This window comes from Schistocerca serialis, chromosome 6 (genome assembly GCF_023864345.2).
Source record: "Schistocerca serialis cubense isolate TAMUIC-IGC-003099 chromosome 6, iqSchSeri2.2, whole genome shotgun sequence".
In the NCBI taxonomy this organism is placed as follows: Eukaryota; Metazoa; Arthropoda; class Insecta; order Orthoptera; family Acrididae; genus Schistocerca; species Schistocerca serialis.
The window spans coordinates 504,759,539-504,831,627 of NC_064643.1; positions in this window are offsets into that span (position 1 = coordinate 504,759,539).

The following is a 72,089-nucleotide window of genomic DNA, read 5'->3' on the forward strand; positions in this document are numbered from 1 at the left end:
CGTAAAAACGGACTCTGATAATGAGAATTACAGTGAGTTGAAAAAAGTCATGTGCTATCTCCTGAAAGGCCTATAGTTACGGACCTCCTTTTTTCCGGCGTAGTGCGGCAACTCAACGTGGTATGTACTCAACCAGACCTGTGCAGAAATATTGAGCCATACTGCCTCTAGAGCAGTCCATAAATTTCAAAGTGTCAACGGCGCAGGATTTTGTGCACAAGCTGACCTCTCGATTGCGTCATATAAATGTTTGATGGGCGGATAAATCATTTGCTCGAATTGTTCAGAACGTTCTTCAAACCAATAGCTGACAATTGTTGATCGGGGCATGGCGCATTCTTTCCATAAGAGTACCATCGTTGTTTCGGAACATGAGGAAGATGAAGAAGATGTTCGGTTTGTGGAGCGCCCAACTGCGCGGTCATCAGCGCCCATACAATGTCCCAACTTTTTCACACTCCAATTTTTTACGCAGTCCAATCTAGCCACTATCACGAGTGATGATGATGATGAAGAAGAAATGATGAGGGCAACACAAACACCCAGCCCCAAGCAGAGAAAATCCCCAATGATGCTCATGAATAGCTGCAAAAGGTCTCCAACTAGCAGAACATAACCATTTCCATTCAGTTCTGTTGGACCAGAGGACCGATTCCATTCGATGTAAACGCAGACCACAAAATTATACAATCACCACCACCTCGCAGGGAGGTTGTTGACAACTTGAATTCATGGCTTCGTGGGGTCCGCACCTCACCCGAACCCTACCACCAGCTCTTACCAACTGAAATCGAAATTTATTTGACCGTCACGGTTTTCAAGCCATCTAGGGCCCAACCGATATGGTTACGACCCCAGGAGAGGCTCTGCAGGCGGTGTCGTGCTTTACCAGAGGCACGTGCGTCGATCGTCTGCTGTCATAGCTCATTAACTCCACATTTCGCCGAACTGCCCTAACTGATACGTCCATTGTTCGTTCCACACAGATTTGTGTGGCTATTTCACTCAGTGCGTCTTGTCTGTTAGCAATTACAATTCTACGCAAAAGCCGTTGCTCTCTGTCGTTAAGACAGTATATCCCGCCAGCCAGAGCGTTGTCCGTGGTGAGAGATAATGCCTGAAATTCCATATTCTCGGGACACTCTTGACACTCTGAATCTCGGAATTCCCTAAGGAGAGTCCCACGCGTCTACCTTCAGCTACCATTCCACGTTCGAAGTCAGTTCACGTCGTGCGGCCATAATCACTTTGGAATCCTTTTCAGATAAATCACCTGAGAATAAATGACAGCCCAGCCAATGTACGCTCCTTTATAGCTTGTCTACGAGATGCTACCGTCATCTGTATATGTGCATAACGCTATCCCACACCTCAGTGTATTTTCCGAAAAGTGTTGTGCAGAAGCTACGTGGAGGAAAAATTTGAGAGATTGTAGAAAATGTTATTTTATGTCAAGTAAAACCATTTGTTCTCAGTTATTTGACACAGTAAAGCCAGCAGCCTCCTTTATCTGACAGTTCACTGCAGCGCAGAGTTGGTATTTCCTGCGTTCGTCCTCCCGTCCCGCCTGCTGACGTCAGACGGAAGCTTGGTCCTTGCCACTCGCCGCCGCTCTGGCCGGCCTCGCTCGTCGCTATAAGCCTTGCCCTCCGCCCACGCACCTGCTGGCCGTCACACAATTAACGCCGTCGCCATCTGGCTTCCTGCGCCTTATCTCCTAAGTAACCGGGCACTTGCCGCAAGGAGAGGCACGCTAAAACTGCACACGCTCCGCCGCCCCCTGGGAGTGGAAGCTCCGCTCCTCATCTGTCTTGTTCGTTATCGCGGCAGGCGCCTGCCGTGCGTGAACCTGTCCGCCGAGTGAAAAGAACCGCCTGGCCGCTGTGAGGAGGCGATAGCCGGGGGTGGGAAACCTGGCGGCGACCTATCGCCTTGGCCGTCACTTGCGCTCCCTCTCTGAAGTAGCTCACGAGGATTTATGCCGCTGCCGTTACGAGGACATTAATCCGGAGATTTGATAAGGGCACCTCGAGGCACGTATAAAATCAAAGGCGCTACACCAGTTCCTTCCGTACTCTGAGGTGTTGCGTCTCTTAAAAAGGGGCACCTAAGTACTTCCTTAAATACACTCCTGGAAATGGAAAAAAGAACACATTGACACCGGTGTGTCAGACCCACCATACTTGCTCCGGACACTGCGAGAGGGCTGTACAAGCAATGATCACACGCACGGCACAGCGGACACACCAGGAACCGCGGTGTTGGCCGTCGAATGGCGCTAGCTGCGCAGCATTTGTGCACCGCCGCCGTCAGTGTCAGCCAGTTTGCCGTGGCATACGGAGCTCCATCGCAGTCTTTAACACTGGTAGCATGCCGCGACAGCGTGGACGTGAACCGTATGTGCAGTTGACGGACTTTGAGCGAGGGCGTATAGTGGGCATGCGGGAGGCCGGGTGGACGTACCGCCGAATTGCTCAACACGTGGGGCGTGAGGTCTCCACAGCACATCGATGTTGTCGCCAGTGGTCGGCGGAAGGTGCACGTGCCCGTCGACCTGGGACCGGACCGCAGCGACGCACGGATGCACGCCAAGACCGTAGGATCCTACGCAGTGTCGTAGGGGACCGCACCGCCACTTCCCAGCAAATTAGGGACGCTGTTGCTCCTGGGGTATCGGCGAGGACCATTCGCAACCGTCTCCATGAAGCTGGGCTACGGTCCCGCACACCGTTACGCCGTCTTCCGCTCACGCCCCAACATCGTGCAGTCCGCCTCCAGTGGTGTCGCGACAGGCGTGAATGGCGAGACGAATGGAGACGTGTCGTCTTCAGCGATGAGAGTCGCTTCTGCCTTGGTGCCAATGATGGTCGTATGCGTGTTTGGCGCCGTGCAGGTGAGCGCCACAATCAGGACTGCATACGACCGAGGCACACAGGGCCAACACCCGGCATCATGGTGTGGGGAGCGATCTCCTACACTGGCCGTACACCACTGGTGATCGTCGAGGGGACACTGAATAGTGCACGGTACATCCAAACCGTCATCGAACCCATCGTTCTACCATTCCTAGACCGGCAAGGGAACTTGCTGTTCCAACAGGACAATGCACGTCCGCATGTATCCCGTGCCACCCAACGTGCTCTAGAAGGTGAAAGTCAACTACCCTGGCCAGCAAGATCTCCGGATCTGTCCCCCATTGAGCATGTTTGGGACTGGATGAAGCGTCGTCTCACGCGGTCTGCACGTCCAGCACGAACGCTGGTCCAACTGAGGCGCCAGGTGGAAATGGCATGGCAAGCCGTTCCACAGGACTACATCCAGCATCTCTACGATCGTCTCCATGGGAGAATAGCAGCCTGCATTGCTGCGAAAGGTGGATATACACTGTACTAGTGCCGACATTGTGCATGCTCTGTTGCCTGTGTCTATGTGCCTGTGGTTCTGTCAGTGTGATCATGTGATGTATCTGACCCCAGGAATGTGTCAATAAAGTTTCCCCTTCCTGGGACAATGAATTCACGGTGTTCTTATTTCAATTTCCAGGAGTGTATTTCCGGAAACATTGATACACTGCGATGACAAAAGTCATGGGATAGAGATATACACATATAGAGATGGCTTTAGTTTATTGTAGACACAGTGTGTGGCGGTAGTGCATTGGCGGATCTGTCAGTTGCACTCAGATGAATCGTGTGAATGTTTTCTAACTTGATCATAGAAGCGCGACGGAGAAACAGACTTCGAACGTGGGGTGGTAATTGGAGCTAGACGCATGGGACGTTCTATTTCGGAAATCGTCAGGGAATTAAATATTCTGAGATCCACAGTATCAAGAGCGTGCGACATTACCTCTCACGACGTACAACGCAGTGACCGACCGGCATTCACTTAACGACCAAGAGCAGCGGCGTTTGCATCTATTTGTTAGTGACAACCAACACTGAATTAAATAAATGCAGAAATCGATGCGGGAAGCACGACGAGCGTATCTGTTAGGATAATGCCACGAAATCTGGAGTTAATGGACTATGGCAGCAGCCGACCGACGCGAATGCGACTGCGAAAAACATGACATCCCTGCAGCGTCCCTCCTGGGCTCGTGTCCACATTGGTTGGACCCTACACCACTGGAAAACCGTGGCCTGACCAGATGAGTCCCTTTTTCAGTTAGTAAGAGATGGTCGTAGGGTTCGAATGTGACGCAGACCCCACGAAGCGCCGGATTGCGTGGCCGAGCGGTTCTAGGCGCTTCAGTCTGGAACTGCGCGACCGCTACGGTCGCAGGTTCGAATCCTGCCTCGGGCATGGATGTGTCTGTAATGTCCTGAGGTTAGTTAGGTTTAAGTTGTTCGAAGTTCTAGGGGACTGATGACCTCAGAAGTTAAGTCCCTTAGTGCTCAGAGCCATTTGAACCATTTTGAACCCCACGAAGCTATGGACCCAAGTTGTGAACGAAGTACTGCAAGCTGTTGGTGTCTCTACAATGGTATGGGTTGTGTTTACATGCAATGGACCATGTCCTCTGATCCTACTGAACCGATCACTGACTGGAAATCTCTATGTTCGGCTACTCGGAAACCATTTGCAGCCGTCATTGACTTCATGTTTCCCAAACACCTGTGGAGTTCTTAAGGCTGACAGCGCACAATGTCACCGGGCCACAATTGTTCTAGATTTGTTTGAAGAACATTCTGGACAATTCGAGTCAATGATTTGGTCACCCAGATCGTCCGATATGATTTAGGAAATAATCGAGAGGACAGTTCGTGCACAAAATCCTGCACCGCCAACACTATCGCAATTATGGTCAGCTATAGAGGCAGCATGGCCCAGTATTTCTGCAGGGGACCTCCGACTTGTTAATTCCATGTCATATCGAGTTGCTGCACCGCGCCGGACAAAAGGTCCGACCCGCTATTAGGAAGTATTCCATCACTTTTGTCACCTTGGTGTAATATAATATATATAAACGATCATGTGTTCTTTCTTTTTCTACAATTGTGTGGCAGGTGACTTTCACGAGGAGTAGTAATGACCAAAAGTCTAGTAAACATGGGCTCTAAAATCCATACCTTAAAGGGGCACTTGTTCAATAGAAAATGTGCGCACCCTATGTTCTAGGGGACTGATGACCTCAGATGTTAGGTCCCATAGTGCTCAGAGCCATTTGAACCAACCTAAACGTGCGTCTCAAAACAGCGAAATGACCAAGTGCTCATACGTCCTAATGAATGCATTTTAGAGGTCATATTAACTGCATAGCTTCCTCCTCGTTAGATCCATATTACCTCCTACGATAATATAGAAAATAAGAGCTTGCTGTAGAAGAGATTTTCGCATTATCGAAGATGAACAAGTGCTCATAGCTCTTAAGGTATGCATTTTAGAGCTCATGTGTACAAGACATTTTTTCTTGTTTTGGTCCATACTGCTACCTCTGAAAGTTTCATAGTTTACAATCTTAGCAACAAATGTCAGAGGTATAAGAACGCCATCAAACGATTTTCGCTTGCAACTTTCGACTGTGTCGTTTTCGAAACAGCGTCTCTTACCTCAACCTGATACATTTACCCTTCTTCATTATGCCTGACAGATTGAAACATCATCAAGGAATCGCCCTGTGCATCTGGAAACGCTTATTAAGTATTTCTGTTCGATCTACATGAATTACTAGAAAGACTCCAGCATAATGGTAATTTGTACGAAAATTGGCATTGATTGATATTCCGTATTGGACATCCATATTTGCCGCAAACTCCGTCGCTACGAAAGAAGCGCTAATTTTTAGAAAATATGCAGAATATCTGAATCTGTACGTTATAAATGATGGTAAGGTCTAATTGCAGTTAACAGAAAATCCAAAGTGGAAAACTAAAATGGACCGTTTGTAGCGGGCATGGTTTATAGGACAGCGGTAAATGATTTATATGGTTATCAATTCATGTAAGTATAGTTTCTAATATACAGGTTGGCCATTTGGAAAAATATGGTTAAACGAAGGGAATTTCTCGAAACAGTACAGTCCACTATCGACAGTCCGATCTCGGATGTTCCACGATATCAGTAGAACAACCGACTTAAATCACTGTAGTGTGCACCGATTGGACAGCCCTACATTCCGCAAACTGCCAATCCACAAGCCGTCAAAAGATGAAATTACGCTTCCAGGCACGTTAAAGGGCTGAATGATGTACACATGACGTGGATGTGGCTGGGAGCTGTTGTAAAACGCACTTTACACTTGCAGAAATTTAACATTTTTTAGCGATTTGTGAAAAACGCAAGAAAGTACATAACAATCAATTGCAGAAACCAGGGATTATTTGTCTTGTGGTACAGCTAAGTTATTATTACGAAACTATACACACATACACTGATGATACAAAACATTATCACAACAGCACATCCCGAAACTGATAACTGCACATGAACCGGTAAAAAAAAGTGTAAGAGACCATAGACGTTTAGGAACACGTTCTAGCGACGATAAGGGTCACAGATGGGGAAATCTACTAACACAAGCTACTCTGGCAAAGAGCAGGTGTAATTGTCTGGAGCCTGGGAAGGAAAATCTTAGAAACAGCGAAGCTGGTCGGTTGTTCGCATGCTACTGTCGCGAGCATCTTTGGGACGTAATTGGAGGATGGTGAGACCACGTGTAGGCGGTGAGGTGCTGGATGTGCAAATCTCGTCACAGTAGGTCGAGGCCGGAGGCTTTTCCGCTCTGTGAAGCAGGGTAAATGGTGAACTGTGGCAGATGTGACGACCGAGCAAAGTGCTGCTGGAGCCATGGCGGGCAAGAAATGGTTCAAATGGCTCTGAGCACTATGGGACTTAACATCTGAGTTCATCAGTCCCCTAGAACTTAGAACTACTTAAACCTAACTAACCTAAGGACATCGCACACATCCATGCCCGAAGCAGGATTCGAAACTGCTACCGTAGCAGCCGCGTGGTTCCGGACTGAAGCGCCTAAAACCACTCGGCCACTGCGGCCGGCGTCAAACTTTATTCCAATTTTGGGAAAGGGAGCCGCCACTATGATCTTCCTGTAAAGAAACGCTCTATGGCGGTAAAACGTTTTGTGCCCTGTCCTTTACATTTACTGTGAACTGTAACGCAGCTATCACACAACCTGGTAAGTTCCTTTCAATTCTGATAATGTCTCTTAGGTAGAATCGTCACACTGGGTTCTGTTTGCTAGCAATCCTACAATCCATTCTCAGAAAGTATTTCTATGCTACGTTACTATGTTACTGAAAATATAAAAATGTAAACAAAAAGCTTATGCAATTGTTGTATATTTGGGCACTGTAGATGGATCTTATAAAAAGTAATTAAACTTTGTAAAACTAAGAGAGATCTTCTCTTCGGCAGTGCGATGTAGATCCTTACCAAACGACACATCAGAAATATCCAAGGGTCTGAGATGAGTTTCTAACAGCTGTGAGAATGTATAAAAGTAGATGACCTGTTGCTCTATCGATACCTAGCGCCATGCCTCCTGGAACACGATCTTTGCCATGAAGGAAACGTGACATGTTTCCCGAAAGTGGCTTTCAGACCGTTTTCCATGAGGGGCAGTCAGTGAAGCAGCACGGACAGCGCAGGTCTGCGGGCAACGGACAGGCTATTGGTTCTAGCGCTCGTGTGACTTCCAAGATTGTCAGGCTCAGCGTCTTCCAGACGCGAGGGACGTACACCGGAAACGGGAGTGGAGAAACGTTGAGTGGACAATCCTTCAGCCGACCAGGTCTGGAGACGCTGGGTGTGTCGTCGTCATCCACACAACTCTTGGCGCTCCAAGTCTTTTTTTTTTTTTTTTTTTTTTCCTGGTTGTCATGCACAGCGGATTTGGATGCTCAGTGTGTTAATTTTAGTTCGTTAATTCGGCTCCGAGACACAAGGCACTCGTAAAGACTGATGTCGCTCCCCTGTGAGTGTGATAACTGTGACTGGTTCGCTTCCTGTGCCTGTCTGTGTCTTACTGCTTCTATTTTGGACACGGTTCAGCCTTCCGTTGTTGTTGTTTCCTTTTCCCGTATCTGGCTAGGCGATTTGAGTAATGTGTCGCTCATATGAAAAATAATAGCTTCAATTTGGTGATTGCATAGAGTCGTGATTCGACTGTTTGATTATATTATTCGGGTTTTGGATTGCTTCAAGTTATGTAATTTTTTGTAACGTTCACTGAGTCACTATTTTTAACTTTCAACATTTTGTTCTCTTTTTTGCATGATACGTTGTGCTCTAAATCGTCTAGTCGCTTTCTTTAGCTATTTGGCGCCCTCAACCTTAGCGTCTAATGGGGACATATCTTGCGACTTATGCTTTGTGGGGTTGCAATTCCAAACCAACCTTGTGTTTAACGTAGATGAGTTTCATCAGCCAGCCGTTCGCGTCTTCCTTAGACGTACACTATGTGATCGAAACTATCCGGACAGCTGGCTGAATATGACTTACAAGTTCGTGGCGCCTTCCATCGGTAATGCTGAAATTCAATATGGTGACGGCCCACCCTTAACCTTGATGACAGCTTCCAGTCTCGCAGGCATACGTTCAGTCAGGTGCTGGAAGGTTTCTTGGGCAATGGCAGCCCATTCTTCACGGAGTGCTGCACTGAGGAGAGGTATCGATGTCGTGGCACGAAGTCGGAGTTCCAAAACATCCCAAAGGTGTTGTGTAGGATTCAGGCCAGGACTCTGTGCACGCCAGTCCATTATAGGGATGTTATTCGCGTGTAAGCTCTCCATCACATGCTGTGCTTTATGAACAGGGGCGCGATCGTGTTGAAAGATGCAATCACCATCCCCAACAGTGGGGTGGAAGAAGGTGCTAAAAATATCAATGTAGGCCTGCGCTGTGATAGTGTCACGCGGTACAACAAGGGGTGCAAGCCCCCTCCATGAAAAACACGACCACACCATTACACCACAACCTCCGAATTTTACTGATGGCAGTATACACGCTGGCCTATGACGTTCACAGGGTATTCGCCATACCCACAGTCTACCATCGGATCGCCACATTATGTACAGTGATTCGTCACTCCACATAACGTTTTTCCACTGTTCATTCATCCAATGTTTACGCTCCTTACACCAAGTTAGGCGTCGTTTGGCATTTACCGGCGTGATGTGTGGCTTACGAGCAGCCCCTCGACCATGAATTCCATGTTTTCTCACCTCCCGCCTGTCATAGAACTTGCAGGGAATTCTGATGCAGTTTGGAATTCCTGTGTGGCGGTCTGGATAGATATCTGCCTATTATACATTACGACCATCTTCAGCTGTCATCATCTCTGTCAGTCAACAGACGAGGTCGGCCTGTACGCTTTTGTACTCTACGTGTCCCTCCACGTTTCCACTTCACTATCACATCGGAAACAATGGACCTAGGGATGTTTAGAAGTGTTGAAATCTCGCGTACAGACATAAGTGACACCCAATCACCTGACGACGTTCGATGTTCGTGAGTTCCGCGGAGCGCCCCATTGTACTCTCTCACGATGTCTAATGACTACTGAGGTCGATGATATAGAGTACCTGACAGTAAGTGGCAGCACAATGCACCTAATATGAAAAACGTATGTTTTTGGGGGTGTCCAGATACTTTTGACCACATAGTGTATGTTTGCGTCTGGGGCGACGGTTAAGTATTTACAGTTTCTGCCTCGTCGAGTGATTTGAAGCTGAACCTCGGTTGGCCGACTGGCGCCTTAACGATGAAGTGTAAGTGGGGTGACTGCCTTGGCCACTTGCCTTATCATCTTCTAGAAACTTATTTCAACTCTTGAGTCTACGCTGCCAGCGTGGCATTTGATAATTTGAAATTTTACTTGTTATACTTAAAAGTTACTTCTCCGTTCATAAGGCTATCATTGTACGCTTTCGCCTTGGGGCGTTTACCGACTGGTTGCTTAGAAAAGCAGTGTGGTGAGCAGCGTATCGGGGCTGCCCTAAGTAATTTCGGGACCGTTCATGTATACCACATTGCCCGATGTGTGGTGGTTTCATATCAAGCCTTTTTCATTATTTTCCTTTCCTTTTAATGAACTCCCTTTAGGTAAACGCGAATTATTTGTTATGTTTTAGTCAAGCTCATTTTAAAGCCGTTTATTCCATGCGTGTTTTGAAGTCTGTTTTTGGAGCATTCTTGAGTTTTCTACTTAAAGAGATTATTTTACCGATTATCAGTAATTGTTCACAAATTTCTTTATCTAACCCGATGGTTTTGTCTTAACATGTGAAGGTTCTGTCTTTCTAATTGGTTACTTCCTAAGAAGCGTTAGTAAAAATAGCAGTACGAATGATGTTCAGTCCTTATTTTGCCCGGTCCTTCCACTCTCAGGCAACATTGAGCCAGTAGTGCATATCAAGACAAAATTTAAAAAAAAAATGAAGAAACGAGAAATGATAAACGCATAAACAATATAATGGCTGAATGCAGAGATAAATGAATGGAAGGACCATGCGGGAGTAAATGTCAGAGAGGAGATTAACACTGTAAGCCGTGATATATGTACCTCATGAAAGAAGAAGTATTGGAAGATTCGAAAAGAGACAGCATGAAAAAACGTGATCATGAAGTCGGATTAGGCTACACGGCTAATCTGTCAATCTGATAATGATGATTATAAGATTTTGCGAAACCTTGAGAGAGGCTTCCTGCAAGGTTAGAATCGTGGTAGCAAAGTGGACTAATCTATATTTGTGAGTACCAGACCTTTCTATCCTGCGTAGTGCGGAGCGTAAAGCCGTAGTCAGGGACGTAAGACAGTTGAATTTTATTACAGAATTAAAACGGAGATTTAACAGCAGACTTCATTATCATTTACAAAGCACTTCTAGGGATAAAATGGCCTCAGCAGGTTCGTTGTGAATTTGAGCAAGGACATCTGAAGTTGTCCTACGGATCCTTATATGGGGTCTGCTTTGCGTCAGCTTCATTTATGATGCCGTTCACAGCGAGGTCGCCAGTAGCCCGTTGATGGCACCGTCTATCAAGCGGAACAGTTAGTGGCAGCTGCTGCGTTAACGTGGGAGGGCATCTACTATGGCTATGAACTAAAAGGGTACAGTGCATAGTCGACTACAGGGAGAAGGAAGGAAAAAGGACAGACACCGGCAGTACCATGTTACCTACACCATATTAGTTACATGTTCCCTATATCATATTCATGATCGACGTTATGATGTGGCACATAGCAGCTAGAAAAACACAGAACAATTTTTTTTTAAAAGTGAAAAAATATTTATATGTCACATGCTGCCATTTACAATTTCCTCTGTGACACTGGGGGTCATAGAAGTACTCTTACAGTTAGTAAGAAGAAAGCAATTATAAATCATACCTACATTTGTAAATTTAAATCTTTTCCTGCTTTACTAAATTTTTGCCCTGAAGCAGGTCAACCTCTATACAGGGCTTCTTCAAGTAAGGGGAAGTCCTTCCTTGTTAGGGCACTTTTCAAAAGCAGTTGTTCGTTAACTGCACAACGCCTCGGAATTTTACAGATTTCCTCTCCAAGTGGTTGAAAGCGCCCCCCACTACCACCAATAAGTTATTTTTTCTTTTAGAAAATAAGAGAAGTAAATGATAGTCATTCCTATACTTATAAATATCATGCTTATAAATATCCCCCCAATCTGGGATTTCTAAAAAAATTAAAAATCCATCCCAAAATATGTTCCTAGACCTGCCACTGCGGTGGGATATAGCAAAATTGCCTTGGAAGATAGATCGCAACAGAGAAACAAGAACAATGCTTTGATTCAATCAATTTGTGAAAAGACTGAAAATATTAAGATGGTGTACAAGCACAACTTTCGTTTTAGCCTCTTCCTTTCCTGCAAAAGTGAGAATAACACTGAAACACTGTGGTCATATTATTGTTGAAGAAAAAAGTTTCTACTTCTTTAATATTCTATGAAAGATCAATTAAAAATAGAAAAAGATAAAACTTGAGACACGATATATCGTTAAGCGACAAGGAGAAACTGCACTAGCTATTGTTCTTTTCTCTTCAGTGGCAAGATAATGCACTGAATCGCCAAAGAAACTAGTATAGGCGTGCGTATTCAAATACAGACATATGTCAACAGGCAGCAAATGGCACTGCCGCCGGCAACGCCTATATAAGACTAAGCCTACATCTACATCTACATGGATACTCTGCAAATCACATTTCAGAGCCTGGCAGAGGGTTCATCGAACCATCTTCACAATTCTCCATTATTCCAATCTCGTATAGCGCGCGGAAAGAACGAACACCTATATCTTTCCGTACGAGCTCAGATTTCCCTTATTTTATCGTGGTGATCCTTTCTCCCTATGTAGGTCGGTGTCAACAAAATATTTTCGCATTCGGAGGAGAAAGTTGGCAATTTGAATTTCGTGAGAAGATTCCGTCGCAACGAAAATCGCCTTTCTTTTAATAATGTCCAGCCCAAATCCTGCATCATTTCAGTGACACTCTCTGCCATATTTCGCGGTAATACAAAACGTGATGCCCTTCTCTGAACTTTTTAGATGCACTCCGTCAGTCCTGCCTGGTAAGGATCCCACAACGCACAGCAGTATTCTAAAAGAGGACGGACAAGCGTAGTGTAGGCAGTCTCCTTAGTAGATCTGTTACATTCTGCCCTGCCAATAAAACGCAGTATTTGGTTAGCCTTCCCCACAACATTTTCTGTGTTCCTTTCAATTCAAGTTGTTCATAATTGTAACTCCTAGCTATTTAGTTGAATTTACGGCCTTTAGATTTGACAGATTTATCGTAACCGAAGTTTAACGGATTCCTTTTAGCGCTCATGTGGATGACCTCATGGTTTTCATTATTTAGTGTCAACTGCCAATTTTCGCACCATTCAGATATCTTTTCTAATTCGTTTTTCAGTTTGTTTTGATCTTCTGATGACTTCATTAGTCGATAAACGACAGCGTAATTTGCAAACAACCTAAGACGGCTGTTCAGACAACAAGTGTCTGGTGCAATTGTTACATCGGCTACTGCTGCTAAAATGGCAGGTTATCGAGATTTAAGTGAGTTTGAACGTGATGTTATAGTCGGAAAACGAGCGATGGCACACAATATCTCTGAGGTAGCATTATGTGGGGAATTCCCGTACGACCATCTCACAAGTGTACCGTGAATATCAGGAATCCGGTAAAACGTCAAATTTGCGACAACCCTGCTGCCGGAAAAAGAACCTGGAAAAATAGGACCAACGACGATTGAAGAGAATCGTTCAGAAGTGCAACCCTTCCGCATACTGCTGCAGATTTCAGTGCTTGGCCATCAACAAAGCCTCAGCGAGCGAACCGTTCAACGAAGCATTATCGATATGGGCTTTCGGAGCCGAAGAATCACTCGCGTGCCCTATGACTGCACGACACAAAAACTTTACACTTCGCCAGGACGTCAACACCGTCATTCGACTGTTGATGACAGGAAACATGGATCTGGTCGGACGAGTCTCGTTTCAAATTGTATCGGGCGGATGGACGTTTACGAGTATGGAGACAGTCTCATGAAACCATGGACCTTGCATGTCAGCTGGGGACAGCTCAAGCTGGTGGAGACTCTGTAATAGTGTGGGTTGTGTGCAGTTTGAATGATATGGGACCCCTGATACGTATAGAAACGACTCTTATAGGTGACACGTACGTAAACATCCTGTCAGATCACCTGCATTCATTCATGTCCATTGTGCATTCCGGTGGACTTGGACAATTCCAGCAAGACAATGGGACACCCACTACGTCCAGAATTGCTACAGAGTGGCTCTAGGAACACACTCCTGAGTTTAAACACTTCCGCTGGCCACCAGACTCCCCAGACATGAATATTATTGAGTATATCTGCGATGCCTCGCAACGTTCTGTTCAGAAGAAATCTCCACCCCCTCGTACTCTTACGGATATATGGACAGCCCTGCTTGATTCGCGGCGTCAGTTCGCTCCAGCCCTACTTCATACATTAGTCTAGTCCATGCCACGTCGTGTTGCGGCACTTCTGCGCGCTCGCGGGGGCCCTACACGACATTAGGCACTTGTACCAGTTTCAAAAATGGTTCAAATGGCTCTGAGCACTATGGGACTTAACAGCTGTTGTCATCAGTCCCCTAGAACTTAGAACTACTTAAACCTAACTAACCTAAGGACATCACACACATCCATGCCCGAGGCAGGATTCGAACCTGCGACCGTAGCAGTCACGCGGTTCCGGACTGCGCGCCTAGAACCGCGAGACCATCGCGGCCGGCTTGTACCAGTTTCTTTGGCTATTCAGTGTGTGATTAGATAAGAAAAAGCACGTTTTAACTGCCCCTCGCTTTTGCTAGTTTTTATCGCCGCCATTTTACAGTTTTAACCACAGTTGATTTCGAAGCTAGATGCAACAATAAGCTTTATCACGCGTTTTTTCTTTGTCAAATTAACTCGAGTGGGATGTAAGTGTGACGTCACCATACACACCTCCAACCTTAGCGAATGGCATGCTTTTCCCCTAGAACATTCCATCAAACAATAGACGAGGGTAAAAGTTTTACTATGGAAAAAATAGATCTGTCTCGTGGGCCACTACCACCACGACACAGCGCGTCCTCAGGTTGCGGATAGGGGGATACGGCTTTCAGATATAAAGGGTAGCTGCGAATACAAAAAATAATCAGTCGCGGACAGCCGGTGGGGAGCAAGCGATGACGTGATGAACTATCCCTGTTTCTTCTTCTCTTACTACCAAATCTATTCATCAAGGATTAGCAACATTAACGGCCATGGGTCTCTTTGAAGTGAAATATTCCGGAGGTAAACTAGGTTCCCATTCGGATCTCCGGGCGGAACATACTTCGAAGAGATTCAGACCGAAAGGAGCTTTCAGGCTGGGAACATGGAACGTTAAAAGTTTGAACCGGCCAGGAACGTTCCAGACATTATTAGACGAATTAGACAGATACGATGTAGACATTACAGCTATTCAAGAAACTAGGTGGCAGGGGGAGGGTAGCATATAGAGGCGTAACTATACATTTTTCTATGGAGGTGCGGAAGCTCACAGTTTCGGAACAGGTTTCGCAGTACAGAGAAAAGTCCTTCACGTAATCAGAGATATAAGGTTCATTAGTGAACGACTATCAGTTATAGCGTTGGCCGGCAGGTGGAATAGACTAGCAGTAATTAATGTACACGCACCACCAGGGCACTGAAGAGGTTGTTGAAGACGGCATTTATGAAGAACTAGATCAAATGTGGGATGAGTTCTCCTCGTACGATACAAAATTAATCATAGGTGATTTTAATGCGAAGATAGGGAAGGAGGAAGCATTCCAGCCTACAACTGAAAAAGAAAGTTTGCATAACATTTCGAATGATAATGACACAAGGGTGGTTAATTTTGCTGTTTCAAAGACATGATTGTTGAGAGCACATATTTTAAAAGGAAGCAAATTCATAAAGTAACTTGGGTCTCTCCAGATGGACACACCCGAAACCAAATTGATCATGTTTTTGTAGATCGGAGATTGCACACTAGTATAGAAAATGTTAGGACTTTCAGGGGAGCAGACTGCGATTCTGATCATTTTCTTGTAGTTGCCAAAATTCACCAACGGCTATCTACAGCAACATCAAGGTGTCACAATGCAGAACTTGTTAGGTTCGACACTGACAGGCTAAATGATGAGAACTTTAGAAGAAGGTACATGATAGAAATTTCAAATAGGTTTGATGCTCTCAGGACACACGAAGATCAAGACGAGGATGTAAATAAACAGTGGATCACTGTGAGGAATAATATCCAAGAGGCAGCGAAGGTCACAATAGGTACAAACCGTGGTTTGATGAATAATGCAAGAAATTGGTAGAGGAAAGGAGATAAGCGCGATTAGATTGAGATAGAATGAGAGACAGAAATCGAGAGGAGTTCTTTAACATGAGAAGGGAAGTTGGTCGTAGGCTATGGGCAAAGAAGAGGGATTATTTGAACAATCAAATTACAAAAATGGAAACAAACAGTAAAACAAAAAACATTATGGAACTTTACCTAGACATAAATGGGTATAGAAAGGGGTTCAAGGCTAGGACAAATGCACTTCGAGGGGATGCTGGGGGAATACTGACAGACCCCAGTACTACATTAAGTAAATGGAGGGCGTATTTTGAGCATCTATTAAATGTACACCAGGAAGCAGGAAATGAGCAGGCGCACGAAATACATACAGCGGAACCCCAGATACCTGAGCCAACGTTAAAGGAAGTAAGAGATGCAATCAACAAATTGAAAAACCATAAAGCACCAGGATCAGATTGCATAACTGCAGAATTAGTTAAAAATGGGGGACAGAAATTGGTGGAAGTAGTTCACAAAGAGATAACTAAAGTATGGAACTCAGAGATGATACCTGAAGAGTGGCAGGAATCGATTCTGATGCCAATTTTTAAGAAAGGCGACAAAATGGATTGTAGTAATTATAGAGGGATATTGCTATAACCAGTATGTTCCAAAATTTTCTCGAGTGTTCTGCTAAGCGGGCTTACACCATATGCAGATGAAATTGTGGGGGATTACCAAGCTGGCTTTCGGAGGAACAGATCAACTATGGACCAAATATTCACCCTGCATCAAATTTTGGAAATATATGGGAATACAATAAACCAGTTCATAATCTTTTCATAGATTTTACATATCATTTGATTCAGTATTGCAATCAAAGTTGTACAGAATTCTTTTGGAACTTGGAATACCAAAGAAGTATGTTAGACTTATAGAAGCGAGTTTGAAAAACACAAAACGTAGAGTACGCGTGGGGCATTTGGAATCAGAAGAATTTGTAATAAAGAACGCACTTAAGAAGGGAGATGCCCTGTCTCAGTCCTAGAATATATTGTACGAATGGCAGCAGATAATTCAGAGGGTGTGGAGTTAAATGGAAATATTAAGATATAAGGGTATGCAGATGATTTAAGCATCATTAGCGATAGTAAAGAATCTGTAACATCAAATGCGAATGCGTTAATCAAGGCTAATGAAGATGTAGGTCTAAGGATAAGTGAAGACAAAACTAAATACCTGGTTACTACTAGAATGCCAACAGCATTAGATGAGGAAATGTTAAGAGTTAGAGACATGCAGTTTGAAAAAGTGAACACATTTAAGTATCTAGGCGTGGACATCACTTCGAGGAATGAGATTGAATCCGAACTGAAGAAGAGATTACGGGCGGTAAATGTGTGCTACTTCTCACTGAATAGATTACTTTCATCACGGATATTGTCTAGGAATTTAAAGATTAGAATATACAAAACTATTATTCTACCAGTTATGCTGTATGGGTGTGAGACTTGGTCTCTCACTGTGCAAAATGAAAAGCCGTTTCGAGTATTTAAAACAAAATTTTGAGGAAAATTTCGGAGAAAAAAGGGATGACATTAGCGGAGAGTGGCGAAAACTGCATAACGAAGGGGTTCACGAACTCTATTCAAGCCCTGACGTAATCAGTATTATTAAATCACGTAGGCTGCGATGGGCGGGTCACGTAGCTCGAATGGATGAGGGCAGGGCAGCGCGCAGAGTACTGGTAGGGCACCTAGAGGGAAAACGTCCTGTGGGGAGACCGAGGCGTAGATGGGAAGACAATGTGATGGCTGATTTAAGGAGCCTAGGTATTGAAGGTAAATGGAAGGTAATAGCCCAAGACAGGGACAGATGGCGAAAATACGTTGCTGCGGTAATGGACTCTCGAGTCCGGTATGACCAGTGTGTGTGTGTGTGTGTGTGTGTGTGTGTGTGTGTAGATTCCACTGAAGATGCTTACATTTGATAAACTAATATCTATCAGACATTTTATTTTCATGTATACACTGTCAAAGTGGTTTACAGCTGCGTAATCCAACTTGTCCTGTGTTACATTCCTTGAAGAGTAATGAATTTCACTTTTTCTTCCATTGTTGTCGTTTGACATATTTGTTGCTCTCAAACGCAGAAGAATTGTTAGTAAAAAGTTTCGTAAGTGAAGAAATGTAAGGTGGTTAATCTTAAATGTGACAAAGAAACAAAGTGTATCTTTTCTACTAATATTTGTTTATTGCGACCTGCTTCTCGCCTCATTAAGCCATTCCTAGGAAACAACCTCATTCCACAGGAGAAACTGGAGCGTAGGAAGCCAAACATCAAAAACAAAGATACAGTCAAGACACACACTGTCTTTGGTCATGATCTGAGGTAATAACTGTCAAACTGAGAGCTCGTCACTCGTTTTATACTGCAAACATTTAAAATTATGGTGTTAAATTAGAATTTATGAGATGAATAGTACCAGGCACAATATATAATGAAATATATCAGACTAAAATGTACAATATTAGTAACAGATATGAAGTCGTGGGCTCTCCATTGTTGCAATTTCTAGAGTTAGGCATGCATTTTATTAATAATAGCTCCTTTTCAGTGACACGGCTCCTACATTTATATTTACAATTAGAATGATTTAACGCATATGTGCCAGTATTAAGTGACTGAAATGGAGCATATTTAACCTAAGTTACAGTGATAAAATTTCATATTACCTCCATTTGCATAAAGTGACGAATAAAATGAAGGAAAAATCATAGGGTGAGAGTTAACTGCCTGCCATTGTCCCAACAAAGCTTACATTACAAAACAGTAACAAAAATTTAAATAAGTTTTCGCCAGTTACAGCAACAGAAATTACAGAACTTGTGGACCTCCTAGAACTTGTGTTGAAACATAATTAATTTCAGATCAAAAACGAATTTCATGAACAGCCAGATGTGTTAACCAAGGGATCAAGTATCTCTGACTTGTTAGCTTACATTTGTGTCAATCATTTAGAAAACCTGATGTCTTGCTCGAATCAGGTATTGTTTAATAAAATAAATCACCGTTGCAGCTATGTAGCTATCATACTTTTACAGAGCAATAAAACTGAAGTAGAAAAATTGTGTAACCTTTTCAGCAGATTCGATCCCAACGTCAAATTTACCATTTAACATACGGCAGGTAAGACGTCACATTTCTCACACCTTAGAGCTTGCATAAAGAAGCAACAGAAATGAAATAGCTACAGATTGTACTATCAACAACAGCTTTTTCTCTCCCATTACAGACCGAGCGAGGTGGCGCAGTGGTTTGACACTGGACTCGCATTCGGGAGGACGACGGTTCAATCCCGTGTCCGGCCATCCTGATTTAGGTTTTCCGTGATTTCCCTAAATCACTCCAGGCAAATGGCGGGATGGTTCCTCTGAAAGGGCACGGCCGACTTCCTTCCCCATCCTTCCCTAATCCGATGAGACCGATGACCACACTGTCTGGTCTCCTTCCCCAAACCAACCAAACAACCAACCTCCCATTACACAAAAACTAGTAGCATGCGGAAGTATGCTTCATATGGCAGCCAATATGCCAATCTCACAAAATTGTCTAGATGACGAAATTGTATTAATCAAAGAGACAGCGCCTATCAATGGCTGTTCGTCATTCACAGTTGATCACCTCCTTACTAACATGGAAATGAAAGAAAACTGAAATGAAACTGAACTCTTGTTGCCAACAGATATTAAAACCATGCAATACTTCAGTTCTCCATTCATTGGAAGAGCGTATTTACCTATGTATTTAAGAGATAGTTTATCAGTCAACGCCAGTGACTGAATTTGGGTCGGAGGTGCACCATCGCATTATTGACTTGCTCAGTTTGTGAAGAGGTTTCTTATGAATAACTCATCCAATTACTCTGAAATTGTAATCATTTGTTTGTGTGTACATGAACGAGCACATCATATCTACCAATATCCGATACTCTGGTAATTTCCTATCTGTGTGGGTATTTTTGTTGTCTTTTTTTCCATTTTAGAGTATATATCTCGACGTTTGAATGCAGCTACGGGCGGAAACTTTCCGTCGGACTGCCGATACGATGTCGGTGCCGTTTCAAACGAACTGTATTTAATGATTGCGTCACTCGAGCACGCCCGAACTGTCGCTTCCACCGTCGTGAATGACCCATCAAGGAAATGTATTCATGAATGCGCGACCATGCCTTTAAGTCGGCGAAGCCGCTGCCGCTAACAAGGAAGGCAATTAGTGGCCGCGGCGTCACGTTTAGGGGCCGCCTCTGTAACTGCGGCGCCGCTGCGCTGCGGGTCTTACACAGCACGGCACAGCACAGCACAGCACAGCACGAACCCCCCACCCCACTGCCGCCTGTCAGGGGAGAGAAGGCGACGAGTGCGGCGGTGGTACTCTCGTACACGGTGTCGACGTTCCCAGGGCCCGCGCTGCAGGAAAACGACCTGTGTTCAACAGCGTTACAAGACATGCATTCAAAGTGCAGTCAGAGACTGGTATTATACAAATGTCATAAACAACTCGTTTGAAAACTCAGTCCATCCGTCTTCTTACCATTCTGTATCGTTCGTGAAGATTTCCACTTCTCACTTAACTTTATAACCTCAGATTAGCACTGGCGTTGGTGTTTCCAATTCCCTATATTTGAACACAAACACTAGTTTGTTACTATTTTGTTCTCTTTAATTCGCGATCTGGCTTTCGCAAACTTTATGAAGACATTCACTAATCATTATCGCAACTCAGTGTAAACTCTTCGAGTTCTGTGTCTCTGAGACACGGCAGGGTAGCGTGTTTAACTCTGGTGAGTTCTGCCAGCCGCTGTGCCCGAGCGGTTCTAGGCGCTTCATTCCGGAACCGCGTTGCTGCACGAGGCTGGTGCTGAAAGCAGTGTTCGTTGTCCACTCCAGTGGCCTAATCTTGAAACCTTTCTTAAGACAGAAAGAATGCTAGATTGCATTTACACTGATCAGCCAAAACATTTTGACTACCGATCTAATAGCCGGTATGTCAACCTTTGCCACGGATAACAGCGGCTACGCGTCGTGGCATGGAAGCAAAGAGGCCTTGGCAGATCGCTGTAAGGAGTTGGTACCACATCTCCACACTCAAGTCACCTAATTCCTTCAAAATGAGGAGAAGGGGACGATGAGCTCCAACGCCACGATTAGTCACATCCCAGACGTGTTCGATCGAGTTCAGATCTGGCGAGTTGGGGAGGCCAGCACTTCAATAGGAACTCGCCATTGTGTTCCTCGAACTACTCCATCACGATCCTGGCCTTGTGACGTGGAGCGTTATCTTGGTGAAAAATGCCACTGCCATTGGGAAATTGATCGTGATGAAGGGGTGAACGTTGTCTTCTACCAATGTACGATACATCTTCGCCGTCTTGATGCCTTGCACGAGCTCCATTGGACTCATGAATGCCCATATGAATATTCCTCAGAGCATAATGGAGCCGCCGCCAAGTTGCCCCGCCTCCCTTAAAGGTGTCAAGGAGCTCTTCCCCTGGAAGTAGACGGATTCGCGCCCTCCCATTGGCATGATGAAGAAGGTATCGGTGTTCATTAGACCTTCAACGTTCTGCCAGAGCGCCAACGTCCAGTGTCGATGGTCAAGTGCCCATTTCACTTGTAGTTGCCGATATCGTGGTGTTAACATAGTCACATACATGGGGCGTCGGCTGCGGAGTCCCGTCGTTAGGACTGTTCGGTGCCCTGTGTATTCAGGCACACTTGTACTCCGCCCTGCATGAAAGTCTGATGTTAGTTCTGCCACAGTTCGCTGCCTGCCCTGATTCAGCAGTCAGCCCAGCCTACAACGCCCAACATCTGTACAGAGGGGTGGCCGGCCAACCCCACAACGTCTGTGTGTTGAAGACACTCACCACAGCAATCCTCGAACACCTGAAAAGACGTGCCGTTTCCGAAATGCTCGTGCTGAGTCTCCTGGCCTCACAATTTGCCCTCGGGCAAATTAAGATATGTCGCGCGCCTTCCACATTCTACACACGGACAGTAATTCTCGCCAGGTGACGCTGCTATTGCCCGGACGGGTGTATATCGGTAGCAGGTCAGTGCTCATAATGTTCTGGCTGATCACTGTATCGTTAATGTAGGAACACTGACGATTTTAACCTCGTCTCGCGCGTCAGAGATATGCAGGCGGCACTTTTTAAAGACGTCCACCGATGAGCGATTTCTAGCTAATCAGTTGTGTAATATGTCACACAGTTTGTCTCGCGTGCTGCATATCGCAAAGAGTGTGTGAATTCCAATCGTTAACGTGTATGACATTCGACAGAAAAGAACGTTTCAGTGCTTCAGTAACGCCTCATCTTAAACGCTTGGACTCTCCTCTTCTCCATTTTTCCCATATTCCACAATTCTCTTTGCGAAGAATGCTACACATTCTCCGATTTTTTTTTTTTTTTTTTTTTTTTGTCAAGAGTATTTCTGATCCTAATAGAAGAATGGTCTCTTTGCCTTGCCCGACAAACTCTGTTCGTCATGCGTTTCTTTGCTTCGAAGGTAGACGAATTCCTTCACACCACCTCATTACATTGCATTATTTTTGCTTCTGAGCGTGTTTTGGCCGGTTTTGGAGCGGAATGGGAGTCGCAGTTTGGTAAAGTTCCTCGTCCGTCCTCCCTCCCAAACATGCCGTCAATACCACTTAAACACGTAACAAATCGATGATTTGGAAAACGGATGATGTCCATTTTTTTTTTCAAAATACGTTTACCGCAGATACGTGATTTTTATGTCCATACACATCCTTCAGTGTGAAAGGGGTAATGTCCCATCAACAAAAGTGACCGTTAGAAGGGTACTGAGTTGAACTAGTAGAGACTGTGTCCATATAAGCAAGCGTATAGTGGACTTGTCACAATAAAAAAAGAAGAAACTAGAAGATGTAAACTAAATTCTGTAGTACATACCTGACGAGTGCAAACTTCTTTATAACAGTATCTGCCAGTGGCCTATCTAAAGACGGACAAGATAGACATGAAGCATATGCACCTTCGTGAGATTTGCCGTCTTTTTCTTGTGGTTGTATTTTGAGTACATTGTGAATAAACATGTATGCTGTTTCCTTGCTATAATGAATATGTTTGAAATAGACTTGGGTAACACAATCCTTCCACTGCAAACAGAGCGCTAGTTTGCTCATCAGCATCATCAGGTTCGAAAAGGGGTTATCTCCAGTACATTGAAATGCAATTACTGACGACACTCGATGACTAAATTATGTTGTAATCGTGTATATCGTTTCACTCTGGGGTCAGTTGTCGCTTGGAAACTCCACAGAAACATGCTTAAATTCATTGTGTAGTAGAACGTTTCTTTTGTTTCAGAAAAATTTACTTTTACAGCTTTTACAACTCACCCATTCCATGTCATAATAACAGTAAAATATTTTAAAACACTGAGAGTTTGTTTACATCGATGTAGCATTGAAACCAAGAAAATCCATTTCAGAGAAACCTGGTATTTCAAAAGCACTCTTCCAAAGGTTTGACAATTACATGCATCACGTAATTGATTTAAGAATTATTATGGCAACAAGCACTCACAATGCACTTAAGATCAAAATTTATGCAACACGGCATTTCCCGGCAGGAACGGTGAATATTCAGGGATATGACACGAACGATCATTCGAAGCAAATACGTTTAGTAAACGAGGGCACCAAACTGCTTACTTTAAGAGCTATGAGTACTTGGTCAGTACAAGAGGTTTATTTTACAGTAGCGACGATAAACAAGTGCTCATAGCTGTTAAGGTATACACTTTTGAGTCCATGTTTACTGGATATTTTCTTCTTCAAAAAATGGTTCAGATGGCTCTAAGCACTATGGGACTTAACATCTGACGTCATCAGTCCCCTAGAACTTAGAACTACTTATACCTAACTATCCTAAGGACATCACACACATTCATGCCCGAGGCAGGATTCGAACCTGCGACCCTAGCGGTCGCGAGGTTCCAGACTGAAGCGCCTGGAACCGCTCCGCCACACTGGCCGGCTATTTTCTTTTTGCTTTGGTCCTTATTACCACCTCTCAAAATGAGGAACGCAAAGAGCTTGGAATAGAAGCGTTTTGTTTCACACTATTGAAGATAGAGAAGCGCTCATAGCTCTTAAGATACGTATTTTAGAGCCCATGTTTACCAGAATACTGACCATTCGTTCTGGGACACACTTTGTATATAATATAAGTGTCTTCTATTCACTGTCGTAACCTGACGGTGCTAGCAACATACTTATGTGAATCCCTCAGTCCAATTGACAGCGATGAGGGATTTTTCAGGACCATCGACTTTTTGGCACGCGAGCGGCTTCGTACAACGGAATAAATCGTTGACAGGGTCTAGCTGACATTTGTCAGGTCTCTGTGGCTGGAGACTTCTTCCAGAGTTTACATGAACATGTCGAAGAGCACTGACACTGGGTCATCAGTTTCAATAAGCGTAGAACATAGACAAGGCTTACTAGATACTTAGTTTACTATAGCAAATTAGCTGCCTGGCCTGTCGCTGTGACTCGTATTATGAAAAGGAGCCAGTTTCGTATTGCTCAAATCGAACTCTCAGGTTCCGTTACACTTCACACAGTGACAATCAGTCAAAGATGCAAGTAAACCATGGTAGACTAACTACCCATAGTTCAAAGATACGTACAGGGCAGGATACAGTCCTTATTACTGTCAAGCTTTACTGAATAGGTACTTGCATAATTTTTTGCTGTCGGCTGCCAATCACCCGAGGCTCGTCTGCTGGCAGGAACTCCCGAAGTGTTGAACTCTGCCCTGCTCGTCAACTGGTGTTCTCTTTATACTGTATTTGGGGCTTTTTGCGTAAAGTATGTGATGCACAGTCGCGATCATATGGGACATTGAGTGATGCTGAATGGTACTCGGCGGTGAGTCAAACTTATTTTTGCGGCTGTCAGATGGACTCAACGTCTCCATAGACGACATGGCGGAAGGTCACACGGAGAAGTGATTCTCGAGTTGGATACCTATCCAATTTCTTCGTGGCACAGCCCACTGATAAACTGAATATGGCAGGGGGGCACTACTTTTGTTATGGCATCTCTACCGGATTACTGCATTATCAGGCCCAGGGTTTCAAAATGTATCAGGCCTGCAAACAGGTAGCTTGTGACGATACAGTTTTGTCACATGTCGCTGAGCGACATTATGTATACATAAAAATTTCATGTTGTGCCCTCATAAACTTTCGGAATGGAAGAGCAGTGCCTGTAAATTCTGTCATTTTATCCTGTTTCTCCCAGTTGTTTGAATGTGGCTAGACGTTACCTGCAAATTTTAGGCAATAGGTAGACAGTGGCAGAAATCGAGGTTTCCCATCAGGAACTCTCATGGGGAGTAGTCACATGAGTAAGCCGCTATGGATATCTCTTAAGCCAGAGTACTTCGAAAGCACTTTCAATGTAGTGTGGGCCACGTATACTCCCAAGAGATTTCACCAGAAGACCACAGGTTTTCCTAAAAGCGCAATCAGAGGCCGTATTTCCGTAAAGAGTGTGGGAAGCGACCTGCATTTACACGCTCAGACATTGTTGCGCTACCCATAAGGCCAGAACCAGTACACTGCCAACTTTTAATTTGTTGACAGAGAATATAGTTGATGCCGGAGAAGAAAATTCTGCAAGCTTTCTCTGCGAGCAGAGAGAGAGAGGTAGATTTTCAGTTGTCACTGCGGCAAGCCAATTGACTTCCTCCTCTCCTACGGTAATTTTGAGAAGTGTGTGAGAAGACGCAGTCAGTAGTAGATCTTGGAGGCGAGCACATGGCCGCAGTTTATGTCCCTTTGTTGGACAGTCGCTGTTCGGTGCCGTGTTTCAGCTTGCCACCCCTTTAGCTGCTTTGGAGAAAGTATTGCGTTTAACATTTATGTTGTCTTCACGTGGCTTAGGTCAAGATTTGCAAATATTCTCTGCAACTTGTGATTGCTTTTTACCATTATTTCTCTATCATACTGGGATAAGAAGTAGATGTCATCCAGTATATGTCCCTCATGTGAGGGACATATACATTGGAAAGTGTTTTGAATCTCAATTTACAGTCTTCCAGAGATCATTTGGGTGCCTTCTGCACAGATAAAGCGTTTATAAATCTGAATATTATAACGCTGAGGGTTTTTTTTTTTTTTGACGAAAGTAATTGTAAATCAATCCAATTACGAGTTGAGGAATGTTGACCGAGAGCAAATAAACTGGTATTTTGAGTTAACTTTTTCCAACCCCATCATTTCCTTTCACACTGTTCTCATGAGTGGCCCTTAACATTAAAAAAGTCAAAGGATTGTAGCTCACTGAACTGCCGTCTCACTTTGACGGTATTTCCAAAGTAATGCAGGTTCCGTTACAGCGAATACATTCTTTTCTTTACGTCTGGGAAGTTAGCTAGGTTGTTTTTGATAATTATTGACTTGGATAGCGAAACTTCAGCTGCATCAGCAGTTAGCAGCATAAATAATAACAATTTAACTACTGTACGACTGTGCTGGATTCCATCTGAGCGTAGAATCGCTTGTTTGATCATTTGTGTGTTTTGTTCGCAAATGTGACAGACAGATGCACAAACGACTATTAAACCTCAGGAAACTCGCTCATAGTTGAACTGGTACGACAAGAGAGGTGAACATTTCAGTCTTCGGGTGAACAAAAATTAACCAAGTTACTATGTATGGAGTGGATACTGTATTTTCTAAACATAACTGTCAACGATAAAAATCGTCTTAAAACAGTCAATTGTGTCCCCATTTCGATCTGCAGGTGATATGAGATCGAGCACAGCTTCCAGGCGATACTTCGTGGAAGCTGACTACAGTTCTTGTCAAGCAGATCGGTCCACCTTTGGAGAAGCGAGTTCACTGGTGTCGGCAGCCCTCCAGAGCCGCCGTGCGACCCTGGGTTGTCCTGGCCCTGCAGTGTCTCAAGCCCCAAGCAGGGAATAAAACCGAAGGTTCCAGCAACCAGCCCGTCGCCCCCTCCGGAAAAGAGCAAGGAAATGCTTACAACGAATTACTGCCACACTGCTCGCGGTATTTCGGCCGTGAACTTTAAGCGAGCTGCTGTCAGGAGCTGCTCGCTGTACCGATATTGGAGTAAACACGACATCAAGGCGAGATACTCGTACAGTCGGCAGTAATCCAAGGCGGAGAAGGGCCTCGTGCCAGTCGGTCAAGCATATTTCCGAAGTGACTAGTAGCTATGCTCACTACTTAAGATCGACCATTAAATTCAGGATGATCAAAATGAGAATGGATCAATGGAATCGGGACCATCTACAGAAAGAAAAGGACAAAAATTTACATAGTTCATAGCTTTCGCTAGGTGTGACCTTCTATTCTATACAGTCACGTTCAATTTCGCTAATAACCTTAGCCTGGATAACGACATACAACGACTGAATAACTCTGACAGTGAGAATAAGATTATTTCCAATACGGATGTTCGCTGGTCCTCTTGAAACCTTCCCGTCTCCTCTCTCTCTCTCTATATATTTTTTTGTTACGCAACCTTCCCTTCTACAATAACCTATGAAACCTTCCCTTAGGATTTCTATCTCCTGCTTAACAATAACAAATGAAATCTTACCTTTGAAATTAATTCTCTTTCTCAATAACAATAAGTGCAATCTTCGCATACAAATTTAAATGCTGCTTATTAAAAGTGATTTTCGGATTATTTCGACGAAACATAGAATGTGTCGTCGTCGTGTGGCCCTCAGTCGTTATCTGCAATAACCCAAAACTGTTCCTTACCTTTTTTACTGTTACTGGATCGCCATCTGACTGCTACATCGAACTGCGACATGAATATACTTACTCTGTTTTACTATACTACATTAGCTGCTGGTGGGCTGTCATAATAAGTGGCTGTATTTATTAACAAAGCTGATGTTATTCTTTAATAGCAAAGCTGACGTTATTCTTTAATTAATTTGACTGAAGTTACGTAATTCATAGTTAAACTTTTTCTTGACAACAATAAAATTTTGCGAAGTTTTACGTTGATGGTTTTTGGGATGCATTATAATGAGTAATGCAATTTTGCTGGCAAAAATAAATTATATTCTGAAAACGATTCTTCAATTATTTACTGTTGGTAATGAAATGATTTTACAAACGTTCAAATGGGACTTACTTTTTAAAATAATCTTACAACTAGCATTGCGCAAACATACCTTCAGTAGTCTTGAGTTCCTCAAAGAAATAATTCAATAATATTAGTTCCGATGATGATAATAGTTAGCTGATGATAATAGTTAGCTCTTGTAAATCATAGCTGGTGGGTGGCAGGCACACGCTCCTCTCAACCTCTCGCTTCAGACCTGCTACCGACTCACTTCACTTCCCTCTTACTACTGACTTCCTACGAACGCTAAAGTGCGGTCTCTCCCGCCAACAATGCTTTCTGATGCAGACAGTCCCCGCTACCACTACAAAATGTATCAATGCGCGGTCTTTCCCGCTCTTTTCTTAAAATGTATCCATACGCGGTCTCTTCCGCCCTTTTAAAAATTATATCAATGTGCGGTATCTCCCGCCAACAATACTTTGGTGCAGACATTCCCTGCTACCACAATTATTTCCGAAATGCCAAATATTAATTATTCCTACATAATCCTATTAATAAAATATAAATATCTTTCAGAAATTGTGGTTTGACAATAGACAATAGAAATATACACGTCTTACACTCTCAAATCACTTACTTATTTTAAATATATCGTGATCGTGCAAGTAAATGTACATTTTAAACACAAATTTTGCCTCTCCAACGATGAAAATGTCATATTATATAGAGCACCATTTTCACCAGGAGGACAGGGCACTTGTTACAGATCAACATTTACGCCACAGAATAAGCTTGGTCACCTAAAATGTCATCCTAATGCTTTTTCTTCTTATGACAGAAATATGATTAATGATAATGGTTTCATTTCGTAAGACAGACCTGTGGATTAACGATGGACAAGGGAAGGAGATAATGTTTTTGATGACGACGTCGTTAGGTACTGAATCTAACATCTCTGAGCTAAGAGGGAGTAGGAAAATAGCGTGGCATAGTCAAACAGTTTAAGGGAACCATGAGAAACGTGAATGAAGATCACCGGATTCGAGAGAATCATGTAGCGACCTGCAAAAGAAAATCACGGCCTCAGAGACCTAAGAATTAAAATATTCGCTTACTAGTGTACTAGCATTTCATGAGGTAGCCTGTATGGACAAATGCCAACCGCTGTGCTGGACACAAAAGTTAAGTCAGATATGGAATTTGTGTTAAATCAGCTATAGACGAGCGTAGTGTAATGAGAACGAGTTATTTCTGAACAGGAAAGAACTCTTGTCCACGAAAAGAAATACTGGGCTCTGTGATTAAGAAAGCCTCCGAATTTAGAATGTCTGATAACAACCTTAACACAGACACTGAGTACGATTTTAACAAAGTGTTAAAACGTGTGCTTGACAAATAAAGGTGGCAGCGGAATACATCACACAGTTCACCACTCGATACCAGTAGTGACGCTACGAACGACGTTGGTCTGCGAGCGGTAACAAAGTCTCTCGGCGTAGAGCAAGCAGTCTCAGAATTTGCCATCTTGGTGATTTCATGATGACGAAAGCTTGCCAATCGGATGTCATTTTCTTGGCGGAAAGTGGGAACCAAGCCGATTTCACAACGACTATGGGCGCTACCCTCGAAAGCTTTGTATTTTATTCTAATTTGTTGAGGTAAGTTAAATCTTTATTCAGCGACTTCAACGCGAAAGACATAATAAACGTAGAAGCCAGTCTTATTTTTGGGAACAAGCCGATGCCTGGACTATCAGACGTAATTAACCTAATCTACTCGTATTTCTCTTTCGTGTTTCTCGTGCGATATCAGCACTAACAGCTACCAAACAGGCTCAGTTGTCAATAAAGACTAATTATTTCGTTGTTATTCTCCAGATGCCAGCCACATAATGGCTTCTTCTTTCGAGAGAAGTGGAAGAAGGCACTATGTTCATGTAGACGAATTCGAGGGATGAGGAAAAACTGATAGCACAAAGGAGCAGCATTTGTTGATCGTCCTGTGCAGAAAGGGCAGGGGCGCTATCCATGGAGCTACTTCCCGCCACCTGTAACCTCATCACTGGATTTCGATAAATAGGATACTCCTATTACGATTTGCCCTTTACGAACATAATCTCTTGGCACCCACCCCGTGCACCCTCCCTATGCCCCACCCAACTTCAGACCCCCAAAAATGCATGTGATCCCTTCTTTTTTCATTTCGCCTTATTTGGAGCACAAGGAATCTGTAACTTCATTGGATGTCGTTCCTTCCTTCATGCCCAGTAGTTTATCGTTTTTTTCCGATTTTCTCCTCTTGTCTTCCGAGATGATGGGTTTCGACTTTATTTTAAACTCGTCTCAGAACCTTACTTTTTCGTCTTAAGTACTTATCTGAGTTCTATCGAGTAATTCTCTTCGGTCTTTTGTGATTTCCGTAAACCAATTAAATTTCGTTATATAGTTATGGAAGAAATAAGGAATTCATTTTGTTAGTCTATTAAATTTCACTTTGAGAAGATGTCCGTATAAGTTCAGTCTGCTTTTTCACGTGGTATCTGGGAGATATTCAATTTTTTTTTTGTAGAGAGTTCCGTTCTTGAAGTACACTACTTGATTATCCCGAAATTCCTATTATTTTTCTTTCTTTTTGCTCTAATCGTTCTATCTCGCCCAAGCGATTTACGGTTAGGATTTCTGCTGCATGCAATGCTCGTGGTTTGATCACTGTCTGGTAATGATTAATTCTGGACGCGATGGAAGAGATTTCTTTTTGCATGTCTCTTTTATCAATTGGAAGGCCAATTCCAGTTTGTTTTACCTCGATTCTGTTGCTGTGCGTTTTGTTTCATTTCAACTAATCCAATACCACCAAATATTTAAATTCCTTTCTTATTTCGCTTTTCTGTTCGGGGACTTGTAGGTATTTATTTGAGTGTTTCCTGATTGTTATGACTTCAGTTCTTCAGAGGATGTAAGACCTATTTTAGATATTAGTTTCCTTAGTTTCAGGCTTTACTCCTTTCCTTCCTCCATTGTTTCACCAAATAGGGCTATATCATCTGCAAAGGCAATGAAATTAAAATTAACACAGCTATAGCCCATTTTTTTTATATTTCAGTTCCATTCTCTGATTACTTTCTCAAACGCACAATTAAACAATAACGGGGACAGCCTATCCCGCTGTCTTTCCCCAGTTTTTATTTCAAATGGATCTGATATTTCAACCACGAATTTCAGTTTCGAAAACGAATTTGTGCTTTTTTTCAGTCATCAGCCTTCTGACACGTTTGATGCGATGCACCATGAATTCCTCTCCATTACCAACCTTTCCATCTCAGAGTAGCACTGTGAACCTACGTCCTCAATTATTTGGTGGATACTCCTACTCTCTGTCTTCCACTACAGTTTTTACCCTCCACAGCTTCCTGTTATTCCCGATGAATAACAGATGTCCTGTCATCCTGTCTCTTCTTTTCAGTGTTTTCCATATGTTCCTTTCCTCACCGGTTCTGTTGAAAACCTCCTCATTCCTTGCCATATCAGTCCACCAAATATACAACATTCTTCCGTTGCACCACAACTCAAATGCTTCGATTCTCTTCGGGTTTTCCCAGGGTCCATATGTCACTACCATACAATGCTGTGCTGCAAAAGTAGATTCTCAGAAATTTCTTCCTCAAGATCAGGACCTATGTTCGATACTACTAGAGTTCTCTTGGCCAAGAATGACCTTCTTGCAAGTGCTAATCTGCTTTTTGTGTCCTTTTTCCTCCATCCGTCTTGGTTTATTCTGCTGCGTTGGTGGAAGAATTCCTTAACTTGAACTACTTCGTGATCACCAATTATGATAAGTTTAGCGCTGTTCTCATTGCTTTCGTCTTTCTTCAGTTTCCTCTCAATCCATATTCTGTATTTATTAGATTCTTGATTCCAATCAACAGATCCTGTAATTCTTCACTTTCAGTAATTGGAGGAATGCCATCAGCGAATATGGAAACTGATATCGCTTCCTGAACTGTAATCCCAATCTCGAAACTTCCTTTTATTTCTGTTACTGTTTCTCTCTGCATTTAAGAGTGAGATTCCAGTTGCACTCTTAATGTTATCGCCCTTGCTTTTAATCTCAGTAAAGGTTGTTATAACTTTTCTGTATGCTGGATCAGTCCTTCCGACAATTATTTCTTTTTCGATTTCTTCACTTTTTGCCTTACCTCTCCCACAATTCCTATTTATTTCATTCCTAAGCGACTCGTATTTCTGTATTCTTGAATTTCAGTGAACATTTTTTACTTCCTTCTTTCTTCGATCAACTGAAGTATTACTCAAGGTTCTTTCGCAGTTACCATTCTTGTATCTACGCTCTTCTCTCCAGTTTCAGCGATTGCCCTTTTCAAGATGTCCATTCAACTGAACTGCCTGAGCTGTTCGCCTCAGAGAACTTCAAGCCCCTCCTTAGTACTTCCGTGTCTCACTTCTTTGCACATTCTTTCTTTCTGAACAGTCTCTTTAACTTCAGTCTACTCTACATCATTACAGAGTATACGTTGTTACTAATTGATACTTATTGTTGTAACCAAATTCCGCTTTCTCCTTTCCTCAACCCTGTCTTGTACTCACACCCCTACAACAGCATTCTAGTCCTACGTGACTATTGGATTTTCATATCCCTTTACGTTCTCAATTACCTGTTTAATATCCTCATATACTTTTTCTACCTCTTCGTCCTCTGGTTGCGACGTCGGCATGTGTACCTGAACTATTGTTGTCAGTGGTGGTTTGCTGTCGAATCTCATGAGATCAAACCTATTACTGAACTGTTCACAATGTCTCACTCTCTGCCCCACGTTCCTATTACACCAGTTTCTGCTACTGATGATATTACCCTATACTCGTCTGATGAGAAATCCTCGTATTCTTTCCATTTCACTTCACTGACGCCTACTATCTAGACTGAGCCTTAGCATTTCCCTTTTCATATTTTCTAGTTTCCCCACCACGTTCAAACTTCTGACATTCCACGCCCCGACTCATAGGACGTTACATTTTCGTTGGTTTTCCAACATTTTTCTCATGGTCATCTCCCCATTGGTAGCTCCTAACAGAGTACCGATTGGGGGACTAGTCGGATTCTACTACCAATGGAGAGATCATCATGAAACGTTTCTGTTACATGTTCGGTGGACGCATGTTATGTGTCTTTAATGCAGTGGTTTCCATTGCCTTCCGCCTCCTCATGCCATTGATCATGGCTTTTAGGGGCGGTTTCCCGGCGCAAGGGCACTACCGTAATCTTGACGGTTGTTATGTTATTTGTTTTCTTATCCAAACCCAGTTCTTATGTGATTGATATTACGTATTCTGTTTCAGTCGAATCATATACTTTCTTGAAATTAATGAAGAAAATTACGTGTCTTTGTCCTTGATTTTTAGTGTGCCGTAATGTTACTGAGGTTTTGTATTTTTTCAGAACGTGATCTACCTTTCTGAACCTTCCCCCGTACTCTTCCAGTTATAGATGACAGTAAATGACATCTTTAAAAAATCCGAGCGAAAAAGAGAGGGAGAGAGAGAACAAGTTATACTACACACAGCTAGACAAGTAGTACATTTACACAAGAGTTTGAAATATTAACTTCTTTGCACACAGAAAGGTTCCTTGTATGTCTTGTAGTCTCTTGATGTCTGCAGTGTCAGCACAGACGTTGGAAGAGGCCATCTTACTGCCACCATAAGTCGAATCAATGAAAATGATTGTATTCAATTGTTCCAGCCGACGATGGTGGCTTTGAAGTACTCGCAGACTTTGAGTATTATGGTCGTTGTTTATTGTATGAAAGTGTGATAACGGTGGAGAGTAAAATACAGTCGCAGCTTACTGGAACATTCCGTCATCCTTACTTGCGAAGGAGAAAAACAATAACAACAAGAGCCAGGTAGTTGTTTCACTTTTCATGCTGTTCAGCTCCTGGAATTCTTTCTTACTCTCACACATATTAAAAATGTCATCAGCAAACCTATAATTGGTACCATTCCGACCTGTAATTTATCGTGGTTCTGAAAGTATATTTTATTTCCTTTAATGGTTCTTACAGATCGAACGGATCTATTTAATCCAAGCCTTGCTCTGTTTATGTCCATTTATTTTGTTCCCCTCTCAGTTATTACACACACTGTGAAACAATCCTTCCTTATAGCGCACAGATACTTTTCGGAAGATTTGCAGCACCTCTGCCCACGTTACGCTGTCGAACTCTGTTGCTATGACAACACATTCCGAAAACACAGGTTTTTGAAACTGTCCAAAATATCTGACCAGCCTGGGAAGATATTGGTTCTTTCCATACACAACGATTTTTTATGTGGCACAATTCCTTCATTTCTAGACCACCTGGACATTGCCGGATACTCTAATAGCCTCGGCAATTTCCGGGATCTTAAGGCAGTGGGCGTGGCGGTAGAGTTTGCAGTTTTTACCGCGTGTGGCGCGACACACCAACGGTTCCACGAGGATTCCTGGACTGTGGAATTGTTAGTGTCAACCTCACATGTGCTTGTGTAGGCTGCGAATAGTCAATACGTAATATATGGTTTCCTGTGTCTGAAAAATTAGAGTCTAGCTGCAGCCACCTTTTAAAGAAGGTAAGCTATGCAGAAAGCATATAATGTTGAAAATACTGTTGTAGTCTCTTTGCATTCGTACTACAGTTGTACTTGTTGCAGATGGCGTTCATACTACGTTTCTGCAATATGTAATAGTCTTAAATACACTGATTATTCATTATAGCCGCCTTACTTCTTTGTACCATTCTTTAAGAATGGAAAAGACGGAACTAGTGGCATAAGGTACCACAAATATCCATTTGATAGTGACATAATAAATACCACCGAGCGAGGTGGCCCAGTGGTTAGCACACTGGACTCGCATTCGGGAGGACGACGGTTCAATCCCGTCTCCGGCAACCCTGATTTAGGTTTTCCGAGATTTCCCTAAATCGTTTCAGGCAAATGCCGGGATGGTTCCTTTGAAAGGGCACGGCCGATTTCCTTCCCAATCCTTCCCTAACCCGAGCTTGCGCTCCGTCTCTAACGACCTCGTTGTCGACGGGACGTTAAACACTAACCACCACCGTAATAAATACTGCTTAAGACCGATTTCTTGAGAATACCTCAAGCCAAACACACTGATAAATTCTTTCGTAACTTGTAATCAACATTTTATAGAGATAGATTATAAATCTGACTCCGGGAGAAAGATTCTGAGAACCGGGACATCACCAGCAGATTTCCAAATTACGTTACCTTCCCACAAAAACAAAATTTCAATCTTCCCTAGATCAGTCACAGTTAGATTATATTTACCAATAAACAATTCTTACCAATAAACCATAAATTTGAAAATTTTAAACTGAGCCTTCTCATAAAGAGTTCAGTATTTTTATCCATATACTAAGCTTAGTTCCGTTAAGACTTTATCATTGGCCATGTCGGTGGAAATATTGCAGTGAAAGTACGAGTACTAAGGAAAATGTCCTGCTCAACCTACAAATATCAGACTTCAACAAATTCACGTAAATTTCCAGCAGTGGACTCGATATATTCCCATGACATAACAAGAAACAACATGTGTCACACGTCAGCGCCCTTCGTGAAGTTGCTAAATACAATGTAGGATTTTCTGGCGAGTGCTCTCCCCTGCTTGCAAACTTATGGTGCAAGACATTAATTTGAAATGTGTGTGGTGCCATAGCATGTCCTTGTTGTAACAGCGGGGGAAACCATCCAATACAATTTTGCCATTTTTTTTGTAAATATTTCTTACCAAATGTTCTGAAGCATATGGCTTCCTTTGTTACAGAAGCTTACGAAAAACAGAAATTTATGACCTCCAAACCGATGAATCGAAATGTGGTGCATGATTAACTCCATAGGCTCTTCATTAAGTAGCCGCTGGTAACGGTCGGCAGTCAGCGCTTTGCGGCGACCGACTGAACTTCACATCATAACAAACTCGGGCAAGGAGTTTCGAGGCTGGCAGAGCGTAATGGCTTGCTATGGTCGGGCAGTGGAGGCTTAGCGAAAGGCACACTGCCCCCCGTTGAGTGCTCGAGGGTGCCTCCTACGGCGCTCTCTGCCTTCCTGGCAGTGTCGGTTACTTTGCGCTTATAATGACTCCTATCTTTAATTGCACGATAATTAGAGTTTGTGTAAAAGTTGTTGCCGCCGATTAAGGTCACTGGCGGCACGACTCGAGCCGATGCATTTGCAGACCTTACTGGCTTCACGTCTCCCGTCTCCCCTCTCTCAGCGTCCTGGTTTCTTGTCCACCTTGATGCAAAGGACAGGGCTGTAATTGTGGACCTCGCCGCCGCATTCAGCACGCCAGAAGTATGCCTAAGTCGTTACTTAGCAGATCTTCGTTACGGACAATGTACCAGTCTTATAAAAGTAGCAGTGGGTAACGCTGCAACCTGTGCCTTGATGTCGGATCGAACAGCTACTGCTCCCTGACCTTATGCTCACCTCAGGAGACTACACAAGTAACAGCGAACAAATCGATCAATTATGAGACGAATTCAGGCCTCACGCCATTCCAGATTTAATAGTGAACACGGGATTATTTCAAACAGTATTTACTGCCAACAAAGCACTGACACGCAGCAACAGTCATCAGTTGACACCCTTTTATTTTATTGATTACAGGCAGATTGTTTAAGATTACGAACGATAAATAATTCAAGGTTTCCAAATGTAAATTAAAGTTTTTTACAAGTCATGTCTCTGCGAACAGGGGAACACCCTCATTCCTGGCCCCAAGGTCTCAAAAAATAAACTCATTAGATTTTCTTTCTTTGAGTCTTAGTGAACGATGGAGTCTACCAGACACCCTGTGCTGGCGTGACCTGAAGAAACTGCGAGCTCGCATCAGACATGGTAGGAACTAGAAAATAGTTAAGATATCCTCCGTGCTACAGACAGCGCACGCAATGAACTCTCGTCAACTGCTTAGACTTTAGGTATATGTGAACATTATGGTGCAAACTGCATTTTTCTACTTATCCCCATGACTGAAATAAACATGACCAAAATACCAAATATCATTCTCGAATACCGTTTGTAATCATATGCGATTAATTCGGTAGTCCATAAAATAAATCAGGCCCCTGTAAAGCAGTAATATCTAACGTCAAAATAATACGTACAGTTCCCTAGGTTACGACCATTATTAACTGCAAAGATTTAATCAATTTGTTACTAGCATTCCATACACATTTCGTTCGTTATCCGGTTGTACATCATACATTAATGCTGTGCTATGCGCCTCTGTGGTCCCAATTAACTGCATGCATTCATGCTATGTGTGATACTGCATATTAGTTTCCTGATGAATTTTGGGAAACACGCAGAGAATTATACGCTGCTGCAATGAAAACTTGCCTTTTTTTGAGTCATCAGTCTTTTGACTACACTGATGCGGAACGCCACGAATTACTTTCCTGTCCAACATCTCAAAGAAGCACTACGTGTGCCCTCAGTCATTTTATGGATGTATTCCAATCTCTGTGTTACTATTCAGTTTTTGTCCGCTACAGCTGCTTCTAGTATCATGATACCTATTCCCATATCTCTTACTACAAATTCTACCATCTTGCTCCTTCGTCTTGTTGATGTTTTCCATACCTTCTTTTCTTCGTTGACTTTCCCGAGAACGTCCTCGTCCCTTCCCAAATCAATCCACCTGATTTTAAATGTTCTTCAATAATACCAAATCCCAAATGTTTCGATCTTCTTCTTTTCTGGATTTCCCGCAGTCCATAATTCTCAACCATACAATGCTGTGCTCCAGATTTACATTCTCAGAAATTTCTTCCTCAAATTAAGGCCTATGTTTGATACTGTTAGACTGCTCTTGTTGCCATGCCTCTGCTAGACTTCTTTTCATGTCTTCCTTGCTTCGTTACTTGCTTCCAAAGTAGGAGAATTTCTTAACTTCACCTACTTCGTGATCACCAATTTTGATGTTACGTTTTCCGCTTTCCTCATTTTTGTCACTTCTCATTACTTTCGCCTTTCTTTGGGTTACTGTAAATCCGTATGTTGTATTCTTTAGAGTGTTCTTTCCATTCAACAGATCATGTAATTCTTCGTTACCTTTACTGAAGATAGCAATGTCACCAGCGAATTTTATCACTGAAATGCTTTAACCCTGAATTTTAATCCCAGTTTTGAAACTTTCATTTATTACTGTCATTTCTTGTTCGATGTATAGGTTGAACGTAGGCGCGTAAGGCTACATCTCTGTCTTCCACACTGATTAATCCGAATACTCAATTCTTGATCTTCCAGTCTCATTGTCCCCCGGTGGTTCTTGTACGTTACCCATCATTCCCTTAAGCTTACCCCTATTTTTATCAGAACTTTGAACATATTGCACAATTTTACATTACCGAATCCTTTTTCGAGGTGGACAACTGCTATCAACGTGTATTGATTTTCCTTCAGTTTTGCTTCCGTTATCAACCGCTACGTCAGAATTACCTCACTGGTGCCTTTACCTTTCATAAAGCCAAACTGATCGTTAATAATTGGCAACCAGTGCTGTACGATCACAATAAAGCCATGAGATGTTCAATTGATCCATTTATTAGAGCATGTTAAGAGTTTCGGGATTACATCCATCTTCAGACATCACAAACTTCAACTCCTTCCTAAACAACTAGGCGTACAGCCTTGACAACACAAAGAGAGTGTCGAATAACATATGACTATAACTGCCACTCAAGCAGTCTTGAAGGAGAGCAGTTATAGTCATATGTTATTCGACACTCTCTTTGTGTTGTCAAGGCTGTACCCCTGGTTGGTTAGGAAGGAATTGAAGTTTGTGATGTCTGAAGATGGATGTAATCTCAAAACGCGTAACATGTTATAATGAAACAGTTAATTGACCATCTCACGACTTTATTGCGATTGTACAGCATTCGTTGCCAATTATTAACATAAAAATGATCACAAGCCTCAGACGGGATTTTATGTCCTGTATATCAAACTGATCGTTATTTATTAGCCTCTCAGTTTTCCTTTCGTTTGTTCTGTATACCTTTCATGTCAGCATCATGGATACACGAACTGTTCAGCTGAGTGTGTGACATTCTTACATTTATCAGCGGTTGCCATCTCTGGAATTGTGTGGGAGAAATTTTTCCGAAAGTCTGATGGTATATCCGCAATTTCACAGATTCTGCACACTAACCTGAATACTTAGACACGATAGAATGTTGTCTATCCCTTCTTATTTGTTTGATCTTAAGGTTTCCATTTTCTTTCTATAAATTTAACGCTAATACTTGACCCTATTTCTCCCATATCGACTCCAATTTCTTCTTCTAACTCGTAATTAGACAAGTCTTACCCTCTTAGAGGCCTTCAGCGTTCTCTTTATACCTGTCTGCTCTGTCCTCTGCATTTAGCAGTGGAATTCCCATTTCGCTCTAAATTTTGCCGCACCTGCTTTTTCTCTCACCAAGGCTTGTTTTGAGTTTTCTGTATGCTGACTGAGCCATTCTGATTTCTTCACATATTTCCTGCAGCGATTACGCCTTGGATTCCCTGCATCTTTTATATATTTCATTCCTAAATAATTTATATTCCCCTTATATCTCTGGACATTTTTAGTTTACCTTCTTTCGTTGATCTGCTGAAGTACTTCTTCTGTTATCCAAGGTTTCTTCGGATTTACCTTATTTGTTCCTATGCTGTCCCTCCAGTATCTATTATTGGTCTTTTTAGAGACGACCAATTCTCTTCAATTGAACTGCCTATTCCGGTATTCTTTAACACAGTATCCACACCGCTAGCGAACTTCAAGCACGTTTCGTCATCAGTCAGTACGTGAGTATCCCACTTCCTTCTAAATTGATTCTTGTGTACAATTCACTTAAAATTCAGTAAACTATTACTAAATTGTGATCTGCATCTGTAACAGTAAACCGTGCGACCGACAGGTCACAGATTCGTTGGAGGGGGGGGGGGGGGGACATTGTTTAAGATGACTGAAAGTCTTTTGTCCATGCTACCGGTTTGAGTGATAGTAGTAGAACCGATTTTCGACTGTGTAACGTGCTGTCTCGTCGTTCCTTAGTATTCGAATTCTTTGCACGTTGATTCTTCCTGACCATTCTCTTGAACTTCAGTTCACCCTTCATCACTACTAAATTACTGTTCTTGAGTACCCCTAACAATTCAATACCTAATTTCGGAATCTCTGTCTGACCATGAGCCAATGGAACTGGAAACTACCCGCATCACCTGCCCGTTTCAAAGTACATCTCCGCCTCTTTTGATTCTTTAACAGAGTATTCGCTATTACTAGCTGGCATTTTTTACAGATCTCAATTAATCTGTCTCCTCTCTCACTCCTGATATCAAGTTCTTATTCTACCGCAACCCTTTCTTCTCCTCCTGCCCGTATAACCGCAATGACTATTACATTTTCATCTTCCTTTACGTATTGCATTAGCCATTCAATAGCCTCATATACTTTTTCTGTCTCTTCATCTTCAGCTTGTGACGTCGGCTTGCGTACCCGAACTATCATTGTCGGTGTTGGTTTGCTATCGATTCTGATGAGAACAACCCTGTCACTGAACCGTTCAATGTAACACACTCTTGGCCCTGCTTTCCTATTCAAAACGAATGCTACTCCTGTTATCCTAGTTTCTGCTGCTGTTGATATTACCCTGTACTCATCTGACCAGAAATCTGTGTCTTCTTTACATGTCACTTCACTGACCCCACTATATCTAGACTGAGCCTTTGCATTTCCCTTTTCAATTATCTAGCTACCCTACAACGTTAAAACTTCTGAAAATCCATTTCCCAACTCGTAAAACGTTATCCAGCATTCCCTCCCGAAAATCCGAACCGGGGACTGTTCCGGAAAACTCTGCCGGCGGAGAGAACATCATGATACATTTTTTTTCAGTTAGAGGCCACATGTCCTGTGGATATATACTATGTGCCCTTAATGCAGTGTTTTTCGTTGCCTTCTGCATCCTCATGCCATCGATCATTGTTGATATTTCCGCCGTTAGGTAGGGTCAGCTTCCCACACCAAGGAAAATAGAGAGCACTGAACCTCTTGTCCATTCCTCGCCGTGTTTGTCGTCGTTGGCAGAATGACGGTGATCATAAAAATAGGAAAGAAAAACATAGGTGCAAAGAAGGTAACTGCGAAGAAAGTATGGGTAGCAGATGAAATACTTTAATTTATCGACAAAAGAAGGAAGTACAAAAATGTTCAGGGATATTCAGGAACATAGAATTACAAGTCGCTAAGGAATGAAGTAAGTGGCAAGTGCGGGGAAGCTAAGACGAAATGGATGCATGAAAAACATGAAGATATCTAAAGAAATTACTATTGAAAGAATTGACTCAGCATGTAAAAAAGTAGAAACAACCTCCGGCGAAATTAAGAGCAAGGGCAGTAACATTAAGAGTGCAATGGGAATTCACTGTTAAATGCAGAGGACAGAGGGGATGGGTGGAAAGACTATACTGAAGGTCTCTATGAGGTGAAAGATTGGTTTGACGTTGTAGTAGAAAAAAGTAGGAATCGATATCGAAGAAGAGGGGATCTAGTATTAGATCGAGAATTTAAAAAACCTTTGGAAGACGTAAGGTCACATAAGGCAGAGGGATTCTTAAAATCTTTTGTGGAAGTGGCAACAGAAAGACTATCCACGTTGGTGTGTAGAATGTTTGAGACTTGCGATATACCATTTGACTTTAGAAAAAAATATCATTCACACAGTTATGAAGACGAAGAGCCGACAGCTGCGAGAACTATCGCATAATCTGCTTAACAGCTCATGCATAGAAGTTGCCGACAAGAATAATATACAGAAGAACGGAAAATAAAGTTGAGATTGTGTTAGATGATGACCACAATGGCTTTAGCAAAGGTACCAGAGAAGCAGTTCTCAAGTTGCGGTTGATAGTGGAAACAAGACTAAAGGAAAATCGAGACACGTTCATCAGATTTGTCGACCTGAAAAGAGCGTTCGACAATGTCAAATGGTCCAAGATGTTCAAAATTCTGAGGAAAATTACGTAAAGCTATAGAGAGAGACGGGTAATACTCAATATGTACAAGAGCCAAATGGGAATAATAGGAGTGGAAGACCAAGAACCAGGTGCTTCGATTAAAAAGGGTGTGAGACAGGATCCTTATTCTTTTGCTCCTACTGTTCAATCTATACGTTGAAGAAGCAATTATGGAAATAAAGAAATTATTCAAAGAAAGTTCATCAGAGACTTTTATAGCAATTTGTATAGCAATCCAGGGGAAAATTTGAGTGTATCTAATTTAAATGCTATACCTAGTATTCCAGATATACTCCCATCGGAAGTCAAGTGTGCTCTAGATATCATGAAGAAGGGAACAGTGCCGGGTGATGATGAGCTCAGTGTTGACATCCTCAAACTGGCAGGAGAGGTAACAATAAATCACTTGGCAAAAGTATTTACTTCCTGCCTGCACTATGCTTCAATCCCACTATCGTGGAACAAGGCTAAGATTATTTTGATACACAAGAATGGAAGTATTCACAATATTAAAAACAACCGTCCTATCAGCTTGCTCTTAATTTTGTACAAAATTTTCACAAAGATCTTGTTAAACCGAATTAGTTCCACCCTATACTCAGCCCAACCTATAGAACAAGCTGGATTCCGAAGCAATTTTAGCACTATTGACCACATGCTGACCGTTAGTGAAGTGATAAACAGAGCGAATGAATACCAACTGCCTCTCTGCATTGCCTTTGTTGACTTTGAAAAGGCATTTGACTCCGTTAGCCATGTAGCTGTCCTCCAAGCTTTGAGTGAGCAAGGAGTGGGAGCAGCATACATTGAAGTGCTCAGGAAAATCTACGAGAATTCTTCAGCTTATGTCAACATCGGGGATTCAACTGAACAATTCCGCATCATGAAGGGTGTCAAGCGAGGCGATCCCATCTCCCCAAAACTGTTCTCTGCTGTATTGGAAATGGCTATGTCAAAGCTGAGCTGGGAAGGTAAGGGGATTAGAATTAATGGAAGAAGGCTTACCAACTTGAGATTTGCTGATGATATTGCCTTACTTGCCAAAGACTTCGCAGAGCTCCAAAGCTTAGTTACAGATCTTGCATCGGAATGTCAGCTGGTTGTCTTGAACATGAACCTTTCCAAAACAAAAGTAATATCCAACAAATGGGTCCCAGCTGGAGATGTGAAAGTCAAGGACAGTCTACTAGAAGAGGTCAGTGAATATGTCTACCTTGGCCAGATTATAAATATGAAGGGAGACATAAGGCCATAAATCTATCGACGCATCAAGCTTGGCTGGCAAGCATTTGCGAAGAATTCAAAAGTATTCAGATCAAAAATGCCAGTAAATCTGAAGAAAGCAGTATTTGATCAATGCATTCTTCCTGTGATGACGTATGGCTGCGAGACATGGGCACTGAACTCATTCACAAAAGGGAAACTTAGGACAGCACAGAGAGCCATGGAGAGATCAATGCTGGGCTATACAAGAAAGGACAGGAAAAGGGCAGATGACATCCCGTCTGTGACGAAGGTTAATGACATCTTAGAGAGAGTAGGTTCCTTGAAATGGCAGTGGGCTGGCCACGATGCAAGAAGAAAATACAACAGATGGACGAAGCTAGTACTGGAGTGGAGTCCGAGAGAGCACCGGAGGCATAGAGGAAGACCACCAGACAGATGGGACAAAGACATCAAGAAGATCGCTGGTAACACCTGGCAGAGAACTGCCCAAGACCGTCCCACTTGGAGAAGACTTCTGAAAGCCTACCTGAATCCACGACTCGAAGAGGCCACATCATCTAATGATTGAATTGATGATGATGATGATTCAAAGAAATGTGACTGACGCCCTAACAACAGGGACTTACATGCACTGAGAATAAAAAATAGCGCATTGAGAATGGCTAACTAGTAGCCGAAATCGATTTGCATTATAAAATCTAAAAAGGACACAGCACGATGAAGACGGAGCCCAGACTGAGTATCACCACTCAGTTCCCGAGCGCGAGGTACCCTCAAGACAGCGGCCGGCACAGAGGGCGGTCAATACACGGGGTCAGTGTTGCGAGGAGACGACCGGTATGTGTGCACATCCCATCCACTGGTCCAGGATGTCAGTCAGCAAGAGCAACCTGATGATGATGACATATTACGCCTTCTAAAATCCCTTCTACAACGATCAGTCAATACGCCTGCATGCCCCAGAGGCTATCAAGCAGCAGATTCGCCGAGAAAACCTAGGCATACACATTAAGTAAAACATAATAACAATTAGTGCCACTTTCCCCGTACGACACACATTGACACTCGCGCGGGTGCTCACAACCACACACACACACACACACACACACACACACACACACACAAACACAAACGCGCGCGCGCGCGCTCGCGCATACATACATACGCACACACACACACATACACATAAACAGCGATGCGCGAAGCATTCAACCACTTCCACCGTCATACCTTACCAAAAGATCTTGCTGAAAACCCAAGGAAATTCTGGTCTTACGTAAAATGGGGTCGAAAGCTTCCATCCAGTCACTCACTGATCAGTCTGGCCTGGCAACGAAAGACAGCAAGAAGAAAGCTGAAAGTTTAAATTTAGCATTTGAGAAATCTTTCACGCAGAAGGATCGTACAAACATACCGCCGTTTGAGTCTCGTACAGATTCCCGTATGGAGGACATAGTGATAGACATTCCTGGGGTTGGGAAGCAGCTGAATGGGTTGAAAATAAATAAATCGCCAGGTCCTGATGGGATTCCAATTCGATTTACAGAGAGGATTCTACTACATTGGCTTCTTACTTAGCTTGCATTTATCGCAAATCTCTTGCCCAACGTAAAGTCCCGAGCGGCTGGAAAAAGGCGCAGGTGACACCTGTATATAAGAAGGGTAGAAGGACGGATCCTCAAAACTACAGACCAATATCCTTAACGTCGGTTTGTTGCAGGATCATCGAACATATTCTCAGTTCGAATATAATGAATTTTCTTGAGACAGAGAAGTTGCTGTCCACGCATCAGCACGGCATTAGAAAGCATCGCTCCTGCGAAACGCAACTCGCCCTTTTTTCACATGATATCTTGCGAACCATGGCTGAAGGGTATCAGCTGGATGCCATATTCCTTGACTTCCGGAAAGCGTTTGACTCGGTGCCCCACTGCAGACTCCTAACTAAGGTACGAGCGTATGGGATTGGTTCCCAAGTATGTGAGTGGCTCGAAGACTTCTTAAGTAATAGAACCCAGTACATTGTACTCGATGGTGAGTGTTCATCGAAGGTGAGGGTATCATCTGGAGTGCTTCAGGGAGGTGTGGTAGGTCCGCTGCTGTTTTCTATCTACATAAATGATCTTTTGGATAGGGCGGATAGCAATTTGCGGCTGTTTGCTGATGATGCTGTGGTGTACGGGAAGGTGTCGTCGTTGAGTGACTGTAGGAGGATACAAGATGACTTGAACAGGATTTGTGATTTGTCTAAAGAATGGCAGCTAACCCTAAATATAGATAAATGTAAATTAATGCAGATGAATAGGAAAAAGAAACCTGTAATGTTTGAATACTCCATTAGTAGTGTAGCGCTTGACACAGTCACGTCGATTAAATATTTGGGCGTAACATTGCAGAGCGATATGAAGTGGGACAAGCATGTAATGGCAGTTGTTGGGAAGGCGGATAGTCGTTTTCGGTTCGTTGGTAGAATTTTGGGAAGGTGTGGTTCATCTGTAAAGGAGACTGCTTATAAAACACTAATACGACCTATTCTTGAGAATTGCTCGAGCGTTCGGGCTCCCTATCAGATCGGATTGAGGGAGGACACAGAAGCAATTCAGAGGCGGGCTGCTAGATTTGTTACTGGTAGGTTTGATCATCACGCGAGTGTTACGGAAATGCTTCAGGAACTCGGGTGGGAGTCTCTGGAGGAAAGGAGGCGTTATTTTCGTGAATCGCTACTGAGGAAATTTAGAGAACCAGCATTTGAGACTGTCTGCAGTACAAATTTACTGTCGCCAACTAACATTTCGCGGAAAGACCACCAAGATAAGAGAGCTAAGGGCTCGTACAGAGGCATTTTTTCCTCGTTCTGTTTGGGAGTTGAACAGGGAGAGAAGATGCTAGTTGTGGTACGAGGTACCCTCCGCCACGCACCGTATGGTGGATTGCGAAGTATGTATGTAGATGTAGATGTAGATACACATACACACACACACACACACACACACACATACACACACAAACACAATCAACGAGTGCAGCGATACGTGAAGCACAGGCGCCCGTTGCTTCGGCTCTCCTGTGACACCCGTGAAGGCCGTGTAATGACGCGGGCATCTCGTCGTGATTACAGGAAGCGCTCTGGTTCTTAGTACCGGCTTGTCTGTTCCGGGCGCCGCTGACGACGATTTCGGCCGTCAAGGCCGTGAAGATTGGTGGGCCTGGCTCGGGAATGGATTCGCCACGTGCGGCTGCCAGCTGCCCGCAGCCGCCAGCTGCCTACCCAGCGCCTTAAGGCCGGTTCCCACTAGAGCGCGGCAGCGCGGCGTGCGGCAACGGCAGCGGCAAGCGTTTTCCGCGTTGACGCGGCAGCTCGCGGAATTGGCGTTCCCATCTGGAAGCGGCAGACGTTAGCGGTAGCCAATGACGGACAGCCACTGAGGTACGGGGTGGGACCCACCGAAACGCGCGGTGCGTTTGATTAACTATATCTTACACCTACATGAAGGAAAGACGAAGTTGGGTGAAGACATACCAATTTTTCATATTCTGTACAATGTACTCTTTCACATATTTCATTATTCATGTTTTCTCATTTCACCATGAACAGATTTCATGACTACCGTTCACGATTGTTCACTATCTCCTAACACATTGAAACAATGTACGACAAAAGAAATTATTCAGATAGTTAAGCGAGACAAAAATTTAAAATGTGATACGGTAGCAGGTACACGAAACAGTAAGAACACAAAGGCTAGGGGGAAGGGATGAAAGTGGAAGCCACCTGATGGAATTTCCCACAGAGCATAATGTAATCATCGCCAGCACCTTGCTTAAGAATCACGAAAGAATAATATATATTTCGAACAGTTTTCGAAACCAGATTTTAAATTGTAAGGCATTTCCTGATGCAGACGCAAACCTGACTGAAGACTGTCAATAGCAAGAAAAGCGTTCTGAAAAAGAAAATTTGTTCATGCCGAATATAAATTCTAATGGTTGGATACTATTTTACAAAGGTATTTGTGTGGAGTGCAGCCTTGTACGTAAGTGAAACGTGGATGATGAACAGTTCTGTCAAAAAGACAATAGACGCTTTCAAAACGTGGTGATTCATAAGAATGCTGAACATTAGATACGAGGATCGTGTGACTAAAGAAGAGGTACGGAATTAAATAGAGGAGGAACTTTGACAACAATAGGGGTTAGTTGACAGGACGTATTATGGGGCGCCAAAGAGTGAGGACAAAGGGGTTGGTTGATACTATTCTGATAATAATCATCTGTTGAAATACTATTCTACTATTTTATCTGTTAATGTAAGCAGTGAATTTACTCTTCCATGCAGTCCTCCACAAAACATTTAAACCAAAACTGAAATCAGCTGAACACCAAATCTTTCAACCACTGTCTGACAACTACTGGATTCACTTTCAACTTTCTATAACTATCACCGGCTAGCCACACACACATACAGATATAAGGAGAACGAAAATAAACAAACATTAGTTTTCAGCATATAATTCTGCAGTTTGGCAACATCTACATAAACAAACCAGACAGGAAGGGACATGAGGTGAACACACTGTAGTTACGACGTCAAATCAGAGTTTTCAGTAAAACGTCTACTGCTAGTGACAGAAGAAAAAAGAGCGAACATGAAAATGTGCTTATGTTCCATAATCTAAGTTTTAGTTCAACCTCCAGCATGTGACCAGGTGAGGGGAAACGTATATGTCCGCCAAAAATTCGATTCACTGAAAGTAATCAGTCATTCACGTAAAAAAAGATGTGAACTGTTTTATAATCTCCAAGTATCACATATCAAAACAAAACTGAATCATTCTAGATTCCACCGAAGATGCCTTAAAGTAAAAGGCGAAACGCGTCTTGAATCAGTAAAGTACACTGGATAAAGAAAAAAGAAAGGAAATAATCAATAGCTCTACTTACATCTTATGACATACCAGCAAATTAGTTTCGGTTTAACTTCTCATTCGACATGCTATTAATGCCGTTTAAAAAAATTCATCTATCCCTTCTGAAAAACTGTAGTTACTTTCATATCTTGGTAGATAAACAGATTTAGGATATTTATCATGCGACGAAATACATGACTTTTCACAAGTTATCGTTTGCAAAAAAAAAAAAAAAAAAAAAAAAAAAAAAAAAAAAAAAAAAAAAAAAACACCATTTCGATTTCTTGAACCGTTTACGAAATTTGCGGTTGATACAACCACATGGTTTACGACGAGCAGGACGAAGTACCGGTCGCGTCGCCGAGCAACCCGCGCGCGGCATAGCCCGTCCGCCGACATATCAGACAATATCTCGAGAACGGTGATAGCTATCGATCTGCTCTCAGCTTTAAAAACAATTTCGATATGTTGACGCAATAATGTATTACCTAAAATGGACTGTACGCAAAGTCCACGCAATGTGTATTTACCTCTGCACACTCATTAAAATTTCGTGTAAAGGTTTACGTAAATGCGATACAGCAAGTAACCACGACGAATAACGAAAAGAAATTCGGTCCTTTATCGAGAGAAGATATCAGGCTGTAACATGCCCAAGAATCAAATTTTTCTACCGAATAGTTTCCTTGGAATCGGATGATAAGTATTTCATAGCTGCCGCCGCGTCCGCGCCAGCGGTTCGGCGAAAGTTCGTGTGGCCCGGGAGTCCGTACCTGACGTCACGCTCAGCGCGTTCTGTGATTGGCGGCGCGCACCTGGAGCGCGGCACGCGGCAGCGGAAGCGGTTCGACATGGTCAAACCGCGACGCAGAGCCCGCCGCGCCTTGCCGCTGACGCCATTTCCATGGCAACCACGCCGCTGACGCGCCGTTTTGACGCGCGGCAGCCCTAGTGGGAACCGGCCTTTAGTGCGGCCGGCGGCTTCTTAGCGAACTGCCGGGGAGGCAATGACCAGACTTAGCCATAATTTCCTTAGATCAAACTTGGCCCTATTTATGAGAGTAACTCATGACTGAAAAGAGAAGCGTAATGTCATATTACATTTTAGTGAATCAGGAAATACGCAAATTAACATCAACTTCGTCGTCATTACCATGGTGTACTATTGCCATCCGTTCCGTTCAAATATGAATTCCGAGGCCTATCTACAACTCTTCTTCCAGTGTCCAACATTTGTCTCCCCAGTCCGTTTGTTTCGCGAAGCCAGTATCATTGGCCTTGGATTTCCACTCGCAAGATGTGTTCGTTCACGTTCCTTATATTGTACACCTTATAAAAAATCTTTGAGTTCCTCTGTTTTGAAAGAGAATTCTCAGTAATGAGATTACCCGAAGTTGTCAGGTAGTTGGGCTTCCACATACAGAGCGGCCCAAGAGGTCGCGTTTTGCAGTGTGTTGTTATAAGACGGGGATTCATCGTTTGGACGTTGCGAGGAGAGGAAAAGTGTCGCTACTAAAGTGCGCGTCATTTATGTTGGCGGCCGAGTTTAGGTTCGTTCTGCGCATCTGACGTCACAAAACACAGTCAGCCAATGAACATAGAACGACGTTGCCAGATCTCGACTGCAGTGCAGAGCATGGACGAGTGTCTTCAGTTCTAGAAACGTTCAGTCATAAATAAAGTAATAGAACAAAAGCAATGTCTTGATAGCAGACTTTCTTTTATACTGCTTTTTCGCAATAAAGAACAGTGGTAATTGTTTATTTCCTATTGTACTTCGACGAAGCGTGAGTAATTCATAGTTATACCAACAGTGTTTGTCAGTATTTTGCGTCATGTGTTATACTCCTCATGGCATCCTATAAGCAGATGAGTCGCGATAGCGTAACGGTTAAGGTGTTTGGCTTCTATGTGAAAGGTTATGAGTTCAAACCTTGTGTGATGCTTAATATTTTCATTATTTAAAAACAATATCAAAGTGCCTTACTTCACGAATTATATTCGTTTGAATGCAATTTTTTGAAATTTCTAGTGCTTTGTCTCTTCATTAACCCTTTCGCTGCTATACACGTGCTCCCCTCATTCTGCGTTGTGGGCGATTTTGTCATCACTGCACTGCTCGCCTGTGCAGACACATGGTGTTCCCACTGCTGTGGTACTTAAACTAAATGAGATATCGTTATACAGTAAATTTTATATGAAATTTAGGTATCTTTTCCACATTTCATTCTCAACATTGTGGCAACTAAAATCGACCATACGGAAAGTATACTCTATGGACTTTTACCTCTGCAAACTCTTCGAAATTTCGTGCAATGGTTTACTATATTTAATGCTGCATAATAACTGCGTTGAACATCGAAACAAAATTGATATTTATGGGGGGAAGGTATCAGTCAAGAAGATGTGTAAATATCTAATTTTTGTGCCAAATAATTTTTGTGAAATCGAATGATAAGAGTGCCTAAGCGGTCGGAACACGATGTGTCTGCACAGGCGAGCAGTGCAGTGACAGAATCGCGTACAGCGCGGAATGCAGGGAGCACGTCTCTGTAGCAGCGAAAGGGTTAACGCGGCCGTGGTGGCTTTACTTCATGAACTGCGCGCTCCCCCCTAAACGTAAGCTTGCGAACTATGCTATACTATGGCGCTGCTTCTATTGGCGCGTGCGTCGTGTGCAACTGGCAACGCAGCAATCTCCCGCGTCTGGGCGGGCATGCGCGAGCCGCCAAGATAAAAGAATTGAACTATAGACAATCAGAGAAGAGTCGTAATCAGACTGTCCAAAATGTAAATGTTATATGGCAGACACAAGGTCCGCCATACGCCTGTAGTTAGGTGCAAGAATCACAGGTTGAGTTTTGGTTTGTTGCCTTGAGCCAAATCTGAGGGAATTTTCTGACTAAGAGCCTTGGCTGGCAATGTATTACATTTTCGCGGCCTAATGGAGAAATAACACAGCCAATCGGTTGCAAATAATTTGGAAAAGGCAATAGCGAAATTTTAGAGCAGACATGATCAAGTCAAAAATTAAAAATTAAAAACGTTCCAGCCTTCAATACGCACATCTTGCAATATACGACATCAGACTTTCGCATCCGCTTTGGTGACGTGTCTCCTGGTCTGGCACCAGGCAGCAGTGTCTGGGGAACGTCAACGCTGTGATGGGTTGTTCATCGCATTGCAGACTCCCGGTGGTACATGGCAAGCATTACGCTGCTGTGATCGATAGGAATACTGGACGTGAATTGTTCTCTGCGTATGGCGTTCGCACCTACAAAGAGCAGCAGTCGTAGCCCGATACATCGGTGGCTGATTGGCGTGTTGTTTTCTCATTCTCAGTCATTGTTCGATATATATATGGTGCATTAGCATGTAGTTTCCAAATTCACAGTCTCTGTCAGTTCAGTGAATTGTACCCAAACTGCGCTATGCACATTCCAAGTGGGAACAGGGAACAGTGGTTGACTTTGTTAGCTACGCTGCAGCAATTTCTACGTTCTTTCTAATCACACTGAGGTGACAAGTCGTGGGACAGTGATACAAACATACACAATGTATTTAAGGGCAGTGCAATGGCGAAGCTGTCACTTATACTCAGGCGATGCACATGAAAAGCTTGATAGGTTGATAGGTGGCACGCAAGTCTCTCAATTTAAAAACATTTCAGTCAGATTAGTATTCATATTTCGATCTTGGTGTTCACCAGTACTACATTTGATATGTGTTGTTTATAAGTTCTTTACATGGGGAAATTATGGGCAGAATGTTCCTATAACGGCATGTGTAATCTATAGAGAACTTGTAATCGAGGGGCCATAGTGTGTGGGAGAGAAAACAGGGAAAGAGATGAACTGGAGGCTATAAATGCTGAGTGCAGTGATCTGGTTGTGTGAGTGATTCTGGGAAACAGTACCAGTGGATCAGTGGCCAAAGTCCACTCCTCTCTCTGATTAGAGTCGGATAGAAGGGCGCCGGTTAACCTGGTGGAGGTGGTAGTTTGTCATGAGGGCAGCCAGATGGTATAAAGTGGATGGAGGAAGCCATTTAACAGAGACTGTTGTAAACTGAACTTTCGTGCAAATAGTGGGAAGGTCATAAAACTTCATGCATTCTCATGCTAGAAGCTCGGACGATATGAACAGAGTGGCTGGTGCATGTGCTTAGTGGAGGGTAAACTTTAACGCCACCCCGACGACAGGACCTTTTAGCGTGGGACAAAAACGTACATTCCATGGCTGCAACTGTCTGGGAACAGTTTCTTTCAGAAACTGGAAATGGTCGGTCCGGAAAGATTGGATCTCTACGAAAATGAGGGACTGTTGTTCCATCTAGGTAGACGTTTTTGGTCAAAACCTGACCATGATTACTGTGAAAATGGCGCTTCCCTAGTCTGAAAGCTTCTTTTTCCGAACAACAGAGATTTCGAGTGGCTGATTGGCTCCTCTCATGCTCTGCGAAATGGAGGCTTGTTCCCCCAGCGTGGGTATCGCACTGCTGCATCTGGATTGGCTACCAGGCCAACAGAACAGTCAAGAGGGGAGATTCAATGAGTGGAGGATAGTTGAACTGGTTTGTGCAATGTGGGGCAGTTTCATTTTACCTAATTCGGCTACCATACTGAGGTCTGGAAAGAAGTTCTTGTGCTACTTTTTTTTTCCTGGTGGACAACTTCAGGTCTTTCCCTAGTGGGCACGATTTATGGTCTGTATCTGTGGTCAACTAAAAGCCACAGGCAGTTTCCAACTGTATCGACAGTTGAACTGCATATGATCTCTGACATATCATGTGTCATGACGGTGAACTTATTCGTCTCGAGGCAGCCGTCTGACGTCTCACAATTTCAGCATGCAGCGTTGTGCATATGAGTGAAACTGGTGTAGCCAGACCAGTGAATGGGTGCTCCTCGCACTGAAATCTGTCGGGATTTCTGGGCTCTGATAGGGAAGTTTCCCGCGCTCTGAAAATGAGAACGCCATAGCTCATATTTTGCAAATTTTCATGAACGCGTCAGAACATTACAGTTGCCGCAGCGCACTGCTACTCACCGACAGCGAGCCGGTATCTGCCGCCGCCTGAATCAAGGTGGAGGGGTAAAATACTGCTGCACCGGCATAGGGTTGGTAAATGATATTCACACTTTCCTGTTCTCAGGCGAACCATAGTTTGTGGTATATGTGCTCGTACTCGTAGTTGATTCCGTGTCAGTAGATTCGGGTCTCGCAGTGGGTTCATGTAAAGAAAGTCAGACTGCGTTGTAAAATTGATTAATTCAGGGAAGAATTTGTATAGCTTCCGCCCCAACGTATTCTTTGTTAAACTAACACTGTTCCTTTCCTCCTCTGTGTTTGTCATTTTTGTGTAAGATTTATCACCTCTTTGTGATTACAAAGGGTTAATAAGACTTGTCACTCTTATGTAAACTAAAATATGCCTTAGTTCTCATTCATACTCTCTCAACGACTCATCGTTTTTACTTTATTGTGGTGATACATCGGTGCAGCAGCAATTTAAGGTGCAATCTTATTAAATTAACTAAGTTCATTATTAACTTGAGTTCTAAAGTGACTAAGGACACAGGCAACGAAAGTCTCATGAATAAATCCACTCACTCACATACAAAAGTTAAGGATGTACCTTACGGTTTGAAAGTTAATGAGATGGTTACACAGTGAAGCGGCAAAGAAACTGGTATAGGCATGCGTATTCAAATACAGAGATATGTTAACAGACAGACTACGGCGCTGCTGTCGGCAACGCCTAAATAAGACAAAAAGTGTCTGGCGCAGTTGTTCAATCGGTTACTGCTGCTACAATGGGAGGATATAAAGATTTAAGTGAGTTTGAACGTGGTGTTATAGTCAGCGACGAGCGTTGGGGCACAACATCTCCGAGGTAGCGATGACGTGGGGATTTTCCCGTACGACCATTTCACGAGTGTACTGTGTATATCAGGGATACGGTAAAAGATCAGATCTTCGACATCGCTGCAGCCGGAAAATTATCCTGCAAGAATAGGACCAACGACGACTGAAGAGAATCATTTACTGTGAGAGAAGTGAAACCCTTCCGCAAATTGCTGCATATTTCGATGCTAGGCCGTCAAAAACTTTCAGCGTACTAACCATTCAACGAAAAATCGTCGATATGGACTTTCGGAGCCGAAGGCCCACTCTTGTACCGTTGATTACTGCACGAAACAAAGCTTTACACCTCGCCTGTGTCCGTCAACACCGACATTGGACTGTTGATGACTGGAAACGTGTTGCCTGGTCGGACGATTCTCATTTCTAATTGTATCGAGCGGATGGACGTGTATGGGTATGGAGACAACGTCACGAATCCGTGGACCCTGCACGACAGCAGAGGACTGTTCAAGCAGGTGGAGGCTTTGTATTGTTGTGAAGCATGGGTAGTTGGAATGATGTGGGACTACTGATAAGTCTAGATAAGACAGGTGACACGTACGTAACCATCCTGTCTGACCACCTGCACCCATTCATGTCCATTGTGCATTTCGACGGACTTGGGCAATTCCAGCACGACAATGCGACAATCCACACGTCCAGAATTGCTACAGAGTGTCTCCAGAAACACACTTCTACATCTACATCTACATCTACATTGATACTCCGCAAGCCACCCAACGGTGTGTGGCGGAGAGCACTTTACGTGCCACTGTCATTACCTCCCTTTCCTGTTCCAGTTGCGTATGGTTCGCGGGAAGAACGACTGTCTGAAAGCCTCCGTGCGCGCTCTAATCTCTCTAATTTTACATTCGTGATCTCCTCGGGAGGTATAAGTATGGGGAAGCAATATATTCGATACCTCATCCAGAAACGCACCCTCTCGAAACCTGGCGAGCAAGCTACACCGCGATGCAGAGCGCCTCTCTTGCAGAGTCTGCCACTTGAGTTTGTTAAACATCTCCGTAACGCTATCACGGTTACCAAATAACGCTGTGACGAAACGCGCCGCTCTTCTTTGGATCTTTTCTATCTCCTCCGTCTACCCGATCTGGTACGGATCCCACACTGATGAGCAATACTCAAGTATAGGCCGAACGAGTGGTTTGTAAGCCACCTCCTTTGTTGATGGACTACATTTTCTAAGGACTCTCCCAATGAACCTCAATCTGGTACCCGCCTTACCAACAATTAATTTTATATGATCATTCCACTTCAAATCGTTCCGCACGCATACTCCCAGATATTTTACAGAAGTAACTGCTACCAGTGTTTGTTCCGCTATCATATAATCATACAATAAAGGATCCTTCTTTCTATGTATTCGCAATACATTACATTTGTCTATGTTAAGGGTCAGTTGCCACTCCCTGCACCAAGTGCCTATCCGCTGCAGATCTTCCTGCATTTCGCTACAATTTTCTAATGCTGCAACTTCTCTGTATACTACAGCATCATCCGCGAAAAGCCGCATGGCACTTCCGACACTATCTACTAAGTCATTTATATATATTGTGAAAAGCAATGGTCCCATAACACTCCCCTGTGGCACGCCAGAGGTTACTTTAACGTCTGTAGACGTCTCTCCATTGATAACAACATGCTGTGTTCTGTTTGCTAAAAACTCTTCAATCCAGCCACACAGCTGGTCTGATTTTCCGTAGGCCCTTACTTTGTTTATCAGGCGACAGTGCGGAACTGTATCGAACGCCTTCCGGAAGTCAAGAAAGATAGCATCTACCTGGGAGCCTGTATCTAATATTTTCTGGGTCTCATGAACAAATAAGGCGAGCTGGGTCTCACACGATCGCTGTTTCCGCAATCCATGTTGATTCCTACATAATAGATTATGGGTTTCCAGAAATGACATGATACGCGAGCAAAAAACATGTTCTAAAATTCTACAAGAGATCGACGTAAGAGATATAGGTCTATAGTTTTGCGCATCTGCTCGACGACCCTTCTTGAAGACTAACTTCTGAGTTTAAACACTGAAGTTGGCAGCAAACTCCCCAGACATTAATATTATTGAGCTATCTCGGATGCCCTGCAACGTGCTTTTCAAAAGGGATCTCAACCCCCTCGTACTCTTACGGATTTATGGTCAACTCTGCAGGATTCGTGGTGTCAATTCCCTACAGTACTGCTTCAGACATTAGTCGAGTCCATGCCATGTCGTGCTGCGACACTTCTGTGTATTCGCGGAGGCCCTACACGATATTAGGCAGGTGTCCAGTTTCTTTGGCTCTTCAGTGTCGCTCGGACATATATCTATGATTAATGCAAGCTACAGCGTGCCGAGAATAACGAATTTCAGCCACTCGCCAAGGGAAATGCAGCGGCCGGCCGGCCTCCACTTTACGACCGGGGCATCGGTGTTTGCGTAGATTTATCAGTGGTGACAGACAAGAAAGACTGAATGAAATAATCGCAGAAATCAAGTCGAACGTGCGACGAACGTATTAGTTAGGATAGTACTACTAAATTTGGCGTTTAGGGCTATGGCAGCAGACGACCGAAGCGAGTGCCTTTGCTAACAGCACGACATAGACTACAGCACCTCTCATGGGTTCGTGACCGTATCGGCTGAACCCTACACGATTGGAAAACCGTGGCCTGGTCAGAGGAGTCCACATTTCAATTACTAATAGCTGATGGTCAGCTTCGAATGTGACACAGACCCTGCGAAGTCATGAGCGCAAGTTGTTAACAAGGTATAGGGCAAGCAGTTGGTGGCCCGATAATGGTGTGGGCTGTGTTCACACGGAATGGGCTGTGTCCTCTGGTGCAAATGAACCAGTCGTTGACTGGAAATGGTTATGTTCGCCTACTTGGGGACCATTTTCAGCTTTTACTGAACTCCATGTTCCCAAACAAGGATGGAGTTTTTATGGATTAGAATGCACCATGTCACAGGACCACAATCGTTCACGTCTGAAAAACATTTTGAACAGATCTAGCGATTGATTTGGCCGCTCAGATCGCCCAACATGAGTCCTACGGAACATGAACGGACATAATGGAGGGGTCGGGTCGTGAACAGAATCACGCACTGGCAACACTTTCACAATTATGGACTACAACAGAGGCAGTATGGCTCAATATACCTCCAGAGTACTTCCAACAACTTGAATGCATGCCACGTCGATTTGCTGCACTACGCCGGCCAGAAGGAGGTCCGACAGTTATTAGGAGATATCTCATGACGTTGTCACCTCAGTTTATGTATAATTATGTTGGCTCATCGTATTTCACTTTCGCTTATTTATGATGATAAATCTGTGTAACTACAGTCAATATCTTTCCTTTAAGAAGAAACTAGAGACTACAGCCGTTTTTAAAGTTACTTGTGTGTGTGGGTGTTGAAGTGGGGAATCTGTTACAGTACCTCCACTTCAGCTTCACCGTTAGGGCCAAAACATTATTTAGTTAAAGTCAGAGTGTTGAGCGTAGTTTTTGGTGGTGTTGCTGAAGGTGGCTTTATCAATAGGGTACTACCCATCAGATTGAAATAAGGAGTGGTATCCCAAGTTACCAAACTCAGCTCACACACGCAGCGGACCTTTGTAACATGTCGGTTTCTGTCGTGGTTGTCATTGTCCTGCCCCTCCCCCTTCCGCCCCATCTCGCTCTTCCAGCCATGGTGCCCTCGTTTTAAGGCGCCAAGGATTCATCGCTCTTACTGGCACGTAACTGCATAAAGTGTCCGTTGGGCAAGGCCGTCGTGGAAAATGAGTAGGATTTGCAGGCACAGCTCCCAATGAGTCACAGAGTCGTTTCTCATCCTTTGCTGTCTGATCCCAACATAATACTGTTTAACTTTATCGGTTGTGACTTAATCTACCATCTTGAAAATTACACACAGAACAAATTAAATGATGTGTGCTGCAGTAAAATGTACAGGAAGTGCGGTGGGGAAGGGAACAAAAATAAAATTTGAAAATTAATAACGCCACCTGTTTTCGCATATGGCTAAGAGTCGTGGGTACTACAAAAGCAAGACCAAACGCATTTCAGGCAAGTGAAACGTATGAAATATGTAACAGGCACGGAACATTGCAGTTTGAGGATCAGGTAAGCCGTGGTGATATCAGATCTGAGTTGCTAACTTATTCACTTAACGAATTAATATAATAAAATAGAGTAAAATAGCTACAATATATAGGTAGGATGCCAGAAGGGAGACCAATAAACATGCATTGAATTACATGCCGGAAGAAAAACGAGGCCCCAGAGGACCACGAGAGGTATGGCTACATGACATCGGAACAGGCCAGGGGCATAGGCCTTCTCCTTGAAGAGGGAAAGACAGAGAAGATATTTAACTCCTGTCTGATATGTAGGTTTTTTGTATCATCTCTACGGATGTACACTACTGTTCTGCTCAGGAATTTCTATTACCCTTTTTCAGTAACTTTCTCACCGTTCACCGCAAAAGAGATTACTAACGCACTTTTTTGCCGTGGTACTCAACTCGGAGGTAGGCAGATCGAATGCTAGGGATGGTTGTGATTTTCGTGGCCTCCATTTGGTCGATAGGGTGAGGGGAGAGAGCTGCGCAAAATTTCTGATCCAGTGATTTTCCACCAGTATCCAAGGTTAAATTTCAAACCATTCCGCAGTGCCTCATAGAGTGAGAGTACGACACACTGTTTATGGTAATGCTTTTCGGACGTCGACATTAAGCTCGGCGACGCTCTTCATGTTATTCGAGAGCAGCGGCCTGAGTGCGAGAACAGGGTTTCACACTCTCTCTGCCCTCGTTCATGGTCACCAACAAAGAAGTTAAACATCAGAACTTTGCAAAAATCCATCAGTTTTACAATTCACGACGGAAAGGAGTCAACATAGGCGAAGAACAAAAATCTGCTCAATTAGTCGACTGAACCTACCACTCGGTGTCTCCGAGCTAGGATGATGTACGGCTTTCTTTTGTTTTTCTCCTTTATGTTCATATTCCAGCGCTCACAACCATGCAAATACTGCCAAAAATTTATAAAGTGTCTTTGTGAGTTTCTACTTATTTTTTGTTAGGTGTTCAGTTTGTAATGTCAGTTGCAATTTCTTTAATTTCTTTCATAGACCTTCCTCTTGATAACAAAAAATCAAACGCCCTACATAGCTAAATTTACTGACCAGATATATTACACTATCGTCACTTAGATACTTGTTACAGTCAGCATAATTCCTCTTGAATTCCATTGCTTTAAAAACGATTAAGGATACTAGTTTACAGAATAAAACCGAGGGAAGCAGTTGACGTACAACAAATAATATGCCAGTATTATTGCCTGCAAGATAGAATTAAAAATAAATTATAAAAGGGTTGCATATTCTGAAACATTCTGTATTGCTTCGGCAGGCTTTTATAGCTGCTTCGATATTGATGTTACACAGGTTCGGCTATGGCGAGCACGCTTTTCTGTCCTCTGGTTTACAGTTGTACCTTTGGATACCCTCCACCAGCTTTCCACACAAATGACAATATCCGTATATAACCTCCTTACGATCGTCTAAATTTTGTGGGTGGCCCTTCTCTTAATTATTTTCGATATGTCATTCGCCTAGAAACGTGGTTATAACATCTGTGCCCTTCATGAGAATCAGGATCTGGGAAACAAATTCATGGAACCCTAAATTAGGCGATTCGTCTGATGCAGACGGAAATAGACATACTGCACTATCTTGTACAATATTTTCATGCGCTTTACCTGAATCAGTTCTTGGTAGAAACTAAAGTGACCGGTAAAAGCTTTTTGATGTGCACTGGGTAACAATCGACTCAAAGGATGGCATTATTTCCTTAGTGGCTTTAGTAACAGAACGTTTCTAGAAATCGTCAGGGGATAGTTAGCTTCAGAAAGTCAGCAGCTCCAAATACAATAGTGGCAACAGGTTCGCGATGCACAGATCTTGTAGCGTATCCCGCTACCGTCTGTTTCAGAACCACTATTACATACTCACTCTGACCAGACAAGTCCATGACGAGATCTGCAGGTCTTCGTTGGATCTTTCCCTATTAATCCTACCTGCAAGGGTCTCAGATCGAAGAACAATACTCAACGAATCGCTCAAACGAGAGATCTGTAAGCGACCTCGGCCATGCATGAACTGCACTATCTGAGAGTTTTTCTTGTATGCCAGAGACCAGTAAACATGGATATGCAACAAGCCATTTGCTAGCAAATCCATTGATTCTGGTTACGAGTCGTCACTAATCTCGGCATGAACCCTTGCCCCAATTAGTACATACCTATTTGAAATAAAAACTTTCAGGTGAAGTTCCCATATAAATGGGATAAAACTTCACTCAGTGGCTAATAGTTGCGGACTGTGTTACATAGGCCGCACATGATGTTAAAGTAAGAAATCTAGTGCACTTATATGGTCCCAGAGAAATAGGGTCAGTACCGTATCCAGCAAGACCACCTGACTTCAATCTTTTGAATTTTTCAGTCTGTGGACATCTCAGAAGTAAATTGTACCTAAATAGGGAACAACACGTAGAACACTTAATAGTATTATTACTATTAGTATTAGTGGTATCAGTAGTAGTAGTGGTAGTAGTAGCAGTAGTTTCATTCATCCATGTATCTCTTTTACAACGACCCGCCCGGAGAGCCGGACGCGTTAGCACGCTGCTTCCGTGATCCGGGGAGGCGCGCCGGCCCAAGGAACAAGTTCGCATGTAGGATTAGCGACGAGGGCCAGAGTGCCTGCCATCCTGGATGTGGTTCTGAGGCGATTTCCCACATCCCCACGTGAAAGAGTTCCTAGATAACAGAACGCAGCATGTCATTCTCAATGGAGAGAAGTCTTCCGAAGTATGAGTGATTTCAGGTGTGCCGCAGGGGAGTGTCATAGGACCGTTGCTATTCACAATATACATAAATGACCTTGTGGATGACATCGGAAGTTCACTGAGGCTTTTTGCGGATGATGCTCTGGTATATCGAGAGATTGTAACAATGGAAAATTGTACTGAAATGCAGGAGGATCTGCAGCGAATTGACGCATGGTGCAGGGAATGGCAATTGAATCACAATGTAGACAAGTGTAATGTGCTGCGAATACATAGAAAGAAAGACCCCTTATCGTTTAGCTACAATATAGCAGGTCAGCAACTGGAAGCAGTTACTTCCATAAATTATCTGGGAGTACGCATTAGGAGTGATTTAAAATGGAATGATCATATAAAGTTGATCGTCGGTAAAGCAGATGCCAGACTGAGATTCATTGGAAGAACCCTAAGGAAATGCAATCCGAAAACAAAGGAAGTAGGTTACAGTACGCTTGTTCGCCCACTGCTTGAATACTGCTCAGCAGTGTGGGATCCGTACCAGATAGGGTTGATAGAAGAGATAGATAAGATCCAGCGGAGAGCAGCGCGCTTCGTTACAGGATCATTCAGTAATCGCGAAATCGTTACGGAGATGATAGATAAACTCCAGTGGAAGACTCTGCAGGAGAGACGCTCAGTAGCTCGGTTTTAGTTTCGAGAACATACCTTCACCGAGGAGTCAAGCAGTATATTGCTCCCTCCTACGCATATCTCGCGAGGAGACCATGAGGATAAAATCAGAGAGATTGGAGCCCACACAGAGGCATACCGACAATCCTTCTTTCCACGAACAATACAAGACAGGAATAGAAGCTAGAACCAATAGAGGTACTCAAGGTACCCTCCGCCACACACCGTCAGGTGGCTTGCGGAGTATGAATGTAGATGTAGAATACGGCGCTGGTACCCATGTTATTTACATAATTTGCAAACACTTCTATAAATTCCCTCACGCAGTTACAGGAAATAAAACCAGACGCAGTCAGCTAAGGTATATACATTCCATTACGGTGAGGGGGGAAGAGGCGGTGACAGGAAGGACATCCAGCCACTCTCTACTACTAACAATGCCAAATTCGGATTAACGTGCCGTGAAGATACAGGAGACTGGAATAGAAGGGAGAACCGATAGAGGTACTCAGGGTGCCCTCCGCCACGCGCCGTCGGGTGGCTTGCGGAGTGTGGATGCAGATGTATATATGGACAGGAAGAGGTACCTTTTACAAGGACATTCGACATATAGATACAAGTATTGTATAATAGAACCAGTACTACTAGTAGTAGTAGCAGAATTGAATCCTTGATAAAGTACACCATTGGTGGAATGGAAGTCCTAGTAGATGAGGACCTATTGAGAAGAACACGTAAACTTTAAAGATAAAACTTAACAAAGAGCCAACGTCAGTAACGCTAAGCACATCTTCGGAGTACACAAGAAAATCACACAGTTCACGTTACTCAGTGTACTGTAATAAATACACCTAATATAATAAATACACCTTATATAATAACCAAATTTAACAAAAAATTGGCAAAACAGCCGTGCAAATTGAGAAGTTATTTTATTTTGTTTCCGTTACCAGTTCCGGCAATTCAACTCACCATCTTCATGCCACATACGCACCTCTCAACAAATGTCGGTATTGGCATACTGGAGCCATCTGTTTCTGAATGCTGTGAATTCTTCAGTGCCTCTTTCGAAGACTTGACTGCAATTCTTCTCAACTTCCACGGCTGTTTGGCGAATTACATTGTTAAATATTTGACCAGCCACTGTCCCAAGTCCACAATGCATCAACAGAAACATAATCGGCATAGGCGATTGTGGTGTCTCGACTTCTGAAGAGAAACTTTACAAATAGCTTGATATCTGATACATAATGAGTCATACAGTATTTCCTGACTTTATCATCTCGGCTTCCACTGCATTCCTGTGAACAATGCATCTTATTTTATGAGAACTTAAGGAGACAAAATTATGGCAGACTGCCTTCTGCTTGTTGGACAAGCGAAGATTTCTTAGTAAGACCTTCCGACTGACCCAGAACTCCTTAACCTTTTTTCCTACAAACTATATATTGTTTCCTCCACACGGCTGCTCTTTTAGTATGGTGGAGAGCTAAGAATACCGCTTCGGTACGTCGCAAAGTTCGTCTTTGAGAGAAATCAACCAACTATTTCATTCTCTCCTCAGGTGGCTTATTCCTGAAGAATGTGATGGGTGGCAACGATGCTGAATTGTGCAGTGACTTGTTAATGATGTCCTGGAAGTCCTCCAAGAACACGGCCCGTGAAGCATGCTGCCTCAAAGAGTAAGACACAGCTTTCATAGAACATACATCAGTCAGTACATTAGAAAAAACTTACCCAGGGATCTTGTGACCAGCTCCAACAGCAGACTGCCAGTTTTTTCTTGTGCCACCTCGTTTCCCCACGCGCGACCCAGTGCTTACTTTTGCAATTAAAGCTACTTGATGTCTTCAGCCAGTGATCTTCATGTCCGTTCACAGACCCAAAGATGTCGAGCTTACATCCTTACCAAACTGACGTGAGCGTGAAAGTTGCTAACCGATTGCTACAGCCACTGTTATATTTAACAGCCGGAAAAGAGAAGAGTGAACATATCTTTCATCTTATGAAACGAGTCTGCCCAATATTCGGCTGACGTGTTTCAGTCTTGCGAACAGTAGATGTAGGTTAACTGGCATATTCTGACTTACTAAATTTTCCCGGAGGCGTTCAACACTGCGCAATATGGCTGACCTAACAGAGATAAAATCTTACTGAGTCTCCGTTTAGCAGATTTGTGCCTTACTCTACGAATATTTGATTAATAGGGAACCGTACGCTATATTAGACGGAAGAATGTACAGTAGAAACGAAAGTAACATAGGGTTTATCCCAAAGAAGTGCAATAGGCCTTCTTATGTTCCCCATACAAGGTTTATGGGATAGAATCAGCAGCACTACCATTTTGTTCACTGACGATACTACTGAATGCGGAAAATTATCGTAATTCAAGAAGACATTTAATTTTTCTACTTCATGTAATGAATGGCAGCTTCATGCAAATCGGACCAAACGAAATATAGGCCTATTGTTTATAACAGGAAAAGAGACTCTGATAGTATCCAACTGCAAGATTAATGTTGAACGTTTTCAGCAAATAACATCTTGTATGTATTTAGGGTAATAACAAGAACTGATATGAAATGGGACAAACACGTAATATTAATATTAAGGAAGGCGAATAGAAGACTTTTTGGGGGGTGCTTTTGGAAAATGCTGTAAATATGTAAAGAAAATCACATGCATGACGATAGTGTAATCAATTCTAGTGAACTGTTCCGGCGCGTGACATCTTTATCAAGCAGGCACGACGAAAGACGTCGTACGAGATCAGAGGGATCATAAAAGGTCGATGTGGCCCATATGCTTTGGTGAACTTAAATAGTTGTCTTCAGAGGAAAGGTAACGTAGTTCTCGTAAAATCCAGGTGGATAAATCTAGCTAACTTGTATTCAAGGAAAAGTGTGGGACCATTTTGCTGCATCCATCTGCTCCCATCTCGCGATGGGCTGTTGCATAACATTGGTACCAAGTACACTCAACCATGGGATACGCAGTAGTTTGTGGAATATATATGTAGAAGAACTTTCGTAAGCATCACAATTAGGAATGGTCCTTCCACACTGGCATTGGTTACCTTCACATCTTTGGATGACTGCCCGTTATGAGCGAAATGTATAGTTCTGTTTTCTCGGAAGTCTTTAATCTATTCGAATAATCGTTCAACAGGCACAATTTTGGTGTACTAGATGACGGTGCGACTTTCTGTCGGCGAAAGAATGGGCTTCCTGAGGCACGTTCGCAGGTTGTCGTACGAAATCGAGATGGGCACTGGAGTAAGACACTCCCAAATGCGCCGGTTGCATCTTCAGCGCGGAAATAATATTCGCTTATTCCGGGGCCGGAAGACTCATTATCTGTTTACTCGTCTGTACAGCCCGGATTCACGTTTCACGCGCCGCTGGGGTTCAGCCGGGTACGTGGGACCGGCACCGCTACCACCCCACGTGTGACGGATTCGGGGCAGGAAAAAAATGCATTCTGCCTCCCCATTGTGCCGTAATGAGTGCGGGACTGCTGCGTCAGGCTACTTTGCTGCCGGCTCCGCTGTTATCGCGTGTAACGTGCGTATTAACACAGCGGCCACCGCACTTAGCCACGCCTCGGAAAAATATGCCGTCTGCCGGAACGGGAGCACGCATGTAAATCACCAATGGTGACTGCGTGCACTGAGCGCGTGTGTGCTTGCTTGTCTGGAGAAATTCTTACATCCCGGGCTTTCATCGTAGATTGCCCCTATTACCTCTTGGTGTATGAAGGGGATATCTAGAAGGTAGAAGACGAAGATGGGTCGTGAGTCGCGCTTGGGTAACTCAGTTCCTAGAGCATTTCCCTGCTAAGGGTAAAGGCCCCGCGTTCGTGTCTCGGTCTGGCATACAGTTTTAATCAGTCAGGAAGTGTTGTATCTATAATGTTTGGAGGAAACCCCTTGATGAGGAGGCCAAGTCGATTTGATGTTTATTGACTGATAGGGACGCGCCTTGGATTCGCAGGGGTGGCGTTAAGAATAAGTATCTACTTCCGGATAACCTTTCTCGAAAGTTGGTAATAAATTATATACACAAACAATGATTTTGAATCAGTCTGCCAGTAAAAAACATAAAAAATCCCTTCAATAGTTCCTGAGATTATCGTCCACATGTAAACTGAACAACACGGCGGGAGAATTGAGTTAGTCGTGAAATATTTCTAGATTATATGCACAACCCTTCCGGTTGAATCATTCTGTCTGTTACTGAAAACCTTGTAATTTTGTCATATGATGACATGATGGAGACCGTGGCTGTTGTTTGAAGACAAATGTTGATGGTGTTAAGAGAGCAGCCAGCCACAAATTTACTTTCAGTCCCTGTTGTGATTCATCCTCAGACGGTTTACACGCTTTCTTTATGATATGTGGCGTGTTTTTTACAGATTAATTGTCTTAAAATATAAATAATAACTATATATGACGGTAGTATCTGTTCCCGAAAGAACAGTTACCGTGGATGACCATGCAGCTTTGCTATAAATGAAGTGATAATTAAATGGACACCCTAGCTGCAAACAGGCGTTGATGTACTTCATTGGGGAGGTGTTGAAAATGTGTGCCCCGACCGGGACTCGAACCCGGGATCTCCTGCTTACATGGATAGAGCGTCTGCCATGTAAGCACGAGATCCCGGGTTCGAGTCCCGGTCGGGGCACACATTTTCAACATGTCCCCAATGAAGTACATCAACGCCTGTTTGCAGCTAGGGTGTCCATTTAATTATCATTTCCTATAAATAATACATATTTATAAACATGCCACACACAGATGGTTGAGTTACAGATTTTCGTTGCATGTGACTTACGCGAAATGTCGGTTTGGAGTGTTAGTTGCGTAACATTCGTCCAACAGATGTGAATACATTCCAACTGCATTCTTATTGTTGCATGCAGTGGAATGTATTCACATCTGTTGGACGAATGTTATGAAAACAAGCACTCCAAACCGACATTTCGCGTAAATCACATGCAACGAAAATCTTTAACACAACCATCTGTGTGTGGCATGTTTATAATTATATATTATTTATATTTTAGGACAATTAACCAGTAAAAAACACACCACATGTCATAAAGAAAGCGTGTAAACCGTCTGAGGATTAATCACAGCGATTCGAAACCGGTAACGGTACCCTTTGAATAAAGGAACTGAAAGTATATTTGTGACTGGTTGCTGTCCCAACACCATCAACATTTGACTGAAAACCTTATCAACCCCCTGCCCCCCAGTACTCCTGATGTATGTCTTCACATAGAAGAAAAAAAAAGTTAAAAAAATAAAAAATAAAAAACGCTACGGGTGACTTCAAGCCATATACGTTATTTCGCACATGACCTGGTATACTATCAGACGACGAAATGACAACAGTTACAAAGACAGAAACTCTCAAAGCATGCTCTGAAAGAGATGGCCTCCAGATGCCCTTCCAGAAAACCAAATACATCGGTTGCAATTGAAAACATCCTATACAAAACCTGATCACAAGAAGGGGAAAAATTGAAAGAGTTCCATACTTCAAATATTTAGACGAAATGCTTGAACCTACTAGAAGGGGGGGGGGGGGAGAATATGGCACAGAAAATTCGGATGTAAAAACTGATGAGAGCTTAGGGGTAAAATCTACAATATCTGAAACAAAAATTTATGTCTGTACTCAGGAAAATCAGGTGGTATACCAAAGTTATCAAGCCGCAGTCTTGTACGTTAGCGAAACGCTTATACTCACTGGAAAAGATAAATTGGAAGAGAACATAAGAGAAGAACGCAAAGTTCTGAGAAAGATATTCGACCCCAAAACTACATAAGATAGATACAGACTACGATGTCGCAAAACAACAGAAAAGCTGTCGAATCTCGTGGCAGACATCAGAAAAGGAAGACTGAAATTTTGGGAGCGTATCCACGCCCCCAGCCATAAAATTCACCCACAAAATTGCGAAGTACGTAGAACACTGCAGAATCATACCCTGGATCCAGAAGGTCGAAATGGTTGTCCATCAAATATTTTCAACATATATCTATACAAACAAAAATACAGCAGTTGGGAAGTACAGCGAAAGAATAAAGTTTCAATCAGACCGGGAACAAAGAAAACTGAACAAAGAAAGCGAATCCACCGACAAAAAGTGAGAGCTGCTGGGAAACACCGAAAATTGATACGTAACAGCTTTGCCTGATCCGATGGACACCATCACTTCTGGCTGTCGGGCGGTACAGCGAGTTACAGTTTGGTTGGTAATCCACCGCTCTCCAGGACGTCTCCAGATATGCCGTCGATGGTCATCGGGGCTCAGTTCTAAGCAGACTCATCACTGCAGATAATTCTACTCCAGCCAATGAGATCACAGGCCGAAGACGTGAGTGGAGGCGTCCTGGACAGCGGTGGCATGCCAACATAACTTTCGCCGGCCCTACGGCCTTAAAACCAGGACTGATGGTTTGAGGCGCCATTTCATTTCACAGCAGGATCTCTTTGATTCTCATCCGCGGCAACCTTAGTGTACAGCGGTATGTTGACGATGTTATACGTGTTTCTCTTCGTGGCAACCCACCCTGAGCTTAAATTTCAGAAAGATATGTAAGTAGGCTGTTTATGTTTTCTTATTGGTAACGCCACGTAGCGCTCTGTATGAAAATCACTAGCTGTGCTGTGTGCAGTCTGTGGCTAGTTTGCATTGTTGTCTGCCATTGTAGTGTTGGGCAGCTGGATGTGAACAGCGCGTAGCGTTGCGCAGTTGGAGGTGAGCCGCCAGCAGTGGTGGATGTGGGGAGAGAGATGGCGGAGTTTTGAAATTTGTAAGACTGGATGTCAGGAACTGCTATGTATATTATGACTTTTCAACACTATTAAGGTAAATACATTGTTTGTTCTCTATCAAAATCTTTCATTTGCTAACTATGCCTATCAGTAGTTAGTGCCTTCCGTAGTTTGAATCTTTTATTTAGCTGACAGTAGTGGCGCTCGCTGAATTGCAGTAGCTTGAGTAACGAAGATTTTTGTGAGGTAAGTGATTTGTGAAAGGTATAGGTTAATGTTAGTCAGGGCCATTCTTTTGTAGGGATTTCTGAAAGTCAGATTGCGTTGCACTAAAAAATATTGTGTGTCAGTTTAAGCACAGTCATGTATAATTTTTCAAAAGGGGACGTTTCAGATACTACTCGCCCGCACACGCCTAGAGTTTCTACTGCTTGTTTTCATGCTTGCCAAACCGTACCTTGGGTAGGAAGGTCGCCGGATCTCTCTCCAATTGAGAACGTTCGGAGCATTATGGGCAGGGCCCTTCATCCAGCTCGTGATTTTGACGATCTAACGCTCCAGTTGGCCAGACTGCGGTACGATGTCCCTCAGGAGAACATCCAACAACTCTGTCAAACAGTGCCAAGCCAAATAGCTTCAGGCAGAGTTCGATCATCGCATTACTAACTTGCTCAATTTCTGAAGATTTTTCTCTTTAACAAACCATCCATTTTTGCTGAAATTGTAATGATCTGTTTGTATATGTACATCACATCTACAAATTTCCGTCCCATTCGTGTAATTACTCCGCGATGCGTCACCCCGTTTTTTAAGAGTAATCTTTTGTTTTTGAGGTATATTTTTCAAGCTCGTGGCTACTTTCCTTTAAGACACCATAGAGACCAAACGAGGCAAGTAACAGCTCTCACAGGTATGTACTATCAGTCAGTCTTCCAGTACTCCTTGAATGGAACGTGAAGAAACCGCAAGAACTCTTGACAACAAATCCGTTTCAGCTGTGACGTCTTGCACTCAAAGATCCCACAAGAAGCTATCAGTGAAGGTCAGATTTAGTAAATGTGTTGACAACGTTGAAATACCTTCCGTTTCTGTTCACCTTTCACACAAGACCTGACCCAGGTCTTCACGAGTAAGAAGCGACAGTTAGTTGATTGAACAACTGCGTGCATCACGTCATACTCAGCCCATTACCGGAGTTTCCCCTCTCCATCCCTCACAACGTACGCCTAAAAGTTGCTGAGGACTGGCTTTCCTATATAATAAATAAAGTGTCATGAACAGCCAAATAACAACTCTTGGCAGACTGGTGACTAAAGCGATGTTCTGCACTCTGTGCACTGCTTAATTACAAAATCTTATTCAACTGCCTGGCTGCATTTTAACGAATTGCAATTGGCATAAACTCAATATGATCAAAAGTATCCATACATCAGTATATCTGCCTACTGGTAGAATTTTTATGCGGTGTGTAAATTAGTAAATGACGAGTATGCCAGTGTTATTGCACTAGCACTCTTCATGCGACCAACCAGAGACAGTGTGCAAATTAATGCTGCCATGACATATTCTGCAAAATAGTTGTAAATATTAACGTGGTATGCTTTGACATTACAGTGTCCGTAAATTAATGATGTCACGCCACAATCTACAAAACAGCGGTAGATATGAAAAATGGTTCAGATGGCTCTGAGCACTATGGGACTTAACATCTGAGGTCATCACTCCCCAAGACTTAGAACTACTTAAACCTAACTAACCTAAGGACACCACACACATCCATGCCCGAGGCAGTGTTCGAACCTGCGGCCGTAGCAGCAGAGCGGTTCGCGGTTCCGGACTGAAGCGCCTAGAACCTCTCGGCCACAGCGGCCGTCTATTAAAAGTAAGATATTTTGTCATAATGGCGTTTAGCTGAATTAATATTAATATTATTATACAAATATGATATTATAGTATATTCTGCAAAATGGTGGAAGTTTTTGAAAAATTTTTCCACTAAGGTGGAAGACTGACATATTCATTCCGAACCATGACACGGGTTTTAAATTTGGTAGTTGGGAGTTGTTAGATATGTATTGCAAGTGCTACAAAATGATGGAAACCCGTAGACAATCCACTCCTCTAGCCAAACTATCTGTGACTGAATGATGCCCTACTTTTAAAAAACGGTAACTAATATTACCATAACTAATGGTCCAAAATAGCTACATGCAAGTTCTGAATCTTAATTAACACAACCAGCAGCGTGTATTAGCCATTTTTCTGTATGCACTCCACAAATACCTTCTCTAAGTACGAGATTTACAACAAGTAAACTTTTGCTGGAAGGAAACATGTCTCCCGAATTCTTTTGAGTTATTTTGCATTGTCTTTGCCAATCCCTCTGTGTCCATAGCCTTGTTAAGTTTAGCCTTTAGGAAACACCCAATATTTTCCTTCAAAAATGGGCAGGAATTGTGCAGTGCAGTTCCAGAGACGTATCTGCCATATTCCCGAGTTCATAAACCATACTTTATCAGCAATGATTACACCCCTGCTTATACCTCATGAATGAACACATCCATGCATTACTGTTCACTAGTCTTGGATGGCTGACCAGAAATTATTGCGATCGGAAAAATTCAAACTACAGCGCCCTTACATTATTTGCATTCCGTGCCTGTGTGTGTGTGTGTGTGTGTGTGTGTGTGTGTGTGTGTAAGTGAGCGTGTTGTCCTATTGACAGAATAACTATAGTTTAATGATGTCATGGGTACCTGCAGGCACTAGAACGCATAACCACTTCCCAGTATTCCAAAACAGACATATAAACACGAGACGCTTGAATACTTAACAAACTGCACAGTGCACTATTTAACAACAAATACATAACAGGTGTTCATTATCCCTCCATTGTCAGCGTGATGTTGGTATAATACTGTCCTAGTGTACTCGTAAATAATAAACGGTGGAAAATCTGAGTATGTCCACCTGCAACACACTAACGTTATTCAATGAAAGCTATACGGAACACTGCAGGTACCGTTTCTTACAGCCAAATAAATCGGCTGCACCTGAGTGCTATGTACTGGTCACTATATTGTACGAAAACGTCAATATTTTAGCGTCTACGCCATCTTTCTAGGATATTTTGGTGAAAGAGATAACTGAAATTCGCTTCGAGGCGAATTTATTTAATACAAATAGAGTCTTCAGCTTCGATAAGTCATGAAATCCGGTGCATTCTGTAATAAACTTACAGAAACGTCGCGACAGTGCACTTCAGAGTAATACATCGGCATTCCAGCGTGGATCGACTGCGCAACCTCAGATATAATTCATACATACTGTACTTTGTCGCCGATCGCCGTCTCAAACGCCTGTGTGTCTCTGGTCGCATGCCCAGTGGCGCAGTGTGCAGTTAAAGGATGGATGTATATATATGTCCAGTTAGGACGTGTTATTTACAATGTGCGTGTTAGCGAATGTCTTCTCTGTTGCTGATGAGATTTGCTTGAGTGCTGGCGTGGTCTGCAGAGAAAGTGAAAGTAATGTTGCTGGTAGGATGATATAGATATCATAGGTGCTTTAGGACACAGGACATACACAACATAACTGAGATAACAAAAAGAAATATGATATGCTGAAAACTGTCGAAGCGCTAAGAGCTCCATCTGGG